Source organism: Sebastes umbrosus, chromosome 12 (assembly GCF_015220745.1).
Source record: "Sebastes umbrosus isolate fSebUmb1 chromosome 12, fSebUmb1.pri, whole genome shotgun sequence".
Classification (NCBI taxonomy): Eukaryota; Metazoa; Chordata; class Actinopteri; order Perciformes; family Sebastidae; genus Sebastes; species Sebastes umbrosus.
The window spans coordinates 31,200,922-31,264,972 of NC_051280.1; the positions used below are offsets into that span (position 1 = coordinate 31,200,922).

Consider the following 64,051-nt stretch of genomic DNA (forward strand, 5'->3'; position numbering starts at 1 on the left):
ATGAAAAAACAAATCCTATTTAGTTCAAATAAGAAACGAGAGAGAATTAACAGACTATGATACTTTCTTTCCCTGGTCTGCTCCGGATGGGTGCTCAAGAGTATTTCTAACACCGTCACGCTGTTTAAATTCGGGTTTATACACAAACCATAAAGCACTTGAAGCAGCTGGACGGAGAGCGACTGCTCTACGTATTCTGTCTGCACATTTTAACGTAGTGTTGATACTCTCGCCCACAGCGGGGCAGCGGACGGTCTCCGGCTTTGTGTAAATATGTGCCACTTCATCCTCGCTCTGCTTTCACGAGTTTACTGTAACCAAGACAGAAACCATGTACACATCTGAGAGTGTGTGCGTTCATAATGGGTGTGATGAGGGGTGCATGTATTACTCTTCTGCTATTCCCCACTGAATCAACAAGTTTCCACTCAGGGTTTGAAGTGACATTTTTGCTGCTAACCTGACGTATATTTCATCACTTCATAGTCAACGACACAGTCTCTATAATCTCAAACTGTAGTTGAGAATCTGACAGACTCACTGTAGTGAGAGGTTTAAAGGCTTCATCTCAGCTCTGCTCTGCTTGTTTAAGGAGCTATACTGACTCAACAGGTGTTGAAAAGTGAAACCCGACCAGGTGTCAGCAACCTTTACTATCAAAAGAGCCATTTTAGGCAAAAAAAAAATATCTGTCTGGAGCCGCAAAACAATAAGGCCACTTTGAGGGGAAAAAAATCGGAGATTTTCAGAATATAGTCGTAATATTACGAGAATAAAGTCATAATATTACGAGAAAAAAAGTCGTAATATTATGAGAATAAATTCATAACTTTACGAGAATAAAAGTCGTAATATTAAGAGAATAAAGTCATAACTTTACGAGAAAAAAAGTCGTAATATTAAGAGAATAAAGTCATAACTTTACGAGAATAAAAATCGTAATATTACGAGACTAAAGTCATAACTTTACGAGAAAAAAAGTCGTAATATTAAGAGAATAAAGTCATAACTTTACGAGAAAAAAAAAATTACATGTAAAATTACTACTTTATAATATTATGACTTTATTCTCGTAATATGACTTTATTCTTGAAATCTCAGATTTATTTTTTTTCCTCAATGTGTCAATGTGGCCCTAATACTCCATCATACCATCGTACCATAGACCTACAACAATGATAAATAAAAATGAAAATGTAAACAAAAAACAGTTATTCATTTCCATTTTTAAAAGTCCACATGGAGCCTCTGGAGAGGAGCTGAAGAGCCGCATGTGGCTCCGGAGCCGCAGGTTGCTGACCCCTGCTCTAGTGGGAATCAGTGCTTACAGTCAGCTGCTGTCATGGGAATCACCCACACACAGGAATGCAACTTAGATGCTGTTTCCACAACTACTGGATGTCCAAAACTGGTTTTATCTTCTTTTGAACAATGGACAGAATGTAGCTGCAGTTTACAGTATAAAAGTGAAAAGACTTCAAATATCAGTTTGACTTTCAAAGTTGAGGTTGTGGGAAGCACCCAGGTTACGGGGTTGTTCATTTAGGGTATGTGTGAGTGTTTGGATTCAGACTTCACAGTTTGATTCACACAAACAAACCCCGGTTGGACCCAGCGGCCCGTTGTTCTGCTCGGCCTTCATGTATTGTGGGGGAAACATGCAATACAGGGCCTCTGTTTAGCTCTGATTGTCTGGACGAGGGATGAAAAGAGGCCTGGATTACAGCCGTCTGTAGTTCAGCGGTAATTAAAGAAGTGGATAAACTGTGAACTGCAGGCGGTGAGCATCATGAGCCAATTAACTACTAATGTAAACATGAAGCAATTGTGTTTTTTCATAAGGAATATAAACAAGGAGTGGTATAAGGAATAAATGAGGAAGGTTATAGGGCTGCACTTCTTCTTCAGGAGGAGCTCAGGGTGGATATCTGGACATATTGGACACAAGACCTCTGTTTGCGTCCCGTCTCCTACCAGAGTCAACAACGTCATTTTACGGCCATTTTTTCAGACTTTTTTTTTTTTTTTTTTTTACCATTTTCAGACATTGTTTAGACTTTTGTTTTTCCAACATTTTTCAAACTTTTTTTTCAGACTTTTTTTATACGGACATTTTTTCAGACTTTTTTTTTTTTTTTTTTACCTTTTTCAGACATTGTTTAGACTTTTATTTTCCAACATTTTTCAGACTTTTTTTTTCAAACTTTTTTTTCAGACATTTTTCAGACTTTTTTTACGGACATTTTTTCAAAATTTTTTTTTTTTTTTTTACCATTTTCAGACATTGTTTAGACTTTTGTTTTCCAACATTTTTTAGACTTTTTTTTTCAAACTTTTTTTTCCAACATTTTTCAGACTTTTTATTTCAGACTTTTTTTTCAGATATTTTTCAGACTTTTTTTTTTAACGAACATTTTTTCAAACTTTTTTTTTTTTTTTTTTACCATTTTCAGACATTGTTTAGACTTTTGTTTTTCCAACATTTTTCAAACTTTTTTTTCAGACTTTTTTTATACGGACATTTTTTCAGACTTTTTTTTTTTTTTTTTTTTTACCTTTTTCAGACATTGTTTAGGCTTTTATTTTCCAACATTTTTCAGACTTTTTTTTTCAAACTTTTTTTCAGACATTTTTCAGACTTTTTTTACGAACATTTTTTCAAACTTTTTTTTTTTTTTTTACCATTTTCAGACATTGTTTAGAATTTTGTTTTCCAACATTTTTCAAGCTTTTTTTTCAGACTTTTTTTATACGGACATTTTTTCAAACTTTTTTTTTTTTTTTTTTTTTTTACCATTTTCAGACATTGTTTAGACTTTTGTTTTCCAACATTTTTCAAAAAAATTTTTTACGAACATTTTTTTAGACTTTTTTTTTTTTTTCTTTTACCATTTTCAGACATTGTTTAGACTTTTGTTTTCCAACATTTTTTAGACTTTTTTTTTCAAACTTTTTTTTCCAACATTTTTCAGACTTTTTATTTCAGACTTTTTTTTCAGATATTTTTCAGACTTTTTTTTTACGAACATTTTGTCAAACTTTTTTTTTTTTTTTTTTACCATTTTCAGACATTGTTTAGACTTTTGTTTTCCAACATTTTTCAGACTTTTTTTTTCAAACTTTTTATTTCAGACTTTTTTTTCAGATATTTTTCAGACTTTTTTTTTACGAACATTTTTTCAAACTTTTTTTTTTTTTTTTTTTTTTTTACCATTTTCAGACATGTTTAGACTTTTGTTTTCCAACATTTTTCAACCTTTTTTTTTACGAACATTTTTTCAGACTTTTTTTTTTTTTTTTTTTACCATTTTCAGACATTGTTTAGACTTTTGTTTTCCAACATTTTTTAGACTTTTTTTTTCAAACTTTTTTTTCCAACATTTTTCAGACTTTTTATTTCAGACTTTTTTTTCAGATATTTTTCAGACTTTTTTTTTACGAACATTTTGTCAAACTTTTTTTTTTTTTTTTTTACCATTTTCAGACATATAAATCGACTATATTTTACTATATTTTGGAAGAACTGTAGCCACTTCTCTTTATACATCCGTGGATTCAGCTTCATCACTACCTGCGACTCTTTACACATTATCACAGTTTCCACTTTGTCATTTGATTAATTGTTAATATTGATTATTATTTTCTCTAAAGTGATATTATTTTGTCAACTTCCGTTTCGAAGCTCAAGACAGAGCTTTGCATCTCCGTCTCCTGGAGCCATTTAACACTGTGAAATGGAAATGGATCTTGGAGAGGACAGATGCTTTCTGGGGAGATCTCTGGTGAAGAGACAACAAACTTCAACAATTACCCAACGCAGCTTTAAGTTCATGTAGAGATTTGACGCCACTGTGATGTATTAAAGGACACAATGCAATTGTCTGCACCCAAAAGCCTGGGGACTGTATTGTTTGAGGTACAAGCTATTGACAACGGTCCTGTAGAGCAGTAGAGATTTGGACAAAGTCAAATTATTGAATCGTTGCACAGTGGTATTGGTAGTTTGCACATTGGAAGAAAGGAGCTGTGGTTTGAATTGTTAGTTCATTGTCACCCGTCCATGTGCTGTATTTACTTTATTTAAAACCATTTTCTCCCAGACAGTCTCAATTATTCTGGTGTGAAATTACTCCCAAAGCAATTTCCTGAGAAGTCAAGTCAATTTTTTTAAGACAACACTGAGAAGTTTGGATGAAAGAAGAATTGTTTGAACTGTCTGAAAGTTTTATTTTCCTATAATTTCTCTCCTTTTTAACAGCAATAGTTGTTTTAATAGTAAAGTTGTTCTGACCGTTAAAGTTGTTATGTCCCCTTTTGTATAAATACAAGTAAAGAGACGACAGCACGACAATCAAAAGAAGATGGAGTCAGAGTTGAAGTGGAAAACTTCTCATAATATTATGCCTTTTTTTCTCTTAAACTTCTGACTTTATTCTCATAATATTACAACTTCTTTCTCGTAAAATTATGACTTTATTCTCATAAACTAATGACTTTATTTTCATAATATTACAAAAATTTTTTCTGCAAACTTCTGACTTTATTCTCATAATATTACGACTTCTTTCTTGTAAAATTATGACTTTATTCTCATAATATTATGACTTTTTTCTCATAAACTTATGACTTTATCCTCGTAATATTACAACTTTTTTTCTCTAGAGTTTATTCTCATAATATTACGACTTCTTTCTCGTAAACTCTGATTTTTTTCCCCCTCAATGTTACCCTAATACTCGTACATTGTACTATCTCATAAAACAACTATATAACTCTTGAAAGAAGAAATAAAACATTCTTCCTTTTACAAATAAAAAGTAGAATCCATGAGCAGTAAAACACTCACTCTTCAGTTCAGGTCTTGTATGACCAGCAGTTAACGGTGACTAACTAAAGAAGTAAGAAAATAATGATAAAATTAAAAAAGATAAATAAATGTATTATAATATATTACAGTAATCCTCAATGCAGGTTTTATTTTGAAATGCAGTCCCGGAAGTCTTCGTGCCCATCACTGGGTATTGACAGCTGAAGCTGCAGCAGGTCACTGATCTCTCTGCTCACTCAGTGGAGGAAACCAGTCTGGACTCACAACATCACTGACTTCTCCTCCTCCTTCTTCTTTTCTCTCCACATTCATGGAATTAAACCAACATTCACATCCTGTCGACAGGATGAAAGAGTCTAAAGTGGAGTTTAAATGAAGTCTGGACTTGTATTTATTACCTGTGTTGGGACCTGATACCTGCTTCTTCTACCTGAGGAGTAAAGATGAGAAGTTTGCTCTTTGTCACCTTGTGTTTCTCGACGTGTCCTCTCAAGGTGAGTCGCTTTTCTGCTCTATTAACAGCGATGTTGTGAGTTAAATCATTTTTTTTTTTTTTTTTTTTTTTTTGCATTTCAGATTTCTGGAATATATTGTGATATGAAGCAAATACATTAAATCCACATCTCCAGGATGTGTGTTAATCAAACCAAAAAAGAAAATGCAGATATCACACTCATAAAATAAATGGTAGACATATCAGTCCTCTAATAACAAGTTTTCTCAGACAAATCTTGATTTTCTAATGTGGGACAGTCATTAAAGTCTGTTAAAAGACCTAAAGATCACCTTACTTAATGTAGGAAACACTCAAAACAAACTAAATATGCAATCCCATGTTCAGTAATTTTAACAAACAATAAGACTATAAATAATAACAAATAAATACAAAATAATGAATAAATACTATAATAGTTTTGAAGCATTTAGGCATATTAGAATGACATTAAATATAAATTTATTTTTATTTGTTTGAGGAAGACCAGTGTCCCACTTTATGACAACTCACCCTATTAATATATATAAAGCTCAGATTCTAGTTTACATTATTACATTAAATTAGCCCACTGATTAATAAAGACACAAATAGAGAGTAATAATACAAATAAATAAATATCACATTTATTCTGCTAATAATATTCTAATTATAGGGACTTGTGTGGAGTTGTCCTACTTTATGTGGTATTTGTATTTTCTGCTGCCTTAGCGTAAATATTCAGTATAATAAGAATGTGGAGAGTATTAAGACTAAGCCCTTTTATTGTGATGATTAATTACAGGGCTGCAACTAATTATTTCCATTATCAATTAATCTGCTAATTATCTCTGAAGGTGACATTAATAATTGACTCATTTTGTAAGCATTTTTCATTTAAAGCAAAAGTGCCCTAAATTCTGGTTTCTTTTTGAATACTTTTCTCAGTCTTATAATAATAATCTTGAAGATTTTTATTTAAATAAATGTCTTAATTGCCAGTTGAGCTTGCATTTTGCAGTATTACTAACTTGGTGACAGTGGTAACAATCCCAGGAAAAATCACACGCACTGTTTTTTTTCTGGTCTCTTCTAGCCTCGGGACTACTATATCGTTACTATGGCCGAACTAACAAATAATAGAGCGATGATTGTAGACGATGAAACTTCAAAAACAAGAGCAAATTCAATGAAAAAGGAGGAAAAATTATGAAGGTAAACAGTCAAAAAAGCAGAGCAACCAGTAGCGAGGAAAAAACACACCTGCAATAACCGCTTATGGCCACAGGTGTCGCCAAAGATAACGGAACGTAACTTTAAATTTCACTAAATATATTTCGGTTTGGAATTGTTGATTAGACAAAACAAGAATTTTGAACGTGTCACCTTGGGCGTTTTTACTACTATTTGACATTTTGTGGATGGAACAATAAATGAACTAATGAAAATAATCATTAGTTGTAGCCTTACGCTACAAAACAGCCAAGTGTGGCCAGCTACGGTGATGCCGAGTCACTGTTGTTTTACTTCCTTTTCATTTTAGACGTAATGGCGTAACGGAACAGGAAATCGGGGGAATGAGAAGGAGACCGGAAATGGTTTTCCCCCCCAATATATTTATTTAGAAATCATCAATTATAATGTGTGACAATATGAGAAAACAGAGAACATTACTGAGATACAACAAAGAAATATTAAAAATAAAATAAAAAAGAGAGAGGAAAAAAAGTCAATAATATGAATTATATAATTAATAATTTAACAGAGAAGGTAGGCAATAAATCTAATTTTTTCAAAAAGTTCCTGTAGCAATTTTACTATATGAACACATTTCCTATTGTTTATAATCTGGATAGTACTTTCTAAATTCAATCCTGATGGTTCAAATGATGAACGAGACCTCGAGATCTTGGCTTTATGGACGTGAAATTTCCCCTATAAACTTAATAAATTGTCCGTCTGCTGAATTTTTTGTTTTCGTAGTATAATATCACATCCTTGGCTTCCAGCTTTAATTGAATTACAATGAACCGACATTCATAAAATAGACGTTTGGTTGTTTCTTCTTAATTTTTACAAGGGACCGGAAATGGTGAAATAAAAACATATGATTGGCTGATGCTTCGCCGCGTCATTGGATCGCTGAAAAGAGTCGAGGCCAGCTCGACGTTGATTTGTCGCACGTCACGCCCAACACGCAGCGACAACTTATTCAATTTGCTGTCGTATAAAACCTCTAAATAATCAAATCTGAGCTGCAACCAGTGAATATTTGGGCATGTTTGCTCAAACAAAATGTCTTAATTGATTATGAAAAGTGTTGCCAATTAATTTTCTGCTAATTGCTAATGAGTTGAAGTGTGATTATATTGAGTTTATTACTTGTTACTATATGAGGTGTAGTCAGTCACAGACCTGTGGCTATTTGTATCAGAATCCTACTGAAGCGGAAAAAAAGTAATTGCTCAATCAATTTGAAATTTAACCGGCAACTATTTTAATAATTGATTAGTTGTTTTTAAGCCATTTTTTTCAAGTGAAAAACCAAACATTCCCCCCAATTCCAGCTTCTCAAATGTGAGTTTTCTGCTTCTTCTGATGTGATCATAAACTGCCAACATCTCCTTGGGCTCTGAAAACCATTATTTTCTGACATTATATGTATTATTAATTTATTAACTGCAATAACAATTGGCAGATAGCAATATTAGATAATTAACACATTTGTTTCCGTAGGGAATAATACACATTAGGACAGCCAAAGTTGTTTCTCTTTTTATTAATTACGATAAACTTGTGGAGAATATAAGCTCTCTCTGCTGCTGGTTGTCGTCGTCGTGGATTCGTCCTCCGGCTGTTATCCCTCTGCCCTTTTCCAGCGCCGATCCACCTCTCAGGATAAACAGTTCGCTCTCTCTTCCCATAAGCCTCCTCCTCTGACTAAAAGCAGACCGGGCTGTCATAAAGTGTTCACAGGGTTTAATTATCTAACTGATGCCACCTCAAGTACACAAGGAAAAAACCCCTTTCCACGTAAGCACAAATTCTTTACAAGTCACTCTTCTCTCTTTCCCACTTATATTCAGGGAGAGGGATTAAGTGTCTCTCTTGCTCAAGGGCACTTCAGAAGGATGGATGGATGCTGATGTCACACCAGATAATTGGTGTTCAGTTTGTCTCTAACACGGGACACATTGTCCCAATAAAGTCATTGGAGTTTGGTTTAGGGCTGAACAATATTGAGGAGATATCTTATTGCGATTATTTTGACTGATATTGCAGTGCAATATGATTCTAGATATTAGAGGGAATGATTATTTTCATTCTCATTCTCAACTATTCTCATTTGCATTAAAAAAACATGGTGTGATTTCTGCAGGGATCTGTACCAATCAAAGATGTTTTCTTAAAGGTCCCATATTATAAAAAAGTGAGATTTTCATGTTTTTTTTATTACAAAGCAGGTTTAAGTGCTATATAAATACTATGAAAGTATCGAAACGCTCAATCCACAGGGAAATACATACAGCCCGTATTCAGAAACTCTGCATTTCAAACAAGCTGTCAGGATTTCTGTCCATTTGTGATGTCACAAATATACAATATTTAGACCCTTTACACAGATTTAAACGTAAACATTCTAAGTGTGTCCCAGTTTATTCCTGGTTGCAGTGTATGTGAATGTCATCAGCTGACAGAAAGTACACATGGACCGAAGCTGTTGCCTAGCAACGCAATTCTGTTGCAATTTCGTCGCAATTCCGTCGAAATGCGCTAAAACGGAGCGTTTAAGACAGAGGGTAAATACAGGCATATTCAGGCAGACAGCATGAGGAAATCAATTTACAACGTTAACCAGTCCAGTTTTAGTTGTATGGGGACGTAATTTAGTAGGAGACAGGGTTGTATGAGGACACGTCGAATGAACACATAATTATAATGTGATAATTAAGAGTTGAAGAGGTTAAGCCAATATTTGCTCCCGTACTGGCTGGGTCCCTTAATTTGCCCCCGTTAATGTTCCAGTCTGTGCATGTTTTCTGCAGCACTCGGTGCACCAGAGGACAGCAGGGACTCAGGTGTGAACGGGCTCCCGGCCACGGAGGCATATTAAGCTCATCTGTCTGAACACGCGGCTGCAGGAGATCCAAATCAGCACAGCGGATTTTAAACACAAACTCAGTTAGTGGAAACGAGTATGCAGTAGAAGCACAGGAGGGTTCGTGTAGAAAACTTTCACGCTGCCAACGGTCTGACTCCGGGTCGGGTCGTCTGTGTGGAGTTTATCTGATGTTTTTTTGGCAGAACAAATGGTACCGGACGGCTGGAATCAGCTGTAGACAACAGCGTTACCACACAGCTACTAAAATGTGTTTTCATTCAGGAGACAAGAAAAGAAATCCAGTTTTTTATCGTGTGTGCTTTTGAAGTATTGGATCGCAGTAGAGATTCACTAACAATGAAACACAGCATGTAGAAATAAATTACAAAAGTAAAAAACTTTTAAGAGCTGCAAATAATAAATTGGCACAGCAACGTCATCATAGTAGTGTAGACAATCAGGATGACAAAATTATAGATAGATTGTAAACATCTATGAAGAAGCAACTTCCAGGTGTCTCCAAACAGATAGAACCTGAGCCGCATGAGTCGTCTGTGCCGTACCGTATCCAGCTCTAAAACCCAAACTGACTACAGAAAATCTATGTACGAAGACGCCAAAGCCCATTGAAGTTAGAGACTTAAGATGAAAAAAAAAGCCAAAAGAATCTGACATGTTTCCATTTTAGGATAATCTCTTAATGCCAATTAAGAAAAAAAAAAAAGGAACAGAGGTAAACAGTCTCAGCGTGGTGCCGCATGTGTAATTCCTTTCATCTGGTTTAGGTTAATTTGCACATAACATCCATTCATTCCTTCATTTACTCATCACTAGCTTCCAATTGGGCTGTGTATTGGCAAGAATCTGGCGATACGATACGTATCACGATACAGGGGTAACGATTCAGTATTTTGCGATACCGAAGCAAGGCGATATATTGGGATTTATTAAAAACTGCATGTTTTTTGCCCAAAACTGCATGTGATTATCATAAAGTGGGCATGTCTGTAAAGGGGAGACTCGTGGGTACCCATAGAACCCATTTACATTCACATATCTTGAGGTCAGAATCAAGGGGACCCCTTTGAAAATGGCCATGCTAGTTTTTACTCGCCAAAATTTAGCATAACTTTTAAGCGTTATTTAGCCTCTTGCACAACAAGCTAGTATGACATGGTTGGTACCGATGGATTTATTAGGTTTTATAGTTTCATTTGATGCCAGTATCTTCACTCTAGCTTTAAAACTGAGCCCGCTACAACCTCCAAAAGACAGAATAGCGGCCGGGTTCCGCTGGCAGGCCAGTAGATTTTTAAGAGGTTAATTCAAAATCGATACAGCGTTTTGGAGAATCGATACAGTATTGCAGAACATAATATCATGATATTCATGTGTATCGATATTTTCTTACACCCCTAGCTTCCAACAGAGAAAAAACACACTGTAACGTTATCATTCACGTTCCTTCAACCAAAAAGGAGCTTCTCAATATGAATAGATGACATAAATTGAACTGATGAAAGAGAACGGTGGAAACACCTCCGCTGTGGTCCTGTTAACAACATTCACTGATCTACACTCTCCCTCTATCACGACTGACGGGCCGTAAACCCTACAACATTTATATAACTGTCAGTCTGTGTCAGATTTATCGTTTTAGTGTTGATTTGGAAACTGTTTCATTGAGAAAAAACACTAAGAAAATTCAGTGAAACACTCAAAATTGACCGACATCCTGATTAAGGGTTGTGTTTAGACAATTAGCTTTCATAGTGATGGAAAATAATGGAGTTGGACGCCATAAATCAATGTGTATGTGTGTGTAGTGAAGCCTGCTGTTCTTGTCTTATAGTTTGCTCATTGGCCCGGACTTCCAGCTGTTGGCTCAGTCCATTCATATCTGGATGTTTTCCAGACTAAGACCGTGAAACAAGCGTGTGAGATTTAGTCTCATTTCTCTCTGAGAGGCCAGATGAAACGGCACACGGTGCTGTAATGACGGGGAACGGTCAGATTGCACAGTTCTCCAGCCGCTGTTGAAAAGAGGTTGAACGGTGATGGAGAGGTCAAAAGCTTGATATTAGAGCAGCAGAAGGCTGTTACGTCTGTCTATCTGTCTGTGGGTTGTCTTGGTCCGCAGCGATGGTTCCCACAGAGAATAACGGTCATTATTTGTACGACCACAAGAGGAAATTTGTCAGAAAAACATACACTGACCACTGACAGGCGACGTGAATAACATTGATTTCCTCGTTACAATGGCACTTGGCTGGGGGGGATATATTAGACAGCAAGTGAACATTTTGAACTTTGAACTTTGTGTTGGAAGCAGAAAAAATGGGCCAGCGTAAGGATGTGAGCGACTTTGACAAGGGCCAAATAGTGCTGGGTAGACGACTGGGTCAGAGCATATCCAGAACTACAGCTCTTGTGGGATGTTCCCGGTCTGCAGTGGTCAGGACCTGCCAAAAGTGGTCCAAGGAAGGAGAACCGGTGAACCGGCGACAGGGTCAGACCCGAGGCTCGTTGATGCACGTGGGGAGTGAAGGCTGGCCCGTGTTGTCCGATCCAATAGAAGAGCTACTAGAGCTCAAACTGCTGAAAAAGTTAATGCTGGTTCTGATAGAAAGGTGTCAGAACACACAGTGCATCGCAGTTTGTTGCGTATGGGACTGCGTAACCGCAGACCGGTCAGGGTGCCCCGTGCTGCCAAAAGCGCCTACAATGGGCATCAGAACTGGACCATGGATCAATGGAAGAAGGCGGCCCGGTCTGATGAATCATGTTTTTTTTTACATCATGTGGATGGCAATGAGTTCGTCGAGGTGTCGACTCGGCTTCCAAATTCTCCAGATCTCAATCCGATCGAGCATCTGTGGGATGTGCTGGACAAACAAGTCCGATTCACAGAGGCCCCACCTCACAACTTACAGGACTTAAAGGCAGGGTTGAGGATGTTATCTAGTAGACACTATTTGTTATATTGGTTGAAATGGTCTTTACACCCCGACAGCGATCCATTACTGATGAGCTCTGAAAAAGGACCGGAAAAGAGCCGTCATCTGTAGCTGCTGTAAACCTGTAAAAACGTCTACCAATCACTGCCTCGCGGTCCGCTTGGAAAGAACCAATCAGCTGCCTCCCTGCTCATACTTTACCCTTGGCGTGCACCAGCCTGAACTCAAAGTGCGTCGCCCGTCGCACGTTTCCTGGAGAATGGAAGAGTAAACTCAGCCCTGCAGTAGCACTGCCGCGGTTACTTATCATGAGGTAGCGTTGTTGAGTTGAGGTCCTCTCTCCGCTGTGCGTCTGTGAAGTAGTTACGATGCGGCGGTGCTCGTGCATGTGTGTGTGTGGGGGGGGGCGTTGCCTTGGAAGGAGGCCCGAAGGGAGGGGGGAGGGGGGTTTAGACGGAGCTCCTGAGGCGATGTTACTTTCAAATTACTCTAGCTTTCCAACATCATCGACCGTATCCTTAAAGGATCTGCTACTGACGGCTTGGTGCCAGATATCACAGCATTCCTTCAGCGGTCTAGTGGAGTCCATGCCTCGACGGGTCAGGGCTGTTTTTAGCGGTAAAAGGGGGACCTACTCAATATTAGGCAGGTGGTCATAATGTTATGGCTGATCGGTGTAGATTTCAAACAGCTGTATAACATTGCATCAACAGAGCTGGAACCATCAGAGCATGTTAGGATGTTAAATACTACGGCATACTTTTTATGGATACATTTACGTTTTGTGCAAAGCGACAAATGATGCGAGCTGCACCTTAATTAACAGTGCCAGGTGATAACTGTGGAGCTTCTTAGTGTTTTTAAGGAAACTAATGGGATGACTCACCTCAGACTCACACTGGGATCACATAGCAGGGAGACGGATGGCATCAGCTGCCTTCTTGCTCAAATGGAAATGTATTGATTTATCACAGCTGGGCTGTGTGGCGATACGGCCTCCTGTAGTCAGCTCAATGCTCTACATGTTTTCACTTCACTGGAAGAATAACAGCAGTTTCTGGTGGTGGAGATAAATATAAAGCCGCTCCTCTGAGACATTACACAAGTAAACGCAACTAGGTTGTGTTGATGAGTAGAAACTTAAATGAGGTTAACATTTTAACTCAACCTGATCTCATCCCTATGCGTCATATTTTGCCACAGAAGCCTCCAGCCTTTAGCCTGGTATCTCGACTCTGAGGATTTCTCACCCTTGATACTACGTCTGCGTCTAATGATGCAGTTGGGTTTACATTGGAGTTAGTTGGAAGCCCAGTGCGTCTCATACGTACACGAAAGGATGCCTTGTGCGTTGGTATTTGATGTCCTGGGAGTGAGACCAGGCTGTTTAACTAAAACTTATAATAACACGTTAACGCAAATTTGTTTTAACGCCACTAATTTCTTTAACGCAACGTGTGATTTTTAGGTCGTAGCGGGCTCAGTTTAAAAAGCTAGAGTGAAGATACTGGCATCATGTGAAACTAGAAAACCTAATGAATCCATCGGTACCATCTAGGGCTGACCCCAATGCTTTGAAGCGTCGACCATTGCTAATGGTAATCGACCTCCAAATCAGTATTTGAATGTTTCGTTTTTTTTGGTTTTGTTTAGAAGGAATAATCCCACAACATTATTCATTATTCAACATGAATTATTATTATATATTCTCAGATGGATAGCACTGTTTGTTGTGCGTAAGCTGCACTGAAACGAGGGAGATGTTGACAGTAAGAAGAACATGTCAGCCTACCGCATTGCGCCGCGAAGCTTAGAAAATTACTCACCAGGGCTTCGAAGCCCAAACAATGGTATTCGGGAGAGCTCTAATACCAACCAATGTCATACTAGCTTGTTGTGAAGGAGGCTAAATAACGTTCCAAACTTGCGCTAAATTTTGGCGAGGAAAAACTGTCATGGCCATTTTCAAAGGGGTCCCTTGACCTCTGACCTCAAGACATGTGAACGAAAATGGGTTCTATTGGTGCCCACGAGTCTCCCCTTTACAGACATGCCCACTTTATGATTTATTAAGTTATTTATTGGTGCTTTTTAACATCTGGCCTGGCAGAGGGGCGTCTCAGGTTCAATAAAAATACTAAAGAACTAAATAAAACTAGATCAAACTTCATCTCAGTTAAAAGAATCGTGACAAAAGTGTCAGTCTTAATAAAACAATACCCCTGAGAACATTTTAGAGAGAAAAATGACGACAGTTTTCATCACTGATTATCTAAAAGATCCAGAAAGAGTCACCGTCTGGTCAACGAACCTTTAAAGTTGCCCTTACTGCATACATATTTAATGTTTAGGGAGAGTGTTTCAAAGGGAGGATATTTTGGAAATCTGTTTGTTGTCATTTTGTATTTAGACCACAGAAAGCAGCGAGGCATAACCCATTATGATTAAGCATAGTGCTGTGATTCCTCATGTGTACTTTCTTACCAACAGTTGCTTTTTTTGTGCCGTGAGCATGAACATTAACACAATGAGACGAAAACGCTCGCTTCCATTATACGCAGCACGGCATACAACGGAGCAGAATATAATAGAGGCACTAAAAATATTAGCAGCTCTCTTTGGTGTCGGTGTCTTTTAGTTCTCATAATCTGGTTTGAATGTGGGTTTATTCTGCCGTAAATCACTCTGGATAAAAGCATTAAGTTAAATAGACCTAAATAGGGATTGACACTGTTTATTGTCTCAAACTGTGTTTCGGTGTTACTCATTCTTTTTGACAACAAATCCCATGAAAAGACCAAAACTAACAATGTGTAAGCCTGTGTCACTGAGCCCCGAGCTCAATCATTCTTACTGATAACGGATGAAATCAGATCACAAACATTTAGTTTCACTTTGCTAAAACCCAGTAATTTCCTAAAACAGCTGTTTTTTTTTTTTAAATCAAAATCTTTTTTTTTGGGTTTTGCAGGATATAGCAAAAAGAATAAAACAATCCCTCCCCAGTCACTGCCATCAAGCCATACGGAAAGCTAACTGTCGCTCCACGGACTTGTGATGAATGATTAAATAGTGTGTGATGTAGTCAAGCTGCACTTAGTAATCGAGTACTTACAGTGTATTTATGCTCATTTTTTTAATGTTGGTTTTTAGCACTTTTTCTCCTTCCTTGTCATATTTCTTACACACATGGGTCGCTGCCCTCTCTGTGTTTATTCAGTGTTATTACAGCAAAGGGAAGTTGAGTGAGTTTACTCTATGGCAAGCTGTTTTAACATTTAATAGCTAAGCTGGACTGTCCTGAATTAACATTATAGAGATATCCACAATTACATTGTGACTAGTCAGAATTCTTATTCCAGATATCTTTAACGTCATTGTGACTAGTCAAAACGACAGTTAGAGATATCTGTAGTTCAGTTCTGACTATCCTAAATAACAGTTACAGATATCTCAAACGTCATTATGACTAGTCAGAGTTGTCGTGCATGACGTTGCTCATGCAAGGCTTCTTATTGGATATCGGCCCAACAAAGCATCTGATCAGTGTCAGCAGAAGCTTTTGCTAACTTTGGTGAAGTTGGAATCACAGATACAAACTTCCCGGATCAATAACTCATAAGTTGTTAAAACACCAACAAGGGCTCTCTCTAACCGTAGTAAGGTAGACGACGAGCTACAACCTCATTTTAATCACAACGAGCCTTGAGTCCTCCGAGCTGGACACGTAACATCGGTCTCTATGTGCAGCCGGCTGGGAGACGAGTGGTTCAGGGACCGCTGTGGATAGTCAGAAAATGACATGAAATAGAAAGAGCTCATCATCGAGGAATCTGTGGCCAACGAGAGCTTTGTTTGCTAGAGAGTTGTGGTAGAAATTTACAGCGTATTGTAGATTTATTGTCTCCAGACACACTTTAAACCCCATAAACCCATACGGCTGCAGTGCAGCGCTATAGTTTGAATAGCTTCCGCCTCCCACTTGCCGTAGCTGCTGACGTAATTACAGATATCTGCAACGTCATTTCACCTAGTCACAACTCTAATTCAAGATATCTGTGATTACATTTTGACTATCTGTAACTCCAGTTAGAGATATCTAAAACATAATTTTGACTAGTCCAAATTTAATTTTAGATATCTAAAAAGGACAATGTAGATATCTTGAACTGGAATTCTGACTAGTCGGAATTAAATTGTAGATATCTGAAACTGGAATTATGATTAGTCATAATTCAGTTGTGGATTGTAGATATCCGCACCTGAATTGTGGATATCTGTAATGAGAAACCCCATACACATGAATGGCAAAAGTAGTTTGAGTTGCACTCCTCAAAATAGAATTAGGGATATCTTGAATTAGAGTTTTGACTAGACAAAATGACGTTGCAGATATCTCTAATGAATATCCTGTCGGGTTGCCATACTGCTCTGCTTTGATGTACCATGAGGACTGGATTCTGTGAAGCCCTGAAGCAGATGGTGGAGCCGCGCCTCCCGGCCGACTCTGAGGTCAACAGTCATAAATCTGTGGATCCTCCTTGTGGAGTTTATTTACATGACTTAGATTTGGGGCGGCTTGTTACCCAAAGGACAAGGTGGAGAAGTGAACCGTCCCTGCAGAGAGCCCTTGAGCAAGGCACTGCAGCTTTAACTGGCCCAGTCTGAATCCCTGAAGATGCTGAAGTTTGAGATGAGACTTAGTTACCATGCCAGACCGTAACAGTGACTTTATAAAGTGAACCACTGCAGTATGAGCTTGTTGGAGGACGTGGAGCTCCGTGTCGCTCTGAGTCGCCCCTGCAGTGTGATTATTGTGATAAAAGAAACCACATTTTCCAGCATCTCTGTAATCTGATACAATCTTTGTGTCCTAATAGGCTTTACTACCCCCACACACACTCACACACACACACACGCACGCACGCACGCACGCACGCACACACACACACACACACACACACACACACACACACACACACACTGCGGCTCTGATAAAGACTGTGAACGCTCTTTTATAGGAAGTCTTTGCTTTGGGGATCCGTCTCAAGAATACAATTGCCTGTTTGTTGATGTCTGATATCACATTTACTCTGGAGGCGCTTTAGGTTCTCATCCACAGTGAAGGATATGATTCATTTCCTCAATAAACAACATGTCAAGGATTTATTTTCTGATTTATTTCATAATGTACGATGTGGCATAGAGATTAGTCATCCCTTGTAAAGCAAGTTTATAAACACAGAGGCAGTTCAAAGTGATTTACATAAGGTATGGAAACGCATTGAAGCAACATTTAAATACTGGAATGAAGAGGGAAATTAAATGTTTTTCTACTTTTAGAAGACTTTCAGAATAGCTGCAGGTGAGAGGAGCTCGCCAGAGAGGCTAGAGCTCTGGCTCTATCTATCTGGCGTGGAAAGGAGGTTGTGTTGCTCTGGCTCTATATATCTGGCATGGAGAGGAGGTTGTGTTGCTCTGGCTCTATCTGGCGTGGGGAGGAGGTTGTGTTGCTCTGGCTCTATCTATCTGGCGTGGAGAGGAGGCCGTGTTGCTCTGGCTCTATCTATCTGGCGTGCAGAGGAGGTTGTGTTGCTCTGGCTCTATCTGTTTGGCGTGGAGAGGAGGTTGTGTTGCTCTGGCTCTATCTATCTGGCGTGGAGAGGAGGTTGTGTTGCTCTGGCTCTATCTATCTGGCATGGAGAGGAGGTTGTGTTGCTCTTGCTCTATCTATCTGGCGTGGAGAGGAGGTTGTGTTGCTCTGGCTCTATCTATCTGGCGTGGAGAGGAGGTCGTGTTGCTCTGTATCTCTCTGTTAAGTTTTTCCTTATCCGATGGGAGGGTCGCACTATAAAGGACAAAGGGTGTCGCATCCTGCACAGATTGTAAAGCCCCCTGAGGCAAATTTGTGATTTGTGATTTTGGGCTACACAAATAAAATTGACTTGACTTGACAGAAAGAAAGTAAGGCATGTAAAACACTCTCTCTAGATTCCTCAACAATATATTTGAGTTAAACTTATAATCCTTAAAGAGTAACCTTAGTTGAAACACTCGTTGAGCAGCTCCTCTGTCAGAAATACAACTGATTTGTCTGTTTCTAGTAACCTCACATTGTTGAAAAAAAAGAAGTCAGTCAATAATTGACTTTTTGTTCATTATGCATGCAGTACATAGTAGTTGTAGTACTTGTTGCCTGCAGCTCTTTATTTATAGCTCACTGTGATGGCTCTCTCTTCTTCCATTACTCCCTGCAATATTTAAAACAGTTGCACTGAAAACCACTACATACATAGAGGGATGATTACAGAATGTAAATACACGGAGCATTGACTGAAACTCTCACCGACATGTCTGAAATATAAATCTAATGTGTTGGAGGTCAAAACACGATGGCTGATAGATGCAGTGTTAAATGTTTCCTGCGACGCCGCAGGCGTAAATCTGACTCACGAGTCACCACTAGTCCTCCACGCTAAACCCTCATTCCCATCCTGCCTGACGCCGTCATCACTGACTGTGTAGCATTCAAAGACGAGGCTGGAGGTCAAGCGTGAAATCTTGTCGTGTGTCATTTTGACGGACAACATAATTTGTTCCCCAGTTCGGGGTGACTTGTTGGTTAATGTGACCACGTCTTGTTTTTACTGCAAATACTTTGATAGTAATGTTGAGCATGAAAAGGTCATTCATGAACAACTCTAGGTCTATTTATTAATACATCTACTAGTCTTCCTCAGCAGGTGACTGTTCAGGCTGGTCTCATACACCGTTCATAACTATACCTATGAATAGTAAATGCACTGTTATTCGTGTATGTCCCACAAAATCTATTTATATGTAATACACAGAAATGTGAGGGATGAGTCGAAAAGGAGGAGGTTTGTGTCTCGTGTGAAACCAAAAGTCAATGTTGATTTATTTATCACATAACTTCTGCACTTAAGTTACGTCACTTCCAGGTTTATTTTAACACAAACCACGATCTTTTCTTAAAGGTCCCATACTGTAAAGAGTGAGATTGTCATGTCTTTTATATTATAAAGCAGGTTTAAGTGCTAAATAAATACTGTTAAACTATCAATATACGGAGAAATACACACAGCCCATATTCAGAAATTGTGCGTATGAAACAAGCCGTTAGGATTTCTGTCCATTTGTGATGTCACAAATATACAATACATAGATCATTACACGGTTTTAAACATAAACATTCTGAATGTGTCCCAGTTTATTTCCTGTTGCAGTGTATGTGAATAACATCAGCTGACAGGAAGTAAACATGGACCCAAACTGTTGCCTAGCAACGCAATTCCGTTGCAATTCCGTTGGAATGCATTAAAACGGAGCGTTTTAGACAGAGGGTGAATACAAGTATATTCAGGCAGACAGTATGAGGAAAATAAAGGTTTTTTTTAACAGTACAGCATTTAAACATGTTCTAGTAGAAACACTAAATACAAGTAAGAACCTGAAAATGAGCATGATATGGGACCTTTAAATAATTCTATTTTGTATTGTATTTTTTTTTTTTGTAAATTTTGTATTAATTTAAAAACAGTTTTAGTTTGTGTTTCATTACAAGATTTTAAAGAGTTTAAAAGTTGATTTGTAGAAAGTGTCTCCACTCTGCCAGACATGTCATATTGTATTTTTTAAATAATGCATTTCATAATTTCTTTTGCTTAAAAAAAAAACGTTTAACTTTAAATTATAATATTTGAAGTATACTGCAGGTCCTCTTATATCCAGAATGTCCTCACTGATAGCTGCAGTACCACCTTCACTACTACAACAGACCAGGAGGCATCACAGGTGTTAGTAATGACATTGATTGGTGCCGAGCCGTCATTATCTGGATTTATTCCACCTGTGTTTTTCCTGCTATCACACTTTAAAGCTGCATACTAGTTGTTTACTTTTTGCTACTCTTTATGGTACTGTTGTAGTAGCCGTTCATTTGGTATCAGACGGATAAATACATTATAGTTTTACAAGCAGGAAGTTGGGATTTCCATCTTCTCATGGCTGGAACGCAGCAGGTATCTGGTGAGTGTCTGCTGCTGCTTCTTGGACTTCGTCACACTTCGCCTTTTTTTTTTTGGACTGCAGATCTTAAAGTTTAATGTGCTATGTGTTAGATGCGACCACAGAGGCTTGGCAGGCCTTATCGCCTGGACCCGATTCATCCTCTGCTGTAATATCTAATCCAGTGAACAGCAAAACGACTCAGGGCAATGCGATCTTCCCCCCGAAGCTCATTTGATGGCGGCCAGCAGTCACTGGTGCGCATCACTGCTGAGCGAAACCACGGCAGGAAAACACACGAGGAAAGGAGCAGATGAGACTGATTCATTATCATTTGTAAAGCTCAGAAACTGAAGGGAGACTTTAATAAGTAAACGTTGGAGAAAATGTTCGATTCGCCATCTAATATCGTAAAACTGTAAATCTACACCGTTGATTTCTCGCCTCGTTGTACTACTAGTATAGTATGAGGTGGTACTACTAGTATAGTATGAGGTTGTACTACTAGTATAGTATGAGGTTGTACTACTAGTATAGTATGAGGTTGTACTACTAGTATAGTATGAGGTGGTACTACTAGTATAGTATGAGGTGGTACTACTAGTATAGTATGAGGTTGTACTACTAGTATAGTATGAGGTTGTACTACTAGTATAGTATGAGGTGGTACTACTAGTATAGTATGAGGTTTCGGATACAGACTGAGTTACTGAGAAGTTCGCTTTCTCTCCAGACGACTTTGTGTTTGTAACATTTATCTTGCCCAGAACTTCTGGAACATGAAATACTAGAATTGGCTGGAGCAGCCGTCCAACACTGTGATTAATATGTCGCTACTAAGCTATGTGCATGCTGTCTGCACACACACACACACACACACACACACACACACACACACACACACACACACACACACACACACACACACCCACACACAGCTCTCAGACAGGTGTGGGAACGAGGACTGTAAAATGTCTTTGACTTCAAACACCAAAGGGGAAGAAGAGTAAAAAGACGAGAGATGAGTGGAATGGAAAAGAAAGTAGAGCCTGTAGAGGCCACTAAAAGCAGCGTCTGACACAGATTGATGCTCTGTCTGTGTGTGTGTGTGTGTGTGTGTGTGTGTGTGTGTGTGTGTGTGTGTGTGTGTGTGTCAGACAGAGAGAGAGAAACCGTGTTTCCATCCAGCTGTCATATAAATCTCCTTCCACATTCACATGTAAATAAATGTCACGTTTTGCTGGCTGCTGTGATACACCAGTGATTCAGACTGCTGTGTATCCAGTTTGTTAAAGTTTTTCCACAAGCTGAACAATCACTGTCAGGAAAAAAAAACATTCTCTGGTGAACAGGAAGTGATGCATTTTACAGTTTCTGGTTTAAGTCGGTAGAAGATGAACTGAGTAGTTCGTATGAGCAGAAACAGAGACACAGCAGCTGCATCTCATTTCCCCGATTTTGTGTCTCCTCGACCCTCCGGCTTGTGATCTCAGCGCTCAATCTCGAAGGATGTCCCAATTCCTAAGATGCATCTCGAGGAGAGAGGAGGCTCGCCGGAGGAGCCATAAGCGAGGAAACACCGGTGTATCCTTTGCGGAAGTCTTTTTTACCGACCGACACACCCCCTTACTGGATATCAGTCATTGATTGGACGCTGCTGCCGATCGGACTGATCTGATACGTGTCAACATCAGTGAAGACAGATCACAGATTAAAAGTTTTATAGGTTAGTTGTCTTCTGATTCACCATCTAGTTAAAATCTGTGTTAACTGTTGCTCTGAACAACAGACGGACCATGTTGATGGTAAAGTGTTCCAGGACCTGCAGTATCTCTGCTTCACACACCGCGGCAGCCTGTCACTGAAGGAGCTTTATAAGAGCTGACAACGAACGGACGTCAAACAACTTTCTCCATTTATTAGAAAGAGTATTCTTTTCATGATCTGTTATTTACCCCATTAAAGGGACTGTTTGTTACTTCTTACACGTATAAATCATTGCGGGTCGGTGTCCCATCATCTCGTGTGTGGCTACGCTGTTCAGAATCAGACTCCCAACACAAACTACACGGAAGCACCAAAACCACAAAGTTCTATCTAGTGAAGCCCGTCTTGCTAAACAGTGCTTGCCGCAGTCGGAGGACGCGGGGGAGACTTCTGCACTCTGATAAGGATGCCATGTCTGATTAACACACTTACTGTATTGTACCGCCTGTATAGTTTTATATCATTTGTACATTTTGCTCTCCGATTTAGCAAAAATCTTACAGCCTTACTGCCATTCATGCATGAAAACTAATTTTAACTTTGTTAAAAACATTTTAAGTTGGGACTGATCCCTTTGCATGGTAGTATCAATGAGCTTTAATGAAGGCATCTTTGTTTCAGTACATACAGTATGATGGTCGAATCCCAAATTCCTGCAGGTGTTTTTGCAGGACTGGGCAGGAATTCTGGTTATTTAATCCGGACCCTTAGCTGGTCAGTACAGTATGTTAATATTAACTATAATAACCATACCTTAAAATAGATTCAATATATAGTTTCTCTTCTTAATGGCTGTGTTGTGTGAGTTCATTTACTGATTGAAATGGACAGCAAATATTTCCACCACTTTGGTCAAATCCACACTGCTAATAATTTGTCTTTCGGTATTTAAGATCCTTCTGAAAGGAGAAGGTCATCCCTGAAATATTGTCGCAATATCTATGGTTGTTATAAAATGAAACCTGGCTTTGTGCAGATTAAACTGGATGTTTTAACCTTTCCTCTGCAGGTTGATGGGCGACATCCAACCTGTAACTTCATGTTGGAGGTGGAGAGAGACCAGGCGGAGTGTCTGAGGAGGCTGAGGGAGGAGGACGCCGCCGGCAGCCATAAAGGTCACGATCATTCACTAAACTACCGTTAAAACTGAACTACACCTCCTCCAGAGACAAAGAAAAGAACTGGTGACACATAGTGGAGCACAAGTAGAGTTGAATCTGTCAGATTCTCTTGGTGAATAGATACTGATACACAGATAATGTGGGATGTATTCCAACTAAATCGTATCTGGACTAAATCTGGATATGAGGCGCACATGATTTGACCTCCTGAGTTGACTCATCAGATTATATCTCATGATGAAATATGAGATTATTTCTCTGCCTGATCATATTTAGACAAAAATAATATTAAACACACACAGTTCCTTCCTGTATTTTAGTAATCTACTGTGATATGCATCTTTAACTGTATGATTTCACACACATTTATTGTCATTTTGTCTCTGGATCAGAGATAAACTCCTCAATAATTGATGGCTTTTTTATTTTACTAACACAAATAAGCGGCCGTTTAAAACCAAACATAACTTTAGTGCTGCAAATCAATGAAGCAAATGTTTGTGTTGATGTAAATAATGAAGTTTGCACGATAAAAAAAAATGTTTTTCAGACAAAAAATGCATAGAATTGAGAACTGAACCAGCCAAGAGAATGCAAAGGTGTCAAATAGTCGAGTTAATTTTATTCAGGACAGGCCAAACAATTCAATTTGTCTCAGATAGCGTCACAATCTGTACAACATGAGACACCCTCAAGGGAAAAAAAAGCATACCATTTAACACAAAGTGACTGTTCAACACAGATTTGTTTCTAAGATAAATTATCCAGTTATGTTAGTAGCCTTAAGGCTGTTTGTTATAAGCTACTTAAAACGTGTAAATATGACGAACACATGTAGGTTAGATATTAAATCTTCATTTGTAACACAAGATTATCAATAATAGAAAACATACACTAGCCTATAATATAAGGCCAGAAGTATACAAACACCCAAACATTACGTGATCGTTGACCATCTCATTCAATAACCGTGGCTATTAACCACGTATTATACGTGTGATGGTACGTGTCCACAGGGGCGTTTTTTATCGCGAGGGGACGCAACGCTTCCCAGCATTGGACGCTTGGTGTGCTGTCCCTAGAAACAAGGCACTCAGCTCCTGATTGGACGAACGCTTTCCCGCTGTTCGCTGCTGCTCCCAGCTTTCAAACCGGAACCAGTATGGGGGCTGGTTTGGAAACTTTCTTCTCTTATTTCACGTAAATAGTTCACTGAAATGTATTTCTGAAAACATTTGAGGCGAGAAATAATCCGTGCAGTTGATGAATCTGTCTTTATTTTGGATCAACAACATTTATTTTAAAAGATCATCGGGAGTTTCGAGAGGCGGCGAGTCGCGTCGGACGCCCGCGATTTGCATAAAGTAGACGAGCTCTCAACTTTATGCAAATGAGAATCGGGCGTCGTGACGCCTAGTCTCTCGAATCGCGACGCCACGCTACCAGAATACATTGCGCGGCTGCTTACATAGACGATGAACGGGGAGCGTGGAAAGCACAGAGCCTGTGGACACGTACCATAAGAAGTTACAAACAGCCCCTTTAATTTAAGACCCAATTAGTCAGAACTGAGAAAGTTGAGTGACTTTCCCTTTGCCTCCTTAAAGCTTTATCTCATAAATACACATATTGTAATGAAGGTGCTGAGGAGAAAAAAGTGCTGAGGAGAGCAATTTGTCTCACAGACATTCATTTTGGTCAAGCCCTCAGGACTCCGTCTCCCCTTCCCCCCCGTGGTAAAAACTGTTTACATGTGGCTGTCTCATCTGCAAGTAGGAATCAAACCGACAACCTCACAGCAGCACACAGAGGTCGGGTTTCTTTATTCACGGTTGAAATCTACCAAAGCTGTTTTAAGTGTTTTGAGGTAAGTCACGACTCAAGTGTCCCTCTCTGGACCTTTCAAAGCTCCAGAACGGCTGCTTATTCAGAATCAGGTTTATTGGTGAGTAGGTTTTCACCATAGTAAACTAAAAAGTCAAAGTACACGTCAAATACATTTTTCCCAAAGATGTTTCTGTCATTTGATTTAGTTCTTATCATGCTGATGTGATAAGAAGTGTTCATTTTTCTGATACATTTGGTTTTAATTAGTTATTTGATGCTGTAAAAACAGGGTGAAACATCATGATTGACAGCTATGAGTCTCTCTCGCTGACGAGCTGCGGCCGTGCCCGGCTCGCGGTTGGTTCAGGCGGGTGACCTCGATAACGCGGCTCCACCTCCCAATCACTACTGCGCAGACTCTCGCTCCAAATGACGTCAAAATCTCAAGATGGCAGCTCCCGTAATTTTGGCTTCACTTTTGTACAGGGAGAAGGAAGTGAAGACTTGTTGTCCATCTACTGTATATAAACAGTCGTTCTCACATACAAGGAATTTGCGTCTGTGTTTCAAAGGAAGTACTGCAAACGTGAAGAAACATAAATACAGAAAAGAAAGAAAAGACAACACAAATATGATAACATAGTATAAAACTATCAAAACCTAGAATGGCACTCGGAGCGCGCAGACCTCCGCCAAGGTGCCTGACTTTAAAAACAGATCACAGCTCACAGCTGCGGTACCGTGAGGTGGTCGGCTTATAATTAACACGGTGTGTTTTCGTGTAACGTATCGGCGGATGCCTCTCTCATTCAGCAGCCTTGTTATGTCTGTATAAAGTTACACTACGTTGTCTCTCATCCCGTCATCTACCGCTTTATTTTCTTTCTCACCGCGGACCGACAGCAGCTCCCGTCGCACCTCGATGTCTCGCCACACATCCACACACGTATCTCTCTGCTCGAAGAAGGAAGAAGGCGGGGTCAAGTGTCATCAACGCGTCATCAGCTGCACTGCGCATGTGTTCTACCCTGTGGTCTTAATGCTCAGGCTGATCGGAATTCTTAAAGAAATTCCTGAATCCGGATCATGATCCGGATCGCCACCCAAATATAATGGATTGCTCATTGTGCTACACTCCACCCTTCCAAAAGGTTTCATTCAAATCCATCACGAACTTTTGGAGTAATCCTGTGAACAGACGGACGTTAAAATACTATGAAACTATAAGAAAGTATGTAAAATGTATCTGTTTTAAAATGAAATAATTGTACAGTTTTTTGCAGGAATGTTCAAAAGTTCACAGTATAAAGTATAAAGAATGAGTGCAATTTAAAGAGAGAATAGTCCAAAAGATGTGCGTTAATGTAATGCATGGAGACGGTGAAGACGTTACTGTAACGTGTAGTATCTATGGGAGGGATGAGAGTCAACCAGTGGGGGGGTCTGAAGGCCATGTTGATGAGGCCGGCTGCAGTCGGCAAGAAACTGTTCTTGTGGCGTGTTGCTTTGGTCAGTAGTGTCGAAGGAGTTAGATTGTTTTGGAAACTGCTGTTTTAACGGTCAGGAATGAACCTTGAAACTACATTTTTTTAAGCTGACATGCCCAGAAAATCTTTAAATATGAACATTTACAATTCTGAAACAAACACAGGACTTTGACTCAGGGGACCGGCGTAAAAGACTGAAGACACAGCCAGTTGCGTTTGTTGGAAGCCACACCCGCCACAAATACTGCAGAAAGTCCATCTTATGATATGTTAAATTTGGGATGTTGATGAAACCACAACTGAACATGGAAGTTTGCCTGCAGAAGATGCATCCAAACATTTAGAAAAAGGGTCTGCGGTTGATGAAGGATGGTTGAATACTGTCATGCAGCACAGATAAAAGAAGTCCATTTGTTTAACTAACTGCATGAAAGTAGAAGTAGAGCGATGCTGGAGAAAAGGCTCAGTGCTCAGTCAGCCTTCACTTTGTAGTGAATAAAGAATAAAGAAGAACCATAAACCGGAGAGAAGAGGATTTCCCTCCAGATGTGTGCTGCTGTACATTCGGTTGGCTCTGATGCGTTTCTGTGGAAGCGAACAGAGAGAGAGGACGGATCACTTAGCGGGTAGATGGGCTTCTCTTCATGCACTGATGAGTTCGGAATCAGTGTTTTTTACCCAAAGACATCTGTCTCACTCTGTCCCTCTTTTGTCCTCTCTTGCCCTCTCGGTGTCTCTGCCATTTCGTCGCTTTCTTTTTGCACTTTAACTCTTCCTTTTCAAACCACCTTCATGTTCTTTCCCTCTCTATCTAGTCAGTGTTAGTTCAGGCTGCAGAAACACAATAGGAAGGCAATTGTGAGGAGGTCAGATGTCAGAGCGATTTCAACCAGACAGCAGATGGACCAAACCTTGTGTCCTATAGTCTCTTACAATTCTGACGTGCAGGTGTGGCGGTACTGATTCTCCAGACTTCGGCTGATCAGGAAGAATCCTGAGAACCAGTTCCCAACCACAGAAATATTTACGTGGAGAAACAAGTCTCACAAATGCCTTCACAACTAAAATGTCTCTTCAATGGAGTGACATCATTGGTCTAGTGCACTCCTCATCTTTATGTACCAGACACAGCCTGATGCAGTGTATGATGCTCCATAAAGCCCATTATACCAACACTAAATTGGCAGAAATAAACCCAGAAGCGACGCCTGTAATAGATGCAAGTATTCCCCTGCTGACCATTTACATATGTTCTGGATATGCCCAAAACTGACCTACTGTTGGTTCAAGGTATTGAAAACCCTTGAGCAAGCATACAACATAGAAATAGAGCCCAACCCACTCACTGCTTTATTTGGCCTCCCTTCATCTCCGAATTTGCCGACTACGATACAGCATGTCATTGCTTTTTTACAACCCTCTCAGCCAGACGATCTATCCTTCTTAAATGGAAACATGCCTCTCCTCCAACACATACTGTAACAGTTGGATACAGGAAGTCTTAGGGTGTTTTCACATCTGCCTTGTTTAGTTCGGTTGAATCGAACCCTGGAGCGTTCACCCTGGAGCGTTCACCCTCTCGGTGCGGTTCGTTTGGACAGGTGTGACCGCAGCAATTGCACTCGGGTGCAGCACCAAAACAAGCGAACCGAGACCTCCTTGAAGGGGTGGTCTCCGTTCGGTTCCAAACAAAGTGCGGTACGGTTTGGTACGCTTTGTTGGTGGTGACAACATGATCCGAACCTCGATCCGGCCCAACTGGAGAAAGCATTGCGCCTTTTTGGATTAAACCAGCTCCGGTCTGGGAAAGTACCCGGATCTTGGGCACATGCAACATGCGCAGTAGCGTCCGCTCGGTCACATGACTTGGTCATGTGGTCCCAAAGTCACGCCGTTGTCGCGGCTTGAGCTCCAGCCTCGGTCCGGGTCTCATTCACAGGAACGGAGGAAGGGTAATAACTCTGGATTCGGCTACTAATGCATTTTACAACTTTAAAAACTGATTTTTTTAAATAAGGGCTATTTAGGTGTTCGTACTGAGAAGTTGATTCAACTCAAAAAAAATTACAGTTAAAGTTACAGACGTCTCTTTCCAAATGTAAGTAAATGGGAAAAAGTATTTTTGGGCCCAATGGCATCACGTGACGGACACGGAAGTTGCACTATTGCCGTTTGGCCACTACGAAAGTTGGGATCGACGACCAGCGCACTTCCTGGCGGCTTGGTGAACACAAACCAAACTCGAGGCAATATTTAACATTGTAACAATTTGATCCCTGATTCGGACCAGAGCAAACGAACTACAGGTGTGAAAACACTTTTACATTGCTTATTTAAGTTAAGATTCTCTCTGAAAGGATGACTCCTTTCCTACGTCCCTCTTTATGTAACCTGACAGAACAACAACCCGTCTCTCTGGATAAAGTTGTCAGCTAAACACATTTAGTTGTGTGCAGTTTGTATTACAGAATACAACATTTCAAACACTAGAGGGGCCAAAAATGGAAGCTTTTCACCTCCTCCGGCTGTTGTTTCTTTTTCTCGACTTGACACTAATAGGTTTCTTTTTATAGCAGTTTTTTTCCCTCCGTCACAGTCTGATGCCTCGGTGGCCGGCCGGCCGGCCACCGAGGCACCGAGATGAGGGCTACATTTTACCAAACACACTGTCTCCATTCATCTATCGCTTAAAAAGCCCTGTTGACTGTTCAGTTTGCCGTCAGCACTTTTGCACCCATTAAGGCTCACGCTGAAGAGCCGGAAGAGCTATTTTTGGGAGGCAGTTTGTTTGTTTTGTTTCTTGAGGGTGGGAGAGAGTTTTATATTCATTCAGGGCCACTCCTCCCTTGTATTCTGATAGTGTCTCAGTCCTACATAGTATACATGTGGATGTCTCCTGTGCAATTTAGGGAAGGATATGCCAAATCCAAAATGCTTAATGAAGAGTGTAATTATTTTAAACAGGATATAGTTTCTTTTTCTTCTTCCTTTAATGTGCCATATGTAATTGTTGTAAATGTTAATAAATATAACAATGAATCAATCCAGCTGTTTGTGTTTCCAAATATTTTATTCTGCAGGTCTCTCACAGAGATGTTACTGAATACAAATACATTTTGTAACAGATGTGAATAGCATTTGAATTTGTGCTGTAATATATTCCGAGGTTTCAGAACACACATACAACCCTAGACGTCTCCTAGAAACATCCTTTATATATGCAAATTAAATTTTCTGCAAATTTACTGATCAAAAATGACATTTTCCAGAAACTTCCCGTCCCTTTGCAACCCTATAGGTCAGCCTCCCTTCTGAGCTTCTTTTGTAAAAACAATCATAAACACTAATTATTTCTCTTCAACCGGCAGCTACATGTTGTTGGATGTTCAATAAAACAGAGGGCACACACAGTGCACGGATCGATAAGTATTCGCCACCCACCGTTGTGTGTTTGTTTTGACCAATAACACAATAAAGGTGTTGCTATTCGCACATTTTGAAGCATCGCATTAAAAAAGTAAAGCTTTGAAAACAGCAAAACTTGATAAAACTTCCCTCAATTGCGAAAAAAACCCTTGCTTGAGGTGGTGTTTTTTTGTTGAAAATTAGTTGATGTACTCAATGGATTATGGAAATGCCTTTGCAGAATAAGAACATTAAGTCACGTGACTGATCAGCTGTTTATTCTGTCGGCATCTTCAGGGATATAGATTCATATTGTCTTCGTGTCCGAAACACGGTCAATACTATCTGACACGAAAGAACTATTAAAACTTTCCGAATTCATACAAATTCTTTAAGACCTCTCTCCATTTCTCTCTCGTAGATGGTTAGACGTTACCTTATACAGTATGGCAGCTTGATTCTCGCCGTGTCACGAGATCACGCGAGATACGCGGCATCGCATATCTCACATTAATCCGTCGTGTCAGGCTTCAAGACAGGTTTTTGTGTCCAGCAAGCCAGAACAGGGACCAATCAGTGTCCTGTGAGGAGCTACTGGCAGCTACTGGCGTGGTTTATGTGTGTGAGGCGACACGGAGTGGCGATTGTTCTAAACTACAATGGCGACTCCTAAAGAGGTTAATAATAATAATAATACATTTTATTTATATAGTTGGAAGTAGAATTGGAGAGTATTTCATTGAAAGAAGAGCAGAGAACGGCACTGAAGACTTTTGTCGATAGAAAAGAAGTTTCCGCTCCGGTTTGATTGACAGATGATTCATCCAATCACCTGCCAAGTATTTATTTTGAGAGTGCCTGCCCTTTTCCAAACCCAGTGACGGCGTCTCAGATGGTTCTGTGTAACAAACCATCCGGCGGGTCAGGTTAGGTTTGATGGAATCTCTACTTCTTCTTCTAGTCTGTTTACTGGCAGATTACAGCCACGCGTAGCCTATTGCTCCAACTTCTGCCCAAACTACGCTGTAGCCGAGTTTATTCGCTCCAAACCAGTTAATGGAGATAATTCACATTTCTTTTTTTGCGACATTTCAAAAGTTTGCTTAAAATTTGCTTGACAAATGAATGGACACCTGACTACTGATAACCTGTAATACTTTGTTAGACATGAGAGTGATCAACTTGTTTATCAGAGAGAGATCTGCTGAGATATGCTGTACGTGCCTCTGTTTGTCTGGAGAGGACGGCCTCTTTAATTTGTGTTTCCGTGTGAAAACGCACTCACAAAGCCACCTTTTTAATATTTAACAGAGCCGGGATGCAAAGGAGAGTGGGACAACATTGCATGCTGGGAGCGAACTGAGATTGGAGAGACCGTCACCATCCCCTGTCCTCGAGTCCTCAAGACCGTATTTGGCAGACATGGTGAGTTATTTGTTCATTCATGCACTTATTTACTCATTTTCCATTTATTTCTTTTGTGTTTATTTATTTCATATTCATGGGGAGATGAATAAAAAGCAGAATGAAATTTGAAACATGAATAATTGATGGTCAACAATGAACAAGGAGACTTCAAGAGAACATATTCAGATGGTCGATCATGTGGTGATGAAATGCTGATTGATATGTATTGGGAACGAGGGAACGAACTACTTCATAGAGCTCTTCTTCCAATCATTCCTGACAGGCCACGCATTGCTGATGTACCGAGCCCCCTTAGATGATGTACTTCGGTAAAGTTGGAAAGATATTGACAGATTCAAACTTCCTGGATCAATAACTCATAACCGAAGTGAGGTAGACAATGAGCTACACCCTCATTTTAATCACAACGAGCCGTCCTCTGAGCTGGACACATAACATTGGTCTCTATGTGCAGCCAGCTTTGAGGCGCGCGGTCAGGGACCGTCTACAAAGTGCAGAAAAATATTCAATAACTTCAGTGTAGTACCACCAAAATTACTTCACACATCAATGATCTACAGGTTACAGTGAGGTGAAAAGTTAGGTTTACTATTTAAACTGATGGGGCTTTCTGTCCTCGTTTCTTCCTCTCGTTATTCAGCCTCAGTTATCGCCGGTCTGTGTGAATGTGTGCAGAGGATTCCCTGCTGAATCCACCCAGCCAGTGACCAGATGGCAGCTTGGATTTCCACTCTGAGGCCATGCTCTGATTTACATCGATGACTAAACATTATGTAAGCACGTAGCGGCTCGTCCAGGGCCACTCTGGCGCTTCCCTGTCGTGGACGGATCCAAACCCCCTGAAGTTACTACATTTTACAGAACAGTAAAGTACTTCTTATGCAATGCCACATTTCCACTGCATGGTATACGACACAACTCTACTCAACTCGCCCTTTTTTGCTTTTCCATTAGCAAAAGTTGTGGATAGTACATGGTACTTTATTTGGTAACACCTCGATCGAGGTACCTAGCCAGCCTATACTAGTAGGTGGAGTTAAAACACTGCAGACCTCTGATTGGTCAAAGAGAATCGTCACTAGCCTGACACGGGACATCCTGCACAAACCGCCGAGCTACCATCAATAGCAACCACAATAGCAAAGTCAGCCCACAAAACTACGCTGTACAACTAACGAAGTGCAGCTGTTCCTCTGTTCATCGCTATACCTACGGAAATTAAATTCACTGTAATTCCCACAAAATCAGTTCATATGTAATCCACGTAATGGTGAACCAGGAAGTATAAAAAGCGACAAACGCCGCATAGGGAGGAGGTCGGTGTGGATAGGTGGGTGAAAAAATACCGCGCTTTCACCCAGGAGGCCGCTGTTCATGTCCCGTGTGAAACCAGAAGTCGATGTTGTTTTAATTGTCACGTAACTTCCGTACTTAAGTTACGCCACTTCCGGAGTTATTCTAAACCCAAACCACGATCTTTTCCTAAACCTAACCAAGTCGTTTTTGTTACGTAACTTTCGTACTTAAGTTACGCCACTTCCGGTGTGGCATAACTTAACCACGATATTTTCCTAAACCTAACTAAGTCGTTTTGCTGCCTAAACCTAACCAAATTGTTTCTTGTGAAGATGGAGGTTTATTTTGAAAAGACTGGAGCGGAAATTACGATATGATACGATACAATTTACCATACCTAACACATTAAAAAATTACCATCTCCTTAGCAACACATTAATTAGTATTTAGCGACAAGATGGACTGATGAACATAAGCGTTCTTCAGCCTGATGCGATTAAATGGACTCTAAATCGCCTCTTGGAGGGCAGAAGTTGATATTCCCCATTTAAAACATGCAAGGGTTCAGAAGTCTGAGCATGCTCTTGTTGTGAGCTGCTTGAAAGGAGGGTGTCGCAGGTTGGCCGATGATCTTCGCACAAATTTTGATTTGGCTATAAAGTTTAGTTTTAAGTTTTACAGACAGACTACTGAGCCGGGCTGTACTGCGGTACAACAGGATCATAACTCCCAGGTATTTTTATGAAGAGACCTTTTGAAATTGACGCTGGAGATTCGTAGGAAAAGACGTGAAACATGAGGGATTACTTTTCATAAGATATCAAACGTTGTATGAGAATATGTTGCGGTTCGCTAAGAATCCCACCTACACTGAGGGAGGAACTATCTGCAGTGGAAAACAAAAGAGAAAAAAAAGGACTTTGTACCAAAAGTCAGTTGCGTTGAGTCGAACCATGCCGTGTAAATGAGGCATAAGAGGAACATGTAGCATCAGCAGGAATCTGAACACCAGGCATCCCTGAAGTTATTGAATATCTTTATATTGTTTGAAGTGCTGAGGAAACAAGAAATTAATTAGGATTTTTTTCCCCGAAGGGTGTTTTGGCACAATTTCAGCGTCTTTATTTTACATTATTTAGCTTTACTCAGCAATATTTCCACATTAACATCAAACACCATGAAATGTGAAACGGTTGATTGTATTAACAATTCCACTAAGAATCAACAGAAACGCTCAGAGCTAGTGACGTAGAATAAAAAGTGAGAAAGACTGCTTATGATGGACGGGTCCAACAAACACAGGCCTTTCAACCAGGAGACAAGTCGCAAAGTGTTATTATGAAGTTATATTAGTGACGTTTCTGACGTATTTTCCGTACTTAAGTTACGTTGTTTACATACGTATTTTAGTTAGTTTACGTACTTATTTGAAGCCCAACCATGAAGTTTTTCCTAAACCTAACTAAGTGGCTTTGTTGCCTAAACCTAACAGCGTCGGTTACACGATAACGCTGGCGTTAAATCACACGCAAAAAGACGTTACACAACGTTAAGCCTGTAGCGTATAAATCACACGCGAAAAGCTTAAAAGAAAGACCTTGTGATCGGACAGCCCGTTCTCATTCTCAGGTTGTCGAACACCGACGCTCTGTCACGGCCGTCGGCATTAGATACCGACGCTTAAGGCACCTCTTAGCGTTGGTATGAGACCAGGCACCAGGCTTTCAATTAACTACAATGTAAACACATGTGTCAATATTAACCGCTCAGGGAAAGCGCGCTGGGAGTGTGGTTACATAGCTGAAAGAGCGAAAAGAGACACACAGGGCGGGCAGGAGGGGAGGTGCATGAGGAGACTGCTGTTCGTGTCCCGTGTTCACAAAGTTCAGTGTCATTTATACTGTACAAACGTCATAGTTTTAAGCCCAACCATGTTGTTTTTTCCTAAAGCTAACTATAGTGGTTTTATTGCCTGAACCTAAGCAAGTGTTTTTGTTTAATTCACAACATTAAATTTGTTTACTGCGACCAAAAAGAGTGAAGCCGAGAGGTCTGACAAAGCGTCAGTACATGACGAGTTGTGATGAGAACGCGTTGGATCGAATCACCCCAAAGACACATGTTAAGGCCGGGTGAAAACAGGGCCAATGGAGCTGCAACAATACGTAGATTTATAAATGAAGTTTGGTCTGACATTTAGTTGCTCTGTGTCCTGTGGGACATCACAGCAGCAGCATGACAACAGTATTAACATCACTTCACACCGTGATGTAAATCACTGTTAGCCATTTAAAAAGTCCTCCTAGCTTCAGCTGTGTGCACCCTGCTGTGACGCCGTGAAGAGGGTTTGTTAAATGTGCAGTGAGGCAGAAGTGTGGTGACGTTATTTCCAGTCAGTGAGCAAGAGATGCTCCGTGCTTTTTACAGTGCATTCTGGGAATTTTCCAAGAGAGATGAACTTCCAGTGCACCGCAGCGATTTTTGGCATTAGGACACCTGAGAAAATGTCCCCCAGGAGTTCACTGCCTACCGGACATGACACTCATTTGAAACACATATTGAGCTTTACCGTGCAGTGTTTTCAGTTACACTCCATGCTACTTTAGTTTTGATACAGGTCTATATGCTAACATTCAGAATACATGATATCTTCATGATATCTCCTACCTCGTCCAGGTGTCGACTACTCCAGATAATTATTCTTTACTGCATAAAGACAATGTTGTTTTTGGTCAGAGGAATCAAAAAGACTAAAATATTCTCAGTCCCACCCATAGATGTGGTTACAGACCCACATGTCACTTATTTTGATAACACTTTGATGGTTGTATCCGTTTCTTGTATTAGTTTATATGTCCAAAACAAACCAAACACTGGTTCCATCGAGAGCCATTCGCGATTTTACGATACCTGAAGGCCGCCGTAGTTCTCCAACACATTTGGAAAGGGAGGGCGTTGGTTGCAATCTGCAACCTCACTGCTAGATGTCACTAAATCCTACACACTGGTTCTTAAAGTGGCAGTAGGCAGAATATTTTTGGCATCATTGGGCAAAAATTCCATAATAACCTTTTAGCATATTGTAATTCAAGTGTTCTGAGAGATAACTAGACTTCTGCTCCTCCTCATGGCTCTGTTTTCAGGCTTTAAAAACATCTAGCCCGTGACGGGAGACTTTGACCAATCACAGGTCATTTCAGAGAGAGAGTTCCTATTGGCTGTGCTCTGGTCATGTGACCAGTTGTTTGGCGTTCCTTCAAGAGAATTCACAATGGCTACCGCGACACAAACTTTCTCATTTTACAGCTAAACCATGCACTACAAGATGATTCTGAAAACATTTAGGAGAGAAATAGGCATTATAGTAACAGAATATTGATTCATATTTGATCAGTTCTGCCTAGTTTGACCGTTTGGTCGGAGTTCGCGTGTGATTGACAGCCGGCTTTCATAGACAGCAGCTGGACAGCAGACCTCAGATCAGCTCTTACTGCTTGTTTTCCTCCGGTCTGTGAAATCTTGCAGATGCCGTTAGGAGCACCGGAGGAACATGATTTTTTTTCAGATTACCTGTTTCATGTACTACTGTCAGGATATAGCGACAGTTTTATAAAAATAACTTTTTTTAATCATATTTGCTCCAATCTCACCTCCTTCAGCTTTAAAATGTTCTTTAAATTGGAAAAAGAACAAATGGGTAAACACCACTGCTGATGAAGATCATTTGATGTGATCAAAAGTAAAGGTCCTGACACACCAAGCCGTCGGTCGGCCGTCGGACAGTTTGGGGCCGTCGGTGAGCGTCTGTCGGCTTAGTTTTTGCGTTGTAGTAGTGTAGTTTTTGCCCGTGTCGGAGGTTTTTCGGCCAATTCAGCATGTTGAAGAGAAGTTGCACGAGAAGAGAAACTGAAGTGAGGAAAGCAAGCCAACAAGTAAAGTCAAGAGGACACACACAGAAGACTCTTCTCATTTTGAATGAAGCTAAGTGGTGAGTGAGTGGTGTGAAAATGGTCGGCAGACGGTGCTTGGTTTCATATTCGTATCATAACAACGGCTTAAATATCCGCCGTCCTCGGTCTTCTGGTTTCCCTTTTTGAATGACGAATACAGACTACCGCCACCTGCTGGTGTGGAGAGTTATTTCCTCTCACGCAGGCGCAAAACATACGTGCTAACTGGCCGTCAGCTGTAGACTTTGCAGTGTGTTCAAATGCAACTTGTCGGCCAAGACAACAACGACTTCTTTTTGTTACATATCAAAACCCCTCGATTTCTTCTTCTATGCCTCCTTCGAATATTCCACCCCACCCATATGTCCTTAACAACCTTTAAACCAAACCTACATTTTTGGTAATGTGCTGTTGTTGCAGTAAACACAACCGGAGGAAGAATAGAAAGTTGGTGTAGGGGTGAAGTGTGGAGATAATTTGCTACTATCTCTTTGTCTCTCAGGTAACATCAGCAGGAACTGCACATCAGCGGGATGGTCGGACGTTTTCCCAAACATCACCAGCGCGTGTGGGTCGGACACCAGCCAGGACAAGGTAAACGTCTTCAACGTTAATGGGTTTCCGTCTGTTGTTGCTGTAAATGTCACCTGGACGCTTACTGAATTGTGGAAAAGGAGCTGCAACACAGCAGGGACCATTAATGGCCTGTAATTGATGAAGCCTGCAGGGCTCGGCTGTTAATTAACATGGTAAAGAGCCGCATCTTTAAAAGGTCAATATGCCCGACAGTAGTGTGATACATGTTTAACGGTGGTGTGTGTGCTTCCCCTGCCTGGGTTTTGCGTCATCAATTGGCCTTAACTCTAATGGGAGCAATTTGGTTTAACAAAGTGTTGTAATTTTGTGTTTCCCAGAATGCCAGCGGGCATGTATCCAGGCAGGACATTTTCACATCTGAACCTCCAGTGAAACATTTTAGTTAAGTGTCTGATGTCAGTGTCATGTGTCTCGTGTTCACCTAAACCTAATTATAGTAGTTACATGATGTTACGTTATTACGTTATTTATTAAAACCATGCTCTTTTGCATACAAACCATGACTTTTTTCTAATTTTAACGAAGTAGTTCTGTTACCTAAATCTAACCCACCGTTTCACGATGTTAACCACGTGGCATGAATCAATGCTAACTGTGATTTTTCACAAACATCACCATACTCACAGTATAAGTTTAACACGTGAAGGTATCGTGAGGCCGTTATGATAAGTTTGTTTTGTTTTGTTTGTTGGTGTTGGTGTTGGTGTGCTGCGATTCCTCCTCTAACAGTTTGGGGAAGCAGAAGAACGTTTTGGGTGAGGAGAATGTTTGGCCTCGTTTGGCCTGGACGCTGATAATTGCTGCTCCCCTCCTCTTTCACTGCTGAGGTTCAGTTTGGGTCACGGCTGGTCTTATTCTGAATCACCCATTGTGCTTGTTAAACTAACTGTCTCATCGTCTCTCTTCTGTCTCTGTCACTCTCCTTCTCTCCCTGTTTTTCTCATCTTCATCTGCTTTTTCTTTCTCCCAGCCCGAACAATATTCCACATCTGTCTGTCTGTCTGATAAACATGGTCCACCTTCGGCTGGTGGACAAAGGAAGAAAAGATGCATTTATTTCTTGCAGACTCCTTATGTATTACTGGAATACTTCAAAAGCTGTGTGAAAGGATTCAAAGGCCAAAACATGAATGAGCTTTCAGACAAGCGAAATGACAAACCTGTTGGACAGACGTCATGCTTTTGTGGATTAGTTGACCTGAAATCAAAAGAGCTTTATTCTGTAAAGGAAAGTAAATGAATATTTTGCTGTTCGCTGCAGGTTAAAAAGAGACAAAATGACAACTTTCATCTGGGAGCAGCAGATCAGGTGTTTTTGAAATGTCTGTTCTGACTTTTTAAACAATTAAAGTAGCTTATAGATTATACCACAGCGCATGAAATGAAATGACTGAAGAATAAACAGAAATGCAAATGTGAAGTGTTAATAAACCAAAACCTAACTCTAACATAAAAGCAGGCAGTTAAATACATCTGAATGTACATGTTCCCGTACATACATTCTCAATAGTTGGTTTGTTTCAACACACTCTGCTTCCCAAACTGAGCTGCAGCTGCAGACGAGAGCACTTTCACTACGCAAGCAACAAGCAAGTTGAATATTATATAATAATTCATAATATTAACATTCAGGTTGCACAGCTCAGTCTCACAGCAAAGCGTGTAAAAGACCCGCCAGCCTACCGGAGGAAAGCGTGCCGGTGTCACATTTCGTGCTGAGACGTGAATATTCAGCCCAGTCGCACAGCAGTTCGTAAGATAGTCACGACATTTAATGTATTGATTTCTGTGCATAGACACAAATTTCACATGGAAAGCACGAAATCAATTAGCATGTAACGCCACATAGGGAGAAGGTTGGTGGGGACACGTGGGTCAAAAAACACCGGACTTTCATCCAGCAGAGCAATGTTTGTGTCCCGTGTGAAACCACAAGTCAAACAGAGGTTTCAGCACTTCCGGAGTTATTTTAACCCAAACCATGATCTTTTCCTAAACCGCACTAAGTAGTTTTATTTTGAAAAGACCGGAGCAGAAATTGACACGTGCGTCATGCGTTACTGGACATTCGTAGGAAAAAGCACAAAAAATACATTGTTGAAAGTCGTGCCGAGTGTCATGAAAAAAAAGGGAAATTCCCGTCTATGTACACGAATCAAATAAATCAAATTCCGTGAGTATTTCACGAACTGCCGTGAGACTGTGTCCGCACTTAAGTTACTCCACTTCCTGTGTGGTGTAACTTAACTACGATCTTTCCTAAACCTAAAAAAAAAACTAAAACGAAACTAAGTTGTTTCCTGTGAAGACGGAAGTTTATTTTGAAAAGACTGGAGCGGAAATTGACGCTGGTACGTTCGTAGGAAAACACACGAAAAAATGAGGAATACCTTTTCATAAGATATCATGCGAACCGTTCCATAATAAAAGAGACTCTGGAACTTATTCAGACATTTAGAGCAACATGTGAAATATCCAATGAACGTCTGAAAGGAGTTAAACACACATTGTGAGCTGAGATGAGCTCAAATAACATGAAGTGATCTGAGGAAAGATCACAAACACACACACACACAGGATTGAACCTGTCCATTTAAACTGAATGTGTATTTGACGTCACACATGTTTTTAGCTTCTCGTCAATCAAACAATCTTTGATTATCTCCCCCCCAAAAACAGAGGAAATCAAACACATAACACCTTTTTCTGAGGAAGCAAGATAACAGGACACACACACACACACACACACACACACACACACACACACACACACACTTAGCAGATTTCAATCTCTTTGTTTCCGTTTCTAAAAAGGAAATTATCTGTCCCTTAGCTCTTCATGCCAGAAAAGTTTCCTCATCAACAAAACACTTTCTCATCCTGTCTTCATCCTCCAACACTTTCAGTATAATGAGACAAACCTTCATTCAAAGCACAGAGACCTTATTTCATCTCATTTATGTTGAAACACAAGTGATGCACATTTTATGTCGTGGCGAAGTTGAGAAGGGAAGTTCCAAAAACACAGCGGAAATCAACTCGTCCTGCTTTATTTAAATGTTTCCATCCCTCAGAGGCACATTCATACGTATAATCCCAAACAGGAGAGAAAACACCTGAAGGCTTCTAATAAAAATCTGTAAAACTAATCAATTAAGCGACACGTTGACAGCCAGAAAGTTTGCATCAGAACGATGAAGAAAATCCGTCTGGAAACACGCCGCATTGTGTTCAATTATATGATGGAAGAATAGGCGATTTGCTCTCAGAAATAATCTTTTTGGTGAAATATTTTGTAACATTTTAGGAATTTTGCTGGTATTTTTTCTGATAAATCTTCGGTATTTTTACACAGCAGTATTTTTTTCTCTCCGTCTTACATAAAACAATTATTTGCTTATTATTGGAAGTTTAACTGCACATTCATTTGATCTGAAATGTCACTATAATCAATTTTATTTCTAGTAAAATTAAAAAATATATATAAATCATATTAAAGGAGAAATCTCCAGACTGCTAAATGTTTGCTTCAGTTTTTAGTCTCCCTTATTTTTTTTGTTTCTCTTGGTGCATCTTCAATTTCATCGCTATCTTTAACATCGTGGTTATAACAGACAGAGTTTTGTCTCTCCATGAATATGTTCCCTTCGCCTTATTCTTAAGAAAATCGCGTCAAATCCTCTCTCAGTGTTTTATTTTCTGAATCATCTTTTATGTCCTGAGTAAAAAGGAATCCGACCTGGTTAATTGGTGTTGACACATTACAAGATATTTCACAATAGACGGACTGGAAGCAGGACAGCAGGTCACAGAGAGTGCAGACCAGATGTAACTTCCCCACAAACACCTCATTGTCTTTAAGTGGTACAAAGAACAAATCAGCTTTAAGTCTCAGCGTTCTCGTTATTTGGAATGTTTTTTTTCATGAAATATCTAAAGTTAGTTTATAAAACATTTTGATCTATTCCCTTCACCAAAATCAATTTTCAGTTTCAGTTATTAGCCATGCTAACGGAGTAACTCCGGGGGGAAAGTGTCACACAACGACAACTATTGGATAGATTGCCGCACAATTTTGTGCAGACATTGATGATCCCCAGAAGAAGAATATTAAATAATTTGGTGATCCTCTGACTTTTCCTCTAGCGCCACCAACAGGTCTAAGATTGAATTGTCACAATTAGGGCTGTCAAAGTTAACGCGATAATAACGCGTTAACGCAAATTCATTTTAATGCCACTAATTTTTTTATCGCATTAACGCAACTTGCAATTTTTAGGTTGTAGTGGGCTCAGTTTTAATGCTAGAGTGAAGATACAGGTATCATATGGAACTAGAAAACCTAAAGAATCCATCAGTACCAACCATGTCATACCAGCTTGCTGCGAAGGAGGCTAAATAACACTCCAAACTTGCGCTGAATTTTGGTGTGGAAAAACTGTCATGGCCATTTTCAAAGGGGTCCTTTGACCTCTGACCTCCAGATGTGTGAATGAAAATGGGTTCTATGGGTACCCACGAGTCTCCCCTTTACAGACGTGCCCTCTTTATTATAATCACATGCAGTTTGGGGCAAGTCATAGTCAAGTCAGCACACTGACACACTGACAGCTGTTGTTGCCTGTTGGGCTGCAGTTTGCCATGTTATGATTTGAGCATATTGTTTTATGCTAAATGCAGTACCTGTGAGGGTTTCTGGATAATATCTGTCATTGTTTTGTGTTTTTAATTGGTTTACAATAATAAATATATACATACATTTGCATAAAGCAGCATATTTGTCCACTCCCATGTTGATAAGAGGATTAAATACTTGAAAAGTCTCCATTAAAGGTACATTTTGAACAGATAAAAAAATGTGTGATTCATTTGCGATTGACTGTGATTCAATATTTTAATAGATTGACGGCCCTGGTCACAATACTTTGGTTTGTGACCAAATACCTGCATAATTAATGACATACCCATCAGCTTCAGCTGTACTTTCAGTTTAGTGCTAATCAGAAAATGTTAACATGCTAACACAATAACCTATATTGGAAATAAATCAGCATGTATCATTGCTACCATGTTAGCATGCTGGAGTTAGCATTTATCTCAAAGCAAAAGGATTTACTTAGGCTGCATACCAAAGTAAAACAAATATTGTTGCCGAAATGGGTTTCCTCAGGAGGGTGGCTGGCGTCTCCCTTAGAGATAGGATGAGAAGCTCAGTCATCCGTGAGGGACTCGGAGTAGAGGCGCTACTCCTTTGCGTCGAAAGGAGCCAGTTGAGGTGGTATGGGCATCTAGTAAGGATGCCCCCTGGGCGCCTCCCTTGGGAGGTGTTCCAGGCACGACCAGCTGGGAGGAGGCCACGGGGAAGACCCAGGACTAGGTGGAGAGATTATATCTCTACTCTGGCCTGGGAACGCCTCGGGATCCCCCAGTCAGAGCTGGTTAATGTGGCCCGGGAAAGGGAAGTTTGGGGTCCCCTGCTGGAGCTGTTGCCCCCGCGACCCGAACCCGGATAAGCGGTTGAAGATGGATGGATGGATGGTGACGTTGCATTTTAATAAAATCACATGAAGTCCATCACCTAGAAAATGAACTACAGTATGATGATGTACCAGTGGGCAACAGAATATCATGTTAGCAGATATTTGATCACTTCCCATCAAAACAAACCGCCCGTCTCTGCTGATGTGATCTCTCTCTGCTGTGTGAGCTGCATCTGCATCTTATTTTAGCAGAAAGTTCAACAAATCATGGAAGAAAGGTGTTTTATTGTGATGCAAGATTATATTTTACTGACTGGATCCACCAGATTTTTCATCGTTTGTGTTTTGAAATTATATAATTTATCGTCAAATCATCCAGATTTATTCAATGAGAGACGTCACTGTGTCTGTTGTCCTTGAGTGCTACGGTATTTTTCTGTCTTTGTCATCACATGGAGGAAATCTCAGTTTTGAAATGAGACTTCTGCCATCCTGTGAGTTCCTGTCTGCAGCTTCCTCCTGCTCACTTGTTTGGCTCGTTTTGTGTCACGAACGGCATCGCTGAATTACCCATTATACTCCCTCCCTCTCTCTTTCTCTCTCTCTCTCTCTCTCTCTCCTGTGTTAGTATTTCTCCTCTCAATTCACCCCATCCCAAATCAGTGAGCTTCACTGACAGTGAATCCAACAAAGATTGCCAGATCTGCAGCCGTAACCAATAAGAACGGTCATTTTAATCATAACGCTGATCATTTAAATAAAAAAGTCCAATAAGAGTTTTTATTTTCCTTTTTTAATGACAATTCTTCATTTAAACTTTTCTCTTTGTGTCAGAGTCATAGTTTTACAGTGTACAGTGAGAAAATATTCCTACTAAGCCTTTTCAACACAGTCTCTCGGCAGTTCATGAAATAGTCGTGAAATTGAATCTATTTGATTCGTGTACATAGACATGAATTTCCCTTTTTTTTTGTGACGTCAGCACGACTTTCAAGCATTCTCCTACAAATGTCCAGCAACACGTGACGCACATGTCCATTTCCACTCCAGTCTTTTCAATATAAAACTAGTTAGGTTTAGGAAAAGATCGTGGTTTGGGTTCAAATAACTCCTGAAGTGACGTAACTTAAGTACAGAAGTTACGTGACAAATAAATCAATTTTGACTTCTGGTTTCACACGGGACACGAACACCAGTCTCCTGGGTGAAAGTCTGTGTTTGTTGATCCTCCCCGACCTCCTCCCTACGTGGCGTTCAATGCTCTCTATACTTTCCGGTTCACAATTATGTGGATTACACACAAATTGATTTTGTGATGACCATCACGAAGAAAATGTGAAATTTGTTTCTATGTTCACAAATCAATATATTACATTTTGTGACTCTTTTGTGACTTTTTGTTCCTTCCAACCAGAAATGTGGGCTTTTCTTTTGGGCATGCATCTCAGCCATCTGTCGGCTAGTTGGTTTGTGTACAACGCACAGGGCTGACTGTCAACAGGCAAGAGGCTATGTGTCACAAACTGCCATAACAACCCCATCCAGACACATATTCCGAATGCGCTGTATACTTGTCCAAAGAATGCTCCTAAAACCTGAATAATATTGGGATATCCCACATGTCTTAATCGAGGCTACACACTCATGTGTTATAAATACAACAACATTACACATTCCTACGCATTTTAGCCTTTTCGCGTGTCATTTGTGTGCCACGCAAACATCCACAGTTTAGGCAAGAAAGCCAGTCAGTACAGGATACATGGTGTACAAATGACACGGGGAAATAAAGAAAGCCATACTCCTTGCACACTAAACACCTCGTGCATTATCGTGGCATTTATACATCTTTTTGTGCTGCTTATACAGAAAATGCTCCATTCGGAATAAGGCCTAATTCAGAGAATCCAAACAGAATATGCTGTTTACATGACTCGTATCAAATTCACAATATTGTCATATTCGGGATAATAGTGGAATATTAAAGTGCATGTAAGCGTAGTCATTGAGGGTGCAGAGGAGGGCCATCTTTTTCTTGTACTGTTCAACAGCAGATGACATGTTGCCTCCTCTGTCTATCTTTATTTATTTGACCAGTTTCCAAGGTGTTATGGGCGTAGCTGCTGTTTCTATAACTTAACACTAATTCAAAAGTTGAAGGTAATATTTAGAGATATTATCCTTCCAGCTGGCTGAGTTTCTGACGCTGTGATGATGAAGATTATATAACAGTAACCCTGCTCCTCTGCTCTCTCTCTCTCTGCAGCTGATCTTCTACGTGGTCGTCCAGACGTTGTACACTCTGGGTCACAGCCTGTCTTTGATCGCCCTCACCACGGGGAGCGCCATCCTCTGTTTGTTCAGGTAAGAACAAATATTACTATATTATCTAGTGTTGACGATTGACCAGACCAAGGTCTCTCCATGAACATGATTTAGATCTGATCCTAGTGTTGGCTTTTCCTGCCTCAGCGCAGGCTGATGCAGCGGGGCTCTGCAGCGTGTCTCCCTGCTCTCTCCGCCCGCAGCCGGAGAGAGCAGGGAGACACCGGCACCCGGTCGGTAACGAGACTACAACGTGTCTCTCTTCAGAGCTCCGTCACTTCACAAGACACGGGAAACCTCTGTTGGTCTGGAGGAGCTGCAGCAGTTATTTCTGCACAAACGCCCACTGAACATTCACTAGATATTCTCAGAGCTACTAACTTTTCTGCAGTGTGGAATGAGCGCGCGTTCACGTCTAGAGGTATGATTATATGATGCCAGTATCTTCACTTTAAATATCTTCTCGCTTTAAATCTGAGCCTGACGAGTTAAAAAATTGCTTTAATGCGTTAAAGAATTTAGTGGTGTTAAAACGACTTTGCGTTATTATCACGTTAACTTTGACAGCCTTAATATTATCACATGAAATAAAACCTCAGAGGTTCCCGTGTGGAAGCTCGGTCTCCAAAATACAAAACAGTAAAAAAAAGACAGAAAAAACTTCTAGTAATGACTAATTACTGAAGAAGAGTGGCTGGTGTTGATTTCAGGCTCATCTTTTAGGTCTCTGTTTGTTTCTTCGTGTGCTGATTGACATTTCAGCTGAGTCTGAGGAAGAGCTGTCACTTTAATTGGATATTAAATGAAAAGGCGCTGGCAATTAGCCATATTCTCATTTCACAGATTTATCATTAATTGTCAACAGATGTGTGTGTGTGTGTGTGTGTGTGTGTGTGTGTGTGTGTGTGTGTGTGCGTGTGCGTGTGCGTGTGTGTGTGTTTGTGTGTCGGCCTCTCAGTTTACGGCTTAATTGGATTTAGATTTATTCAGTTTGTTAATTTAAATTATGTTGATTGGAGCTTCTTCTTTATTTTACTTTGCTGTTGGGATTAGTTTTAAAAATCCGCTGGAGGTTTGACCAAAGCAGTGAAGCTTTAACGGAGTAAATATGCATAAATCACATATCTGTGACAAGATATGATAAACAACAGACATGAAAAATATGTTTTAAGGGCTCATTTATCTCACACACTGAGCAAGAAAGTTTTCTTTTAATGACATCAGTAATTTACATTTTCAGTGTACATGTGTTTGATGATGGTTAATCCTCTTATATTTAGATTAAAATGCCTCTACACCATAGGTAGAGCTAATCTGAGCTCAGCTAATTTTTCTATAATCTGTATATTTTGTGTAACATCTGTGCAGGAAGCTCCACTGCACCAGGAACTACATCCACCTCAACCTCTTCTTCTCCTTCGTCCTGAGAGCCGTGGCCGTGTTGGTGAAAGACGACATCCTCTTCAACCGAACCTCGCAGTGCTCCAACCTGCCGTCACTGGTGAGGTCGCCACCTCTGTAAACAGGAGGCTACACACTCGTGTGTTAACAGCACATCTGTCACAGGAGGAGAAACAGTCTCAGCGTGATGCTTCCAGCCACAGTTTGTAAAATGAAATCAAACTGGAAATGAGGTTTTACAGAAATGAGACTTTATATTTTTCTATTTACTGGAAATATTTTTGCAAACAGCTCATGTCTTATAACGTGATAAAAACTAACCAGCCATCTACTGTGAGCATGATTGAATTGAGTTGGTCTGACTTTATACTGAAGTCCTCTCCAGACACATATTGTGTTGTGATTGAGGCTGCATGTTGGCTTTTTTGATACCTTACTCTTTTTTATTTAACAAAACAAACCAAACTTTCCCAAATTCAACCCTCTGAGACCCACAGTAGACCAGTTTTTATCTTTTTTTAGTGGGGTAAATGGGGTCTTTAGAGGGAGATAGCAGGTCAGCAGTAGATGTCACATAGAAGTGGTGTACATCATTTGAAAGCTGAGAACCTGAAGATTAATTTGAGATGCAGCTCAGCACTGTGTGTCAAGTGTATAAGGGTTTAGAACATTATGATAGAAGTATATGATGGCCATCCCCATGCTCTATTATGTCTCATAAGTTGTTGCAGCAATTTTGGGGTTGATACCATTTGTTACACAGATTTGGTGCTAAATTTAACCATTTTTTTTTCCACTGGAGAATTGATAAAAATGATCAATAATCCCTCTAAAATACCACATTAAGTATGCAGAAATATTCAAATACACCATTTTAGAATAGGAGAAAATAACACATTTATACTGCATGCACCACCACTCCTACCCGGCTTTAGAGGACTTTCTCGCTCATTATACTCTGTATTATACCACGTAACTAACGTAATTTGAATAGGAATAATGCTGTCGGGGCGCTCTGACCTTTATACTTCCATCTACTATAATATAATGTTGGGATGTACAAATTAAAGCTCAACCTCCCGGTGAACTCACTGATTGCCCCGGTGGAAACGGAGGATATATGTCCACATATCAGAATAATTAGCATAATTGCCTGGTTAGCCTACATTGTCTCATGGTCACATGCAGCCCTGCAAAGACAAACAATAGGATGTGCACTATATCAGAAAATGACTTAAAGGTTAATTTTGTGTCACCGGTAATGTTGTTACAGAATTGCTGATAATTTTGCGACATTTTCCATTAATAATAATAATTATTATTAGTTAATCAATAATTAACATTTCAGGGTTGGATGCCTTTGTATGTTTCAGGTGGGATGTAAAGCCAGCCTGGTGTTTTTCCAGTACTTCATCATGGCCAACTTCTTCTGGCTGCTGGTTGAGGGTCTGTACCTCCACACTCTGCTTGTCGTCATCTTCTCCGAGAACAGACACTTCATCGTCTACATGTTCATCGGCTGGGGTGAGTTTTTATTTAATTTGAGGTTTAGTATCTTTTGGAATGAAGAGGAGTTGACTTAGATGTTTAAAGCATTATTAATATTTTTAATTTTTATGCTCAATCGTGTAGCAGACTTTCTTACGTAACATTACATGACATTACGTAACATTACGTAATATTACGTAACAAGCGTACAACATAACGAAACGACATAACAGTGTAAATAAAGAACAATGGCCCTAAGAAGACTTTCTTACGTAACATTACGTAACAAGCCTACAACGTAGCGAAACAACATAAAAGCGGAAAAAAACGTGAAACTTTACGCACGGGACACGAACAGCGGTCTTCCGGGTGAAAGCCTTGTGTTTGTTGGACCCATCCACCTCCCCTCTCACCCGCCTGGCGTGTCTCTTTTGCTATTTAAACTACGTCACCACACTCCCAACGCACTTTCCGTGAGCCGTCTAATATTGATGCGAATGGGTTTACAATGTAGTTAATCGAAAGCAGTGTGTCACATACCGACGCCAAAGGATCCCTTTGGCGTCGGTATGGAACGCCGACGGCCGTGACAAAGCGTCAGTATTTGACATCCTGGGAATGACAACAGGCTGTTATATTAATGTCTTCTTTGTGGCGTTTTGCAGGAATCCCCACGGTGTTCGTCTTTGCGTGGGTGATGACGAGGATTTATCTGGAGGACACAGGGTGAGTCTCGCCAACCACTCATGAACCAATCACTCATCAGCATGAAAACGTGATTCATATCGGTTATTTGAGTCCATCATAATGTCCTTCAAATATATTACATAGATTAAATTGTATCATGGGAATCTGCATGCTATGTGTTGTCTGATTAATAAGTATGCGTAATTTGTTTTGTCAAATGGATATATGAACGTACGCCATGCGCTCTTTGGAAGTGTCATTACTTTCTCCTTTATTATGTGATAGGAGAAATGGAATTAGAGATTGGCACACATTGATATTCAACATGGACTGCTTCGGTTGTTTCATTAAATCCACAAATTACATTTTATCGATTAGATGAAGCAGGCAGCTGTGAATGTGGCTCGGTTGCCAGAATTATAAGACAAATATCCCCCATGTCAAAGAGCACTTTATTGGATAATTCAGCTGGTGGGATTTGCACTGAGTTGTTATCGTTAGAGCCTGCATGGTGCCGCGGATCCGCTCGGCTCGTGTTGCACATTATTGCAGCTGACACCGCAGCTCATCACTGAGCCTGTCACACTGAGTGGGTGTAATCTTAAAAAGACTTTGTGAAACAACTCAAAAGCAATCACAGAGCAGCAGTCTGATAACAATGGACAGCAAGGATACGGCTCCACAGTGTGAGGAGACTGTTTATCAGTCACTTGATGAAGGGCGTGAGATGCATTTGAAATATCCAGAAAAGGCCTTGAGTTGAGATTATTTAGTTATATTTTTGTAGTCTTAGAGAGAGACTGAAGACTCCAGTTGAGATTAAAGGCGTTAACACACTGACGAATAAATGACACCAAAATGTTAAATACTCACCAGCGAATATTATTTATTTTACCTTTATTATGAAAGGTAAGAGTGGAAGGAGTGGACCTTCGTCAAGGTTGAAAGGACTAATAAAGTTTGCCGTGTTGTTTCGGACTACGGAGCGTGTTGTTGTTTCATAATTATAGGAACAACTCAACCCGTTCCACCAACGCGTTCTCATCCCAGCTCGTCACATACTGACGCTTTGTCAGGACCCCTCTGCTTCACTATTTTCGGTCGCAGTAAACACGTGCTTAATGTTGTGAAGTAAACAAAAACACTTGCTCAGGTTCAGGCAAAACCACTATAGTTATGTTTAGGAAGAAACAACATGGTTGGGCTTAAAACTGCTACGTTTGTAGAGTAAAAATGACACTGAAAGTTGTGAACACAAATGAACGGCTGATTGTAACGTGACGCACGGGACACGAGCAGAGGTCTCCTGGATGGTAGCTTTGTGTAAGTTGGACCCATCCACCTCCCCTCCCACACGCCCGGTGTGTAGCCTCTGTATTTGACACCCTGGGAATGAGAACGACTGTAACATCCCAGACACACCAGGAACGTCATGAGCGCGTGGCGGCTGCGTTACCTGTTGTTTTTTATTTTGGCATCCTTGTTAACAGGTTAGAGCAGCCACACTGCCCGGGTGTGACGCGCGTCTCAGCTGCCTCTATTCTCTTCTAGAGAATAGAGGTCTCGCCTATTTTTGACGCATGCCGTGCGCGTCTCACAGCAACAACAGACAAAGTGATCTATTGACAGTATATTAACATCATATCAGCTACATTATTACAGTTTCGATGTCTAGACATCTGTAGAATATGTCACGGACAGTGAAAGTGATCTATTGACTGTATATTGAAATCATACCAGCAAGATTACTACAGTTTCGATGTCTATCTGTAGAATTTCTAACGGAGATGAAAGACTTATTTTTAAATCAACACTTCCTGCTTTCATTTCAAAATAAAAGACCTCAAGCGTTTTTTTCTGTGGACAGAATTCCTTCATTTGTTAACACAAGGCTTTTATTGTGAAATATGTGCCGGACAGTGTTCTAGGACATGCAGTGACTTGGAGAGCTCCATGAATGAATATAGTACGGTGTTTTAATTGTGGATTATTACTATTATTTACAAATTACCACACGTTTCTTAACCTTTCTCTGTCTAAAATAAATATAAATGATATTTATAATGTAATGAAATGGCCATTAAAAGGCAAACTCTATGTAGAAAGAAAGGGCTGACAGCAGCAGCTGCAGTAGCAGAAACACAGCAGACACGCAGCTGAAATGCAGCTGGTGTGAAAGCCCGACGCGTGAATCACGCAGCCGCCACGCACTCCTGATATTCCTGGTGTGTCCGGGCTGTAAAGAGGAAGCTGAGCCGGAAGGCCAAGCTCTCAGTCTACTTCCCCAGCCGTCACCTATAGTCATGAGCTGTGGTTAATTACAGTAAGAATGATACTGCAGATACAAGTGGCTGAAATTAGTTTCCTTAGCAGGGTGTCTGGGGATCATCCTCAGAGACCGGGGCAGAAACGCTGCTCCTTTGTGTCAAACGAAGCCAATTATAAAAGTTGGTTCGGCCCGCTGATAATGATGCCTCCAGTTTTCCGGGCATGTCCAACAGGGAAGAGCACCAGGGGGCAGACGCAGAACATACAGGAGTCAAGTCAATTACATTTATACAGTATAGCCTAATATCACTAATTTGTCTCAGGGGGCCTTATATTCTATACAGGATACGACACCCTCTGTCCTTTACAGTACGACCCTCTCATCGGATGAGGAAAAAAAAAAAAAAAAAAAACTTTTAACAGGGGAATAAATGGAAGAAACCTCAGGAAGAGCAACAGAGGAGGGATCCCTCTTCCAGGACGGATAGACGTGCAATAGATGTGGTGTGTACAGAGTAGCAACATCATGAAAATACAACTTAGACAATCCACATAACAAAAACTGATACATATAATGTGAACATATATGAAAAGGATGGATCCAGGAGATGTAAAGTAGCTTCCAGGCGTCGTCAAACAGATAGAGCCTGAGCAACACGACTTCCTCTCAACCATGGAACCTAGAGAGAGGACAAGATTTTAGTTTTTAGTTCACAATTTGCTTTGGTAATGTATTCGTATGTTTCCCATGCCAGTAAGCCATACTTGCCAACCTTGAGACCTAAGAAATAGGGAGGATTTCAAAAACACAGTGGGAGTTTCAGAGACTTTGTTTCCTGCGTCCTGATGACTTTTAAAGAATGAAAATAACAAAATAATAAGTAGACTGCAACAGCATTTTTGTTAAATAGGCCTACTTTTAATTTTACTTTTGATTCTCAGGAAAGAAAACTGAATAATTTCGCCCTCTGGCGTGAACTTGTGTGAATCTCTGGCATAAACAAGGCAGATATTCATCAGTTTTCATTCATTCATTCATTTTTGCTCCTGTGTGAGCATTTCTTTCTCCTTCTCTCACTCACTGAAAGTAATTTCAGACACAATGCGACAATGGCACCACTGCGCTCTGAAACGCGAGCGCAGCTCAGACTGCGACACGGTGTCGCGAGCAGACATTTGGTGTAGCTCTATTGACGTCCGGGTGGTAACAGTAGAGCTTATACACGCTGTACAGTGCCAGAAACATAATGAAAAGGAAAAAAGGTGTGAAAAATTGCCATAAGAAATACGGGAGAATTGTGGCCCCCGGGAGGAAACCAGGAGATGGCAAGTATGCAATAAGCCCCTTTGGACTGAATTGAATTGATAGAGAGGCTAAAATCTCCTGGAGGACGGAGGTCCAGATCCATCAGAGCGAGGTCCCAGCATGGCCGATGGTCCAGGACAGAGAAGCCTGGGCTACCTTGCTTAGACCTGGATAAGAGTGCCAAAAATGGATGGATGGATTTGTGACTTATTGCCCTGAAGGACATGAGACTTACTTTAAGCTGAGAATGACTATTAAAAAGTTCTGGGCCTGGCGCCTGGGTTAGCTCAGTTGGTAGAGCGGGCGTCCATGTATCAAGGCTTGGTCCTGACCGCGGCGGCCCGGGTTCGAATCCGGCCTGTGGCCCTTTCCGCATCCACTCTCTCTCTCCCCCCTTTCAAGACTCTATCCACTGTCCTCAATAAAAATGGAAAAATGCCCCCAAAAAAAAAAAATAACTTTAAAAAGTTCTGGGCCAGACTCACCCTTGCAAACTTCCACTGAGTAGGTAGCAGCCTGGCTCTCCCTCTGCTTGCAACCATCCACACTTTTCTGTTTCCGTTTTGCTGTACAAATATATACAGTATATGTTATAATAGTTACATTTATGGTTCCTTCAGATGCTGGGAGAGAAACGACAACCCCATACCCAACTGGGTGATCAACGGACCAATCGGACTCTCCATTTTGGTAGGTTGAGGCTCATTACCTCCTGTTTGTCTGCAGGTGTTTCACATGCTTGTCAGTTCAAAGATCACTAAGCAAATGGAAAAATGGATTATGAGTTATTGTTCAGGCTTTCCAATAAAGCATTGCACGATTTAATGATGGCAGATTTACCCCTCGAAATCTGTGCTCATTTTTTTAAGCAATTAGTCCTTGATTTCAGACAGAAGTGAACAAAATCTCGCTTCTCATTTTAGCTGGCAACCGTCAAAGTAAAGTTGATGATTCACGTAGAAGACACAGAAGTAAAGGAGACATTTCTTGTATTGCTGGGTAGAGTTAGTAGTCGTGTCTAGAAGGTAACCCACAAGTTGCGAAAACGTGCAGAAATTTGTGCGAGACTCGCTGCCCGATGACCTATCCTAACCTTAACTATTCAAGGTCAATGTCTAACCTTAACCCCTTACATTCCAACCTCTTTTTTTAGAGGTGTGGGGGAAAGGGGATGTTCAGGGGGAGATAAAAAGTCAACAATGTCACATAGAAGTGGTGTACATCATCTGAAAGCTGGGAACCTGAAGATTAATTTGAGAGCACTCAGCACTGTGTGTCAAGTTGTTCTAGTCATTAATAAAAGTGTATCAGGGCTTAGAACATGATAATATGAATTTGTGACATCCATCCCCATGCTCTATTATGTCTCATAAATTGTTGCAGCAAGTTTTGGGTTACACAGATTTAGGGCTAAATTTAACCAGTTTTTTACCACTGGAGAATTGATAAAAATTATCAATAAATATCACATTAAGACACCAAGACCTTGAGGAACACCATAGAAAAAGCCATGCTGTTATTTGGGATCAAAAACTTTTGACATTTGGAGATTTCTGCAAGAATTGCATTTTTCGGCGATTGGATGGCGAGCACTTCTATTGTGTAAACTGCTCAGAAACCCCCTTATTGTCAATCTAGCTAGAAAAGCCAACCATCCTCTGAATGCTCTAGGTCTCTAGTTTGTGGCTGTAAAGTTTCATGAGGCTGTGATTATCCTAGAGGTCACCACAGGTCATTTTATACAATCAGGTCAAATTTCAAACATTGTCAATGGCTTCTATACTAAGATCACACATGAATACAGTTGAGATCATTGGATCCACAAGAGTCTCAGCTTTACAGTGATACTTAATTTATGTAATTCAAGACTGTTTATGGACCCCAGTATGCAGAAATATTCAAATACATAATTTTAGAACAAGCGAAAATAACACATTTGTACTGCATGCAAGAAGTGGTAATGTCTGTAAAGGGGAGACTCGTTGGTACCCATAGAACCCATTTTCTTTCACATATCTGGAGGTCAGAGGTCAAGGGACCCCTCTTTTTGAAATTCACCATGCTAGTTTTTCGTCGCCAAAATTTAGCGTTATTTGCAATCTTCCCGACAAGCTAGCATGACACGGTTGGTACCAATGGATTCCTTAGGTTTTCTAGTTTCACATGATATCAGTATATTCCCAATACCTTGAAAACTGAGCCGAAAGACAGAGTAGCCGTTGGGGCTTGTCGAAGTTTTAAGGGGTTAAACATTCAAGGTCAATGCCTAACCTCAATCATCTAGAGAGCAACTTGTGGGTTACCTTCTAGACGCGACCAGAGCTAGTTAACCTAGAACAGTTGTTGTAAGAAAACAGACACCGTTCAATTGTTTAGTTTTGAAATACATAATAGTAACAGTAGTAAGATTTTATGCTTCATTCTTGGTATTTTTAAATGATATGTTTGAGATGCCCCAAAAATCCTATATGGTGATTTCACAAAATGTCACAAAACTGTTTCCATTTGTAATGCTTTAAAAGGAACCAAAGATGCACCAGAGAAAACAAATTAAAGTCCAGTTTTCTCTGAACAGAGCACTCAGTTTCTCTTTCTGTCTTAACTTTTCATTCGTTGCTTTCTGTGGGTGGAAAACTGTCCAAGACTGCAAAATAAAACCACCCCCTGTGTGTTTTCCTCTGACTCTCATCAGTTGCTCTGATAGATCTGTTGTTTCCTCCCTGTCTCCAAGGTGAACTTCATCCTGTTCATCAGCATCATTCGGATCTTGGTTCAGAAGCTGAGGTGTCCTGACGTGGGCGGCAACGACCAATCACAATACAGGTATTTCTCGAGGGGCACAAACGCTACACCTGCTCGTGTGTCAGCATGTAAACTTGTGTGGATAAGAGTCAGCTAAATGCCTAAAAAAAAACAGATAATCTGAGACGCCCAGAACATTTTTATCCCCTCTGTGTTCGCCGTCTGGAGAGATAAGCGTGACGCTAACGCTCTTTCACCAAGACAGCGTTTGATGATGCAGCCTTCAAGAAATGGAGAGTTGGAGGTAAAACCTCTATGCCTCAATGGAGCGACACATTCTTGCAAGATTCAGTGTGTTTGAGTCTTTGCCCAGTCAGAGGCGGTGTGTTTAATCTTCAGGCAATTTTACACCCTGCAGGGAAATGTGAGCTGTGCTGAGCTGTCAGGTATTCTCAAGTCCCGTGGGGATGTAAGAGTCAGAGGCGAGAGGTGATGAAAAGCCTGGATAAGCCACTGCAGAATCTCCTGTTGGTGTAGGAGAAGATTCAGTGTCAGTCCTGTTCAGTGTAGGGCTTCTCTTAGGTCTCCTACATATGAAATGGATTCTTCAAAAGTAGTTAAATTGACAGATATTGTGACACACCCCATAAATAAAAGAATTGCAAAATAAAGCCAGGCCGAATGGGAGATGGTAGACCTAAACTCATGTCATTTCATAATGCTAACTCTGATTGATCCCAAATTTGGTGACAAATCGGGACAATCCCAGCCAAAGGTTCCTAAAAGTAAATGAATACATTCATCATTGACCTTTCCGCTTATTGTGCTTATGTGTTTGTAGTACTGTATTTCCTCAATGCATCAATATATTCACATTCTGATGTCTGATCTCCTATCCACTATCACAACAAATTTGGGATCAATCAGAGCTTGCATTATGAAATTACATGAGTTTAGGCGTACCATTGCCCATTCGGCCTGGCTCAACATCTCACATGGTTCCTAAAAGGTTACTCTAGCCAAAAGTCATATTAATACATTTCTTGTATTGCTGGGTTGAGCTGGTGGTCGTGTCTAGAAGGTAACCCACAAGTTGCAAAAACGTGCAAAAATGTAACCTATGCTAATCTTAACTATTCAAGGTCAACGCTTAACCTTAACTTTTCCAGGTCAATGCCTAACCTTAATTATTCAAAGTCAATGCCTAACCTTAACTAGGGGTAACTCAAGATCCCACTAGCCTAAAGGGGAAAACTGCCCCTTTACAGCATATCAACAATGTATGGCCTCATACAACAGCAATAAGGACAAACATTACCTCTGTTACAGTTGAATGGTGCTACAAAGAACTGTTTTATGTTTTGTTTTTTTTCTCAGGAGGTTGGCCAAATCCACTCTCCTGCTGATCCCTCTGTTTGGGATCCACTATGTGGTCTTCGTTTCTCTCGGTGAATCCATCGCAGAGGATTATAAGATATTCTTTGACCTGGCACTCGGATCCTTTCAGGTGCTGCATTATTATTATTCCCTCCAATCAGCCTCCCACTCCAATCACTACATGACATTATCATTAATATTTCTTAATGAATGAAAGTGAATGTGTTTTTAACATTACTGTGTTGTTTTCTCCAGGGTCTGGTTGTGGCCATTCTGTACTGTTTCCTAAACAGTGAGGTAAGTTTTCATTATATGCACAGTACATAGTGTGTAGTAATACTAATAAGAAGTAAACACTGTGGCATTTCCAATCAACATTAATTAGCATAACATCATTTTCCTTTCAATATTTTATTTTAGAAGAGGAAAAAAAATAATAAAGCTTTTGAAAAATTCCCATAAATGTGTCTGCAGTCAGCTGATAGCACGCTTATTTTAAAAATACACCGCTTAATTTCAATGTGGTCTTAAGTGGGAACATTTCATAAGCAGTTAATTATGTTTTTCTTTGAGGTAAAATTAGTGAGTGTGTCCAAATTCCATCATTAGATATTTTTCACTAAAAATATTTTGAATTATATTATTCAAACATCAAGTGCTTAAAACAGTAGAGTGGCATCTGTTCAAACATGGGCTGTGTGTCATAACTCTGCAGCTCCTTGTTTGTTGCAAACACCAGCATCTAAAAGACTGATAAAACAATTCAAGTGAAATCTGACCAGCGAACTTCTTGTTCCAGTTATTACAACTAATAAAATCATCCATCCATCCATCCATTAGCTGTAACCGTTTATCTTATTCATAAAAAAAACGTCTTCACATGTTGAAAATCATCATCCAACAAACACAAGGCTTTCATCCATGGATGTATAAAGAGAACTGGATACAGCGTTGTAGGCGGGCTCTCGTTCATTCCCATGAGAGTGGCTCAGTGGCACATGAAGCCGAAATGGCTCGACTTCCAAGTGATAAAGTACCCGGATCTTCCGACGATCCTCCGCATCCATTGGGCCTGTGGAGCAGGCGCAGTAGCGTTTCCTTTAACTCCGTCTCCCAGCCCTCGCTGCAGCATCGGTCTGGGTCTCATTCACATGAACAGAGGAAGGAAAATAACTCTGGATTCAGCTATTTTACAACTTTTAGGACCCAATGATTTAAATAAGGGCTATTCAAGTGTTCATACTGGGAAGTTGATTTACCTAAAAAAAAAATGATCCACTGAGTTACAGACATGTCTTTTCCAATGTGAGTCTATGGGATGGCATCGCTTGACCGACACGGAAGTTGTAGTACCGCGGTTTGGACCCTACGAAAATTGGCATCAACGACCGGCGCTCTCCCTGGGGGGCTTGCTTTCATCCACTGTTGTGTGTCCTGTGCGTCACGTTACAATACACTGTTCGTTCGTATCCTCGTGTTCACAACGTTCAGTGTCATTTTCACTGTAAAAACATAATAGTTTTAAGCCCAACCATGTTGTTTTTTCCTAAACCTAACTATAGTGGTTTTATTACTAGTTTGCCCCATTTGTTTATTAATCTGTTTTTGCAGGTTCAGGGGGAGCTCAAGAGAAAGTGGCGGAGTATGTGTCTGAACTGCCGTCTGAACAGAGAGCACCTCTTCAACAGCGCGTTCGCCTCCAGGAACGGTTCAGAGCACATGGTGCAGTTTCACCGCAACTCCCGAACCCAGTCCATCATGCAGACAGAGACCACAGTGCTGTGAGGATTTGAGGGATCCTTTAAAAAAAAACAAAAAAAAAACACAGTCTCCAGGTTGACCTGGGTCGAATAATTTTACAAAACGGTTTTTAACACAAAGTTGAGGTGAAGTACCACATGGGTGGGACCTGCACATCATTTCAGAGCAGATTTTGGTTTTAGCTTTACATACTGTATGTCTGCGAGCCTTCAAAATGTACCTTAAGTGGGCCTGAAGCAGTTCTGATTCATCCTATGAGGGTGTGCTTATGTTTGCTGCCAAGAAAGAACCATTCCTATTCAGTGAGTCAAGAAAGGACAGGTCTTGTAGACAATCGTTGCAACAACCTCATTTTTACTCTGTTTTTCAGGACCTGTGCACATCAGAAAGGTAAGAAATGTACAAACTTTGTCAGAGCCATAATATTGTGACAATGTGCGGTTGATATAAGTGAAACATTTATGAGAGAAATAGGTATTTTATGAAGCCTCGTACATTAGCTATAAAGGGAAATCTTGAAATGCGGTCGTGTTCGTGAGTTAGCGTAACTGAACTGGAATTCATAATCGCAGACATAATTGCAGATTGCACACATCATAGTGCGCTGTGCTTGCGCATTGCTCGGCACAGCAAAAAAGTTGTCATTGCGCGGTGCATGCCATTGGAAATAATATGTTTCAGAGCGCAGTGGTACTGTTAATGCGTTCTGTGTGAAAGGCCCTTAAGCCTGAGGAAATGACAGCCCAATGACAGCATCAGTCGTTTCAACAAATGCCCCAAAACAGCGTGTTTGCGGTCAAGTGACAAAGCTCTCTAGTGGTTGTATGGAATAATGACTGTTGTCCATCGGGAGCAGCAACACATTCTCCCTCCCAACTAGTCAAATACCGCCACTTGGTTCAGTGCCCCTCCGGATCGGAGACCAACGCACGGGGTACCCCTCTTACGTTACTTTTGGACGGACCAGGCACGGCGTGTCAATATACCCTCGTTACATGCATAGTGTCCTTTCAAAATAAACTTCCGTTTTCACAGGAAGTTAGGTTTAGGAAACACAACCACTTCGTTAAGGTTAGGAAACGGTCGTGGTTGATGCTAACTTCACTGACTAGCGACACACGGGGCTGGCGATACTTAAAACTCACGTGACTACTGACTCACTGTCTCACTGACTCACAGGGCTGACGACACCGATGACTCACGTGACTAAAGACTGACGTGACAAAATAAGTAAAGTTACTTTTAGTTTCACACGGGACACGAACAGCGGTCTCCTGGTTGAAAGTCTTGTGTTTGTTTGACCCTCCCGCCAACCCTGAACGGACTACGTCACGTTTACATTAGAGTTAGTTGAAAAGTGTTTCTGACGCCGAGAGGCACTGACCAAACGGCAGTATTTGACGAGTTGGGAGAGAGAACGGGTTGGGAGAAAAAGAGGAAACAGTGTGTCGTTTTTGCCAACAAAACATTGGACATAAACGCGTGAGACCGCTGCTTATTTCCCGTTTTCCACCGCGAGTCAATGTTGGTTTCTTTTAACCATGACCACGGTTGTTCCCTAACCCTAGCCAAGTCATTTTTCTGTCTAAAACTCATCAAACCATAACCATGACGACTGTATTGTTTAAACGCTGAGTTGTAACAGTTTTGGAAGATACTGACAAACAGTGTCGTCTTGCCGATAGTGGTGTCAAATCAGAAAACACTTATCTTATCGTTTAATTTGAAGGACTTGTTGAGGCAACAAGATCAGGTGGATAACTTTTAAAGACTGTTTCTTTGGGTTCGCCCATCAAGGTTTTACTCAACCAAGCAACATAATAGCAGGTCTACTACCCAAGAAGTTTGTACAATCAAGCTACGTGTGTTTGGTAAAATTAATCGATGGTTTTCAGACCATGTTATGTGCAGGTCAAAGTTTTCATTCCAGCTCAAATGCAGCAGCTGGTTTTTCCTACAAGTTTGCAGGAAAAGGTGGCAACTTGTTACTTTAGTGACGTATTTTGTGGTTCATACACCCACGCCCACCCATCTGATACTTGAAGCTTGTTAAAATCACTTATAAAAATGATTAAAGAATACATTTTTGACCCAGGTCAGCACATGCGCCCTGGTTGTCTGGGCTGCTGGTTAAAACACCGGTAAACAGGGTTGTTTTGTACCGATTCAGAACCCTAAACTGCATCATTTTAATGTACATTTAATGATATGATGTTATCGAGAAGTGCTGTGCATGCTCCAAACCGTTTATCTGTGCTATGATGGTTTTGATAGTGCTAATCTGTTATGATGAAACAATGCAGGTGCTCAGACTGAAGATGCCATGTTAATGAAAAGGGAAAACTTGTTGTGTCCACCGGGAACTTCTGTTGCGATTGGTGGCGTAACCATTTGTCACTTGATTTGTTGACAAGCTCAATACAACCACCACAATTATTGTACTCAAACTATACAGTTTTCACACCATGGGTAGCTGGGAGAGGACAGGATATATTTCACAGATTTTTAATGCACAAATTTGAGCAGGACTGATGTTTCCGTGGGAAGCCAGTGAGGGATCACATCCCACAATGATGTGTGTTGATCTACGCTGTAGGATTTCCATCCATTCCCACCTGCTCATGCAGCGATTTTGATCACTCCCACCCACAACACTGTTTTCTGTTGAAAATCCTCTCTGCCCCATCCCACGGGGAAAATAAGACCCTTATATCCTTAGAGCAATGTTTTTAATCTGAAGAAATGGTTCAGTAAGCCAAATCTTAAAGACTGGAAAAAAGCATTCTTAAAGGCGTTTAAGTAGTTGAAATGATAGGGATCACAAAAAATACTTCAACCGTGATAGTGTTATTTTCCAAAAAGTTCCATCTATTTCTTTCAAAGTATGTGAAAGCCAACAGGTTGCACAGATGAAAAGAAAGTGAGTGGGTAAGTGGCGACAAATTGAAAGTTTATTTTCCGACCTACATCAAGGAGGTTAAATGTTTTCGGAACAGTATGTCAGTCTGTTTGTCTGTTGGGGAGCAGAATATCTCAAAAACGACCCAACATATGTCAGTGGAATTCGATGGAGGTTAAGGCCTTGAGGAACGCAAGAGCCGATTCATTTTTGGTGCAAATAGAGCCACAATGTGGCCCTCTAAAAAGATTTGTTGTTGTTGTATAAATTTTGTATTTAATATCATTCTCAACCGTGCTCAAGTGCAGTACAATCATAGTACTTAGATCACTGATATGAAAGATCAATTTAACACCAGTGGTTTAACTTACCTTGCTGTAGTGATCCAGATGTGTACTCACAGCCCATTTGAACGAAAAGGCGTATGAATGCCACGATATTGTGCAAGGCATTTAGCGTGCAATAAGCACACCTTTTTGTGTCATTTGTACACCATGTATCCTGTACTGACTGCAATGTAAACGTATCCACGTATAAATGCTACGGTAAGAGTTAGTGACGTAGTATAAGAAGCAACAAACACCGAACTTTTAACCAGGAGACTGGTGTTTGAGACCGATGTTGACCGTTGTTATGTTTATAAGTTACGTTAGTGACATCTGTCATGACATTTGTAACGTGTTTTCCGTAGTTGGGTTTTATTGTTTCCTTACGTATTTTACTTAGTTTACGTTCTTATTTTAGGCCCAACCATGATGTTTTCCCTTAACCTAACTAAGTGGTTTGCTTGCCTGAACCTTATGGTACGTGTTCACAGGCTCCGTCCCTTCCACGCTCCCCATTCATCGTCTATGTAAGCAGCCATGCAATGCATTCTGGTAGCGTGGCAGCGCGATTCGAGAAACGGAGCGTCACGACGCCCGCTCCTCATTTGCATAAGTTGAGGGCTGGTCTACTTTGTGCAAATCACTGGCGTCCGACGCGACTCACAGCCTTTCGAAACTCCCGAGAACTTTCTTAAAATAAATGTTGTTGATCCAAAATAAAGACAGATTTAGCAGCGGCATGGCTTATTTCTAAAATGTTTTCAGAAACACATTTCGGTGAACTATTTTCGTGAAATAAGAGAAGAAAGTTTCCAAACGGGCCTCCATATTTTTTCTGGTTTGAAAGCTGGGAGCTGCAGCCCACGGAGGGAAAGCGTTCGTCCAATCAGGTGCCTAGTGCCTTGTGTCTAGTGACCGCCCACCAAGCGTCCAATGCTGGGAAGCGGTGCATCCCCCTCGCGATAAAAAACGCCCCTGTGGACACGTACCATGAGTTAGTGGTTTTCTTGCCTAAACCAAACTGCGGATGTTTGCACGGTGTACAAATGACACGTGAAAAGCGGCATACAAATAACACAAAGAAGCCTAAATGCGTACTCACGATACGTGGAATGTCCGTGGAATGACGTGGTATTTATACGCCTTCCCATGAGACCGGGTTGGTACTGCAGGAGGTGTCAGTACACTGTGACATCAGTGTTGGTTGTGGTTACAGGTACAATAGAGCACATTTAAAACAAGTCAACAATCTGCTCCAAACATATTCTATACTAACAGTCACCAGTTAAAGCAGAAGTGCCAGGTGATACAGGAACCTAAAAGTAAATGATAATTCTTTGCTTATGAATGGGATAATGTTGCTTTTATTCATGCAGCAAGTGCTACGCAGCAGTTGCATGATATTCTCAGTTTTTGCCTTTTTTTCATTGCTGTTGGTCAATGTGTCAATTTCTTGTTGAATCTCATGTAAATTGTGCTGAGATGACAAGAAAAAAAAAGGAAATGCTTGCTTTGTGCAGCATGCTATATTTGTCTACATGTTGTGTTTAATTGTTTGCCACAAGACAAAAAACATCTGGTGACACTTGGTTAAGGCATACAGAATAAGGGTTTATTTTGGGTAATCAGATTTTCACACTACTGGTTATTACTTCGTCACTATCTGTAAAACAGTACTCCGTCCTGTTAAAATCTTTGTGAACAGAAGATTAAAACCACTTACTGTCCTGGATAAGTGGCATATTTTGTTTAATTTGTACTATCTTTAATTGTATGTCCTACTTTTTAAATTAAATTTTGATTTCTTTGAGATACATATTTAACCAAACTTGCACTCTAATATAACATTTCCTAGAGCCAGACTCCGCTGTGCCTTAAAATATATTATTCAACACAGGTCTGGACCAATTGCACATTTAGATGTGTTCTTAGTTGTTGTTGAATCTGGGAAGCAAAATAAGGAAATCATACATGTTTTTGCAAAATTTTGAGAATTGCTGAGAAATCTGTCGATATGCTTCTTTAAGGTATAACACCTCCTAATGCAATTTTTTTTTTTACATACAAGTTTCTCAAGAGGATGTAAAGGTAAAGCGTCAAAATATACACTGGAAAAGCTTCATCTAGTTTAAGATATTGTTTTTTGTAAGCAATTATCATACTTGTTTTCCTTGACAGTTTTGGTTGCAGTTTTAGGTATCGAATTCTGGTATCTTTTGTTAAATCTGATTCATTTTCTGTTGTTTGTTCAGCTACAAAGACCCTGTTAATCCTGTCAAGGCAAACAAAGAAATACATTTGTGAGGAATAAAAAGAGGTTCTGATAGCTGCCATGCAAAAAGCAGAACTTTAAAATCCAATACCGCTGTAGGCCTTAAGAAAAGTGGTTACCAAATATGTTACAAACAGGATGTCACCATGTTACTCAGTGTATCATAAGACGTCTATGTAACTGTAATGTTACTGTATTTAATGTTGACTGCCATGATGCTGAGTATCATGTCTTTATTCAACACATGTATTTGTATTTGAGACAACCATGAATGTCATGCAAAGATGATTGATAAAGGCTATCTTTGTAAGCGTTGCACGTGTGAATTAACTCTTTAAAACTTTGCATTTTGATACTGGGTTTGTGCTTTTATCGTACTTAATGGATAGGTGATGATTTCTGGGTAACAAGCCCTCAGCGACGCGTAGAGCCTGAATCAATTCTATAAATTCCG

The 64,051-nt window shown here is 40.4% G+C and overlaps 1 protein-coding gene across 2 annotated transcripts; it reads left to right on the plus strand.

Annotated features, from left to right (window-relative positions):
- The first annotated feature begins 5,051 nt into the window (after positions 1–5,051).
- LOC119497839 (vasoactive intestinal polypeptide receptor 2-like) lies at positions 5,052–59,082 on the plus strand. 2 transcript variants are annotated; one of them, XM_037786249.1, is made up of 13 exons: positions 5,052–5,322; positions 23,164–23,269; positions 31,306–31,419; positions 37,171–37,262; positions 45,012–45,109; positions 46,439–46,571; positions 47,845–47,995; positions 48,625–48,685; positions 52,841–52,910; positions 54,952–55,043; positions 56,340–56,469; positions 56,595–56,636; positions 57,951–59,082. In XM_037786249.1, the coding sequence occupies exons 1-13, from the start codon at positions 5,272–5,274 to the stop codon at positions 58,122–58,124; spliced, it is 1,314 nt and encodes a 437-aa protein (XP_037642177.1). In that variant the 5' UTR covers positions 5,052–5,271; the 3' UTR covers positions 58,125–59,082. The 2 variants fall into 2 exon arrangements, with proteins under 2 accessions (XP_037642177.1, XP_037642179.1); XM_037786251.1 differs by lacking the exon at positions 5,052–5,322 and adding an exon at positions 19,860–20,408.
- The last annotated feature ends 4,969 nt before the right edge of the window (positions 59,083–64,051 follow it).

Coding starts and splice junctions, on each gene's coding strand:
- LOC119497839 (XM_037786249.1), top strand. CDS start 5,272: ATGAGAAGTTTGCTCTTTGTCACCTTGTGTTTCTCGACGTGTCCTCTC. Junction 46,572..47,844: donor GCTCCAACCTGCCGTCACTG/GTGAGGTCGCCA, acceptor TGTATGTTTCAG/GTGGGATGTAAAGCCAGCCT. Junction 55,044..56,339: donor AACGACCAATCACAATACAG/GTATTTCTCGAG, acceptor TTTTTTTCTCAG/GAGGTTGGCCAAATCCACTC.